A 72,089-nucleotide genomic window follows, 5' to 3' on the forward strand; every position below is an offset into this window, starting at 1 on the left:
AAATGGAGGCTAAGCTTTGCTGTCTGGAGAGTATGCCCCTTTAGATCTCAAGGACCATGATAAACTAAATCCAGTGCATGGTAAGTGCTTGCTAGGTTCTATTACAGTCCCCTGCAATATGTAATGGAACTGTATGCTGTGAATATAAAAGGGTCTAAAGGCACAAGGACTGGTTGTCTGATGGCAATGTGGAGAGAAGTTTTTTTTGGCAGGGGGAGGGGAGGTGAGGGAAGCTTTTGCCACATTTGCCCCTAGGGTCAGGGTTAGAACCATTCTTTTAACACAGTCAACAGTTGTAATGGTTTTCTCCAAATTTGCACCTTTTAAGACAAGTCAAGAGATATCTTTCTTTGCTCCTTCCCTCCCTTCTCTTCCTTCCTTTTCATGGCTTTGTGTTAGGCGTTGAGAAGTGTTGACCCTGAGAGAGGTGTTGACCAGGAGAAATAAAATCCCAAGAGCTCCTGTGGCAGACTGGGCTCAAATTAAAAGCAGAGCCTAGCTACTGTTTCTGAACAGGGACCTCTCATGCAAACAGAGAAAATCATGTACTGAATTGCCTGCCTACAGGCTGAACCAACCTTTATAAAGGAGCTCCTGAAATTATATTTCAATGAATAGGACTGGGAATTTTCCTGTCCCATCAGAGTTGTGCAGTTATATCTTCATTAGTGTCTTTGCCTGACAAACTGCGAGCAGCTCCTTTCTGACCAATCAGGATAGTGCTTTTTGGACCAATAAAACTGAAGATTTGGAGTCCTCATTTGCATGAGGATGAACCAGGGGCTACTCTTTATACAAGTTAGTACCCCTCTGACTTTGGGAGCCAATCCCTTTCCACCCAAGAGTGAACACTATGTTTCCCTCTGGACCAGAGCTGATCAGAGGTGTGTAGCCAGACAGGCGCCTTACAGCCCTGCTGTATCACAATTGAGCTGATTCCACTGAATAAAGTTTCTGTCTTTACTGAACTCCAAATTGGTGGTTCCTATTGGCATTGAATTGACACTAATGACCATTGGTTGACAGAAGAAAAAGGAGTAATTTTTAGTATCTTTTCTTTGAGAAGCTCACAGACAAGAGTAGATAGTAAAAATGACTACATCCTAGCTGGGAGCCAAATGTTCTGGGTTCTGGTGCTGTTTTTCCAGATGAGTTAGCTACACCTCAGCTATGGCCTTTGTAAAATGTCAGGTCTGGAGAGGATTTCAGAGATCCCTACCCTCTCTAAACTTCCTGGTCCAGTAGGTAATGTAATCAAAATCACAATGATGAAAAACAACAGCTAGTTAGAGCTCACAAGTTCTAGGCACTGTACTAAATGCCTCATACTTGTTATCTGACCTAAACCTTACTGCTGTTTTACAAATATTTATTTTCAGGTGGGGGGAAATTGCACCTCTGCTTCCTGAGATTTAGTTAAATTGGGCTTTAATTACAGCTGGTACAACCTGTAAGCTTTAACTTTGCCTTGTACATTGCTTCCATTCAGGGTGAGCCGGTACCAAAACGTTAGCTTCAGGCAAGAAGAGATTTTTGTTACGATTATTAATAATACTGAGTGTGTTTGTACTGCATACTCTGACCCTATGTACAACGCTCTCCTTTAATTCTCACAGTAGCTGTATAGGGTGGTAGATACTAGTGCCCTTATTGTGCATAAAGGAAAGTCAGGCTCAGTAAATTGATTCAAGTCACATGTAGTAAAAGGCCCGGACTGAAAACCAAGTGGTCTGCCTCCAAACCCCCGCCCCGACCATTCCACTTTCAGATTGCTCAGGCACAAAAGAGCTACCAGCTGCTGGCCACCGCCAGCCAGGGTTCCCAGACCGTCCCACTGGCACGCCTCAGTCCGCGCCGCCCCTTCCGGCTCCGGGTCAGAACGCTAGGCGGGCGCTAAGACGGCAGTGGGGAGCGTGCGCGTGGTGACGTGCCAGGCGCCATGTTGGAGGTCTGGTAGTAGCGGCTCGGGGAGGTGGTCATTCTCTTGGTCTCGCTCTCCTCGCCTCGCTTCCTCCCCCCGGCTCCCTTCGGTTCCCCCCTCCCCACGGTCGCTGGCTTGCCGGAGTGTGTGCGAGGGAGGGGGAGGGTGTCAGGGGGGTGAGAGAAGGCGTTCTGGTCCCGGAGACCCGAGGAGGGAGGCGAAGGCTGCGAGGGACTCCGGGAAGCCATGGACGTCGAGAGGCTGCAGGAGGCGCTGAAAGGTGGGGGTAGCTTCGCTCTCCCTTCCTCCTCACCCTCTGCCGCCCTCTTCTTTCGTGGGCGGGGTGGCTGCGAGGGCGGAGACTGGGCGCGGGGCAGGTGCGCTTCCTCGGCTCCCATCCCCCTCCCGCCTCCCTAGGCGTGGGAGCCCTTGGAGTAGCTCCCTCCTTCCTGCTCTGGGCTTTGTGTCCGCCTTTGGCGTCTAGGATGGGGGAGGGGAGCCAGAAAGCTCTCTCTGGGGCCCAAGCCCCCGTCCCTCCGCTTGGGGACTGGCCTACCTTGCGCCTGCAGCCCCCTCCCAGGCCTGCTGGTTTTCCGTCTGGCCCCTACACGCCAAACGTAGGGTTATAGAAAGAAGTGAAAGGTTTGGGGAGGGGAAGGGGCGGCAGAGCAACTTTAAATTTGTGTCTCTGGAATCCTTTTCCATAGCTTCTGGAGTCATCTTTCCACCCTAATCCTAAAAGTGGTCGCTTTCCAAGCAACAGGCTTGAGTGGTTTTCAAACAGAGTAGCGTGATTTCAGCCTTGTGAGAATTATGCTTTGACATCCATAATCGTTTGGGGATGGCTACACAAAACGGCTGGTGTTTCTTAAAACGCAGATTTATGAACTTAACTTAAATCTAGTGGGGCCTCGGACATTAATTTTAGTCGGATTTTAAGATGAGGGAGACGCTGGCATTGCCCAGACCACACTTTGAGTAATGTTGAATTAAGGATGGTTTGTGAAGTGAGTGCTCTCTTTAGGAGGATTCTTGTTAACTACTTACTATGAAGACAATAACACGTGGAAGTATAACTTGGAGAGTAGAGATTGAGAGGCTTTTTTTTTTTTCCTCTTCCTGTTCTTAATATAATGAAGAACTGGGAGGAATTTACTTTTAGAGAGCATTGGAAATGGTTGGTGGACTTATGAGAAACACTGCTAACTTTTGTTTCTTTCCTTATTTAGATTTTGAGAAGAGGGGGAAAAAGGAAGTTTGTCCTGTCCTGGATCAGTTTCTTTGTCATGTAGCCAAGACTGGAGAAACAATGTAAGTTGAAAACATGTATTTCTAGCTATAAACCCATATGACATTCAGAATTGCTTGGGAAGGGGAAAAAAGTGTATTTCAGAAGAACTGAATAATCTGTGTAAAGCGTCAGTCATTTAAAGGAGTTATTAAGTACATTTACTTTATGCATGGTCTGATTAAATGAATTTTTAAAATTTGTTAAGCTTTTTAAAAAATATTTTTAGCCCTGGCTGGTGTAGCTCAGTGGATTGAACGCAGGCTGCAAACCAAAGCATGGAAGGTTCGATTCCCAGTCAGGGTACATGCCTGGGTTGCAGGCCAGGTCCCCAGTGGGGGCCATGTGAGAGGCGACCACACATTGATTTTCTCTCTTTCTCCCCCCCTTCCCCTCTCTAAAAATAAATAAAATCTTTAAAACATATTTATATTTTTATAATATATAGTTTTTATATTATACGGTATTTTTAAATATGTATATTTTGGTGCATTTAGAACTTACCAGTGTGAGTCAGAGAAAGAAAGAATACCTATTCAGTTTATGTCCCTTTTTTGGCCGTAACGGGCTTATTTCCAGGATTTTGTGGTTTTCATTCTATTTCAGATTCTTTTGTTGGTAGTAGTTTCTCATAATATCCTATATCCAACCTTTTGTTGTGATACTTATATATGTGGGTGTTTAAGATGTCACATTTGTATGTTTTCTTGAGAACTCAGGGGTGATTTTCTGACCAATTTCAGATGCTACAGTTTTGACTGTCCTGTAAATTTTCTAAGATACTTAACTTGATACATCTGCTCGGCATTTTGTTAGGCTTGTTTCCAAATGTTTTAAATCTGAAACTTATGGTATGAATTTCGTTGCCATGTTATGTGAATAATTTGGGGAGCAGGAGTTCTTTTCACACTGTGGCAAAGCTAATTCCCTAGAGAGCAGTACAGTTTTGGTGACTTTCTTGTAGTCTTGTAAGCAATGGAATTCCTCTGGGCTCCCCTACTTTTTGCCTATTTTAAAATTTTTTCTTAGGTCTACTATAAAAATGTGAGCTTCAACAAGTGATGTATACTTTCTTTGGCCTTATTTGCAAATGCTTGTTTTCTCACAAGATGTGCTTATGGTCATAGTGTGGCCTAAACTAGCCTAATTTTAGAAAGAGGAAAAAAAAATGTCTTTGCTTTAGCAGTCAGATAGATAAGCTGAACCTCCTTAGTGCTTTATTAAAATTACCAATCAACTTAAGAATGTGACGGTGATGTGTCGTTCAATCTTAATTTCCATTCATTAAAAAAGTGGGACCATTTTGGAGGAAAAAAATCATTATAGTCTCTTAGAGCATTTGATTTTTAAAAAACTGATTCAAAATAAGTAACTGGTGTTCATACAGATCAGGTTAAAAATGACTATATCCAGCTTTCAAAAATAAATTAATCTCTAAATCATAAATGCTTAGATTGCCAGTATTTCTTTCACATTGTTGGTGGATCTAAACTTAATCCCTTTCTACAATAATTGGAGGAAAAGCATTTAGTTGCAGTCAACAGAAGATTATATCAAACTATTTGGAGATAAATATAAAAACCTCTTCCATTATTCCACTTATCAGGTCTGTACAAACTGCCTTCAGTTTTTGATAAAATACATTGGCTATAAATGTATAGTGGAAAATTTCCAAAAGAAAGCTTTTTAATATCCTGACTGAATCACCCAGTGGCTAGGGAGATTTAACCCGACATTACTGAACAATTATTTTGTCCTTCTAGAAGCCTTAAAGTGTCTCTGTCAGCCCTAATGTACATTTACATATTCTGTATTAAAATGATTGTTGGTGTTAGGTTGTCTTTTGAGATTGGAAAATATGTTAAAGTAGTTTATCATTCAAGCAGCTGATGTTTATACGTTTAGTTTTATTATACATCTGGCTTTTGTTGTAGGGTTTTTTGTTTTTGTTTTTTATAATCAAACATGGGCATCCCTTAACTTTGATACTGAAATTTTCAGTTTCTGGCTAAACTGAGCTTTGTTTAACTCTTGAGGTTATAATATGAGAGTGAAATCTAAAGAACAAGTCAGATCCCTGATGTTTTAGGATGGATGAGTTGCTTAAAGATAAGAATTCCATAGTTCTGTTTTTATTTTCATTGATAAGGTGAATCTTTAACAGCAGCAATATTAGAAGCTTCATTTGTGAGTGAAAATCAATGATAGCTAGGCTGTTTATTTTTCATTTAAAAAAAATGATTGACCTTTGTATTTTTAGCTTTAGAGAGATTTTAGAATTATAAGAATGAGTTCTCACTGAGGAGAAGGGTGGTGGAAAATTAAAAAGCTTTGGAACAGTTTTCCTTCCTGGTCTGTTATAAAGAACTACCTGTAAACATCTACTGTAGGAAGTTGGGAAAGATGCCAAAACATGGGATAACCAAAAGGAAGAGGGAGATTTTTTTAATCTGTCTGGAGCAACCCCCATATTGTTTTTGGCCACCTGTTGTTATTAATTGTTTTTGTTATTATGTTGAAAAGGTTACTTCTGCAAATGGGACACTTTCTTGAGCAGCACTTTTCCAAAGGTCACAGTTTCTAACTTAATGTTATGTGCTGAATAAACAGAAAGATGAGGTGGGTTTAAATCATGGATTTAAATAATTTGATGGGTTTTTAGTTGCAATTTTTCTTTTTGAGGGTCCAATTATGTCAGCTTTGGCCTGTGGCAGCCTCTTCCAATTGATTCTAGAGTCTTTTGACTTTAAGGCCTAGTAGTCTTTAATAGCATCCTTATCTCTGGTATGAGAATATTTTCCAAGTTCATTTCCTCCCTCAGACCTGGAACCAGCCATTTCTGAAGAAGCCCTGTCTTCTATTAGTGGGAAATGGAGTTTAAAGCCTATAATCTGGGTGCTAGAGATGTTTATTATTATTGAGTTGATCATTGTTTCTAGTCTCTTTAGTGGACTGAACTAGATAAAAATACTTCCTGATTTATGCTGATACTTAAAATTCAAAGTCATGACTACAGGTTTTTGTTTTTTTTTAACTTCATATCAAAATCCTGCTTCTCAAGGACATAGTAGAGTTAGGATATCCCATAATTACTGACTATATCTAACATTACACACCACCCATATAACTACTAAGATTGTTAAATGTCTCTTAACACGTGTTCTCCCAATTTCTAGCCGCCATTTAAAAAAATTAGTTGTATCTACATATCTGAGCATGTAGCTCACTCTCTCTCAATTATCATTTATTCTTAGTTTTACAGCAGTGCTCATGCAATGCTCACCACTAGTCCTTATGTCACTGTTTCTAGTCTGGTTGTCTGAAGCTCATTCTATACTAGATTCATTAGGTAGGGCTTGTGGGAGCAATATTTATGGAGTTCTTGTGTATTGTTAACATTTTGAGCCCTTTGTCCTTGAAAGTCAATTTGCAAATAAAATCGTTTCACTTTTTTTTTTTGCCATCGAGTAGCTTAAATATGTTAATCTCCATTGTTTTCCCCAACTTAAAAAGTTACTGTCAAAATCTGATTTTCCTTTCTTTATAAACTACCTACTCTTTTTGCCTAGATTCTCAAAGGATGTTTTCTTTTCTTTAAAAGTGCAGTAATTTTTCTAAACTGTGTCTTAGCAGTTGGGATTTTGAGTATATTCAGGATGTGGCATGCTTCTTCAATATGTATTTGTATTTACATTTGTGTATATTTTCTAGTTTTTCAGATTTTTTTTTAATTTCAGGAAAATGATTCTTTTACTCAACATAATTATCTTGAGTATTGATCCAATGTTACAGATATCAACAGTTCACTCCTTTTAAACTATTTTTATGAAAATACTACAGTTTTTTATACGTTTGCCTGTTGATGGATATTTGGGTTTCCCGTTTTTTTATATTATAAAAAATGCTGCTCCTGGCTGGCATAGCTCAGTGGATTGAGTGTGGGCTTCGAACCAAAGTATTGCAGGTTCAATTCCCAGCCAGGGCACATGCCTGGGTTGCAGGCCACGGGCTGCCAGCAACTGCACATTGATGTTTCTCTCTCTCTCTCTCTCTCCCTCCCTTCCCTCTCTAAAAATAAATAAATAAATCTTTTAAAAAATGCTGCTGTTAACACTTGTGTACATATCTGTGTATGGACACATGCATTCTTTACTTTTAGATAAAAACCCAGAAGTGGAATGGTTGAATTATATGGTATGTGTATGTTTATTTCTTTAAAAAACTGCCAAACTTTTCCAGAGTGATTGTACCAGTTTGCATTTCCACTGGCATTATGGGAGTCAAGTTCAGTTTTGCCACATCCTTTCCAACACTTAGTATAGCCAGTCTTATTCATTTTAGCCATTCTAGCAGGTGCATGTAGCATAGTGGTTTTATTTTGTAGTCCTCTAATGATTAATTGTGTTGAACATTTTTGTGTGTGTGTTTATTTGCTATTTGTATATCTTTGTTGGTAAATTGTTCTAAGTCTTTGCCCATTTTAAAACTGGGTTATTATCTGTGATTTGGTTTTAGAGTTCTTTGTTTATTATGAATACAAGTCTTTTATAATTCCATTTTCATTTTACTAACTCAACAGAGCCTTTTCACTGTTTTGTGAAGTGTTTAAGAACATGGCAGTTTGCTTTCTGAAATTTCCAGGTTTTCTCTCTATTTCTACTTTCATTTGCACCTTGTCTTTTCTTCATCTTTATTGTTTCCTTTCTCATTGTGGGGTCACCTCTGGATGGGAGTCCAGTGAGTCACTTTCAAGCTCGTGGGAGCAAGATGGCTTCTCCCTTTCACCTTTTCCTGCAGGTCCCTTCTATGTGGTCACTATTGGTGTAGGCAGAATGCATCTCTTTCAATTGCTGTTTTCAAATTGTCTTGCATGATATCTAGTGAATACCTGTTGGTTATTTTGTGGTCTTCCTAGTTATTCCTAGGCCCTTCAGGTGCACCATGACTTTCCTCTGCTTTCTCTTGCACAGGTCTTGATGATGTAAAGGTCATGTAACTGTCATTTGTTCCTTCCCGATTTATTTTTGGGGGTTTGTGAAACTACCTTGTCAGCTAGTTTTGTTGTAAATGTTTTCGGTTAATTGGGTTTTGGCTGCACTGTTTCTCTTTATGCCATCTTTTAAGAATTACACTATTTAGGAAAAGTTTTTAAGTTAGATGCATAATGTTAAGTTAGTTTTCTCATCTATAAAAGGTACCTTATAGTATGAATATGTAAATACATGGAAAGCTTAGCAAATTTTTGTTAAACAGTAATTACTGAATAAAAGTTGTTTTTGTGTTGATAATGCTTATATTGAGTCTGCTTTTATTCTCCCTGCACTTTAAAGTTTCTTGTTCACCAACTTTGACAAGAAAATAAAAGTTAGGTTTCTTAAAAGTAGTTATTAACAGCTAAGACCTCCATTATTATAGAGAAAATTTCCTTAAGCCCATGAAGCTGTTAGATAGTTCTTCTGTGGATTTCTTAAGGAAAGGAGTTGTGTTTTTGTATAGCATAATATTTATTGAACATTCGAACACCATTTAGTCTCACATAACACCTTCATGATTTTTGCCACATCTCGTAATATCTGTATAATTGTATAATTATTCACATAATAGTCTTCTTTAGGTTGGCTTACATTTTTTCAATTTTTTCAAATGGAAAAAGATTATGGATAGAAGTCAACCTATCATTTTACCCCCTCCACAGGTATAATCACTTACATTTTTCCCCTTAATCTTGTGAAAAATAAGATCTGAAATTATTGGTTTGTTGCACTAGTCATCTTTTTAATCACTTAAAAATTTTTAATACTAAAGTAATTAATATGAATTATCCCTGTGCCACCTAAAGTCCTCACATGTACCATCATCGAGATGGTACACAGAGGAAGCACAGATATTCAGTAAATATTAATGAAATGGATGCCCTTTGGGGCAAATATTTAGAATATTACTAAATATTCTAGTAACTGCAGTTATTAACACATGAACATGAAAAAAACTAGTTATTTTCCTTTCTGACATCACATCATGCTGCAGACCTGATGTGTATACTGCACAGAATCTACTGAATGATGCACTGGAAGCTAGAAAAAATGCCAATATTGTTTTCTGACTAGAGTTAACTTCAAAGTTGAATCTCTTTGGTGCCCAAGTGGGTTTATATTTTCTGTGTTCAGTCCAGATTTTTTATCTGGAGTGATAAAAAATCTTATTAAATTGCAGTAGTTCCGCAATTTAATAAGATTTCAATGTGGTATTGTAATTCTTGGAAGGAGCATGGCTTGAGTTGTGAATTTAGCTTGGCAACTTCTCTGTGTGAATTAGGCCGAATTATTAGTGAATTTGTTTCCTCACTTGAAAAATAGGGCTTATACCATATAAGTACTTCATAATAGCCTCAGCTATTGTGAAGACTTTAATAAATTAATGTATATAGCTATGGATATTTAAACTTGGAAGGGAATAAAAATTAGGACTGTCTATATATTGGGCATAAATAGAATGAATTTGACTCCAGAAACAAGTCTGAGGTACTTAATCTTGTAGAAAAAGTACTGATTTGAGAGTCATGATAGTGTAAGGTGGACCTGGGTTTGAATACCCAACTCTACAACTTAGTTACCTTGTGACTATAGTTGATTTTTCTGTGTCTTAATTTTCCTCATTTGTAAGAATATGGGTAATAAAGTAGATCTGTGTCAAGGGATGTTTGATTTGATGGGTTAATAGTACATGTAAAGTGTCTAACGCAATGACTGATATAATGAGTGGACCCCCCCCCCCATAGAAGCTACTATGTATATCTAATGATTTTAGTCTCCATTATTTAAATCACTTCAATTGCTATGGGCCACAGTTTCCTCAAATACTAAATGAGGCATTTGTAATAGGTGAATGCCAATGTTCTTTTCAGCTTGAAATGCTTATAGGAGTCTATATTGTAGCATTGTTAACTGGGGGGTGGTATTACAGCAATAGTGATTAAGGGTAGAGAATGGGGCATAGTAATAGTGACTGATGTGTTAACTTTTGGGAGTATGTCACCTGGTGAATGGTTCGGGAGGCAGTGAAGAAATAATCAGTTGTCTGTACTTGGATGAGAAAGACAGGTCAGTGTTATCACTGAACTCAATAGATATCACAAGAGGTTCCTAGACTGCCTGTCATCTCTATGTAGATGTGTAGCTGAAGGTTTTTTTTTAAATTTACATCTTTTTATTTTTTTAAAAGTATATGTTGTTGATTATGCTATTACAGCTGTCCCAGTCCCCCCCCATCCTGACCCACTTCCCTTCAGCGATTCCCCCCTTAGTTCATGTCCATTGGTTGTGCATATAAAATGCTTGGCTTCTCCATTTCCCATACTATTCTTAACCTCCCCCCTGTCTATTCTGTACCTACCCATTATGCTTCTAAATCCCTATACCTTTTCCCCTTCTCCCCCTTCTCCCTCCCAGCTGATAACCCTCCAAATGATCTCTGTATTTATGATTCTGTTCCTGTTCTAGTTTTTGCTTAGTTTTTGTTTTTTAGATTCAGTTGTTGATAGTTTTAAGTTTGTTGTCATTTTAATGTTCATTGTTTTGATCTTTTTCTTAAATAAGACCCTTCAACATTTCATGTGATAAAGGCTCCGTGATGATGAATTCCTTTAGTTTTAACTTGTCTGGCAAGCACTTTATCTGTCTTTCAATTCTAAATGATACCTTTGCTGGGTAGAGTAATCTTGGTTCTAGGTCCTTGCTTTTCATCACTGCTTATTCCTTGCGAGTCCCTTGCCTGCCAGGTTTCTTTTGACACATCAGCTGATAGTCTTATGGGCTTTGTAGGTAACTCTCTGCCTTTCTCTTGGTGCTTTTAAGATTCTCTATCTTTAACCTTTGGAATTTTAATTATGATGTCTTGGTGTGGTCCTCTTTGGGTCCAACATGTTTGGGATTCTGTGCTTTCTGGGCTTGTATGTCTACTTCCTTTGCCAAATTAGGGAAGTTTTCTTTCATTTTTTTCAAATAAGTTTTCAATTTCTTGCTCTACCTCTTCTGGCATACCTGGGATTCACATGGTGGCCCTTCTGGAGATGTCTCAGAGTTTTTGTAAACTCTCCTTTTTAAAAAAAAAAAAATCTTGTATGTTCGTTTTGTTCTGGTTGAATTTTATTTCTTCCTTATGTTCCAAATTGTTGGTTTGAATCCTGGCTTCCTTCCCTTCACTGTTGGTTTCCTGTGGATTTTTCTTTATTCCCCTTAGTATAGTTTTCATTTCTTCCCTTATGCTTTGCCATAGTCAGTGAGATCTTTGAGCATTCTGACCACCAGATTTGAACTGTGTGTCTGATAGGTTGGCTATTTTCTCATTGCTTAGTTCTTTTTCTGGGGTTTTGTTCTGTTCTCTTCCTTCATTTGGGCTGTATTTCTTTTCTTTGTCTTCTCATTTTGGCAGCCTCCTGGTGTCTGTGTACTAGGTAGAGCTGCTTTGATTTCCTGTCTTAGTGCACCTGTTAAGTTGTATGGGGCAGATCCTTGGATATTCACCATGGTGGGACAAACCCAATTGAGGGCTTTGTGGCTCAGTGTGTGGAAGAAGGGGTATTATGCTGCTGTTGGAGGACTTCTAGGGTATGCAACTGGCACCTCTCCAGCAGCTGTCCTGGTTGTGGTTCCCAGAGTGGATGGGTTCGCATATATTCCCAGCTGCCCTGTGAAACCGGCAGTTTCTTCCGCCATCCCAACCCCTAATGGGTTTACAACCAGAAGTTATGAGGCTTTATTTTCCCTTGAACTGGAATCCTGGGCTGGGACCTCGCAGGGGGGCTGGGATGGCTCACTTACAAGGTGCTCCTCTGATTTTATCCACCACAGGTGAATGTGGCACCACCTACTCCACCCACTGCCACCACCGCCTCACTGCTCCTGCCTTGCAACTGCCACACCGAGCCCTCTTAACCCGATTCACCTTCTCCTCCCTTGCTACCCATGTGGATGGATATAGCTTCTTTAAATTCTTGGTTGTCAGACTTCCATACAGTTGTGGGTGTTTTTCTGACAGTTGTGGGTGTTTTTCATTTTTAAGTTCCTTATGGTTATGCAATGAGGCGAAGTGTGTTTACCTATGTCCCCATGTTGACTGGAAGCTACATATGTGGTTTTTATCTTCATCCAGAGGTCCTCTTTGTGTCTGATGAATGTATGAGTTCATAATGCTCATAGGCTATTACTGGAAGATTGTCAAAATCTTCATGTTACATCAAAATATGTCAATAGTAAAAAAGTAAGGAATTTATGGTCCAGAATTTACTATAGTTTCCCTCTGTTGTAGAATGAAGATCATTTTCCTTTTTCATATGGGAGTTTACTATTGAGACAAGTAAGTGTGTATTCACCTAAATCAGGTTTCGGTATTAACAATAGCAAAAAAAACAACAACTAAAACATAGAGTATAGACAATTGAAGAGGAGAATGTGGGCTGTTACTGCACTTAATAATATGCCTGTGAAAGCATACTTTAAAAATATCTAGTGAATGTGAGAAATGTATTTTTATTTTAGATCTTCCTTTTTTCTAATAGGCCCTCAGATATGTTCAGTTGCTTGTCTTTGCTTACTCTGGTTTCACCCACAGCACTCTGCCTGGTTTGGCACTGCTTATATGGCATTTACCTTATAAAAAAGGTACTATCCACCTGCAAATGCTGTTGCTACCAAATATATTGAATATAATTGAGAACACCATTGAATGTAAATACTAGTTAATTTGTTTCAAATTTGTAGCCATATAAAATAATAGTAATAGTGCTCTCAGTGCTTTTTAAAAATGTGCCATTTATGTGGTTATGCTGCTGTAGTGCAAATTGGGCAGTTTATCAGCTTGACTTTGTGTGAGAGAAAAAAAGCTTTACTGAGAGGCTGGCTCTATGGTAGAGAGAAGACACACTTGGAGCTGTATATGTCAGAATATCTCTCTTGCCTCTTCTAATCTTGATAGTAGCTTAGAATACAGTCTTGGTTACAATTCCAGCTTTATTACAACCTATTTGAATGATGATGATGGAACTAGTTAGTTACTACCTAACCTCTCTTTTTCTCAGCTCTCCAGCTGATAATATGGATAACATTTATCATTTAATGTTAATATTTATTTCACAGCTTTTGTGAAATAGGTATTCCACAAATCTTAGATTCCTTTGTTTATACATTATGAAATGAAAAATGAAAATTACTATTAGTACAAATAGCAGCTAAAACTTTTGATACTTAAAAGTTTCATAGTTTAATTAAATGAAATTCTAATGATGAATATAGGTTGATTACTTACGGTGATCACTGTTTAACACTTTTTAAGTCTCATCAAGGTTTTTAATGTTTAGGAATGAGCTAGGCATTTATTTTGCTTGCCAAAACTTTGCTTTATCTATTTTATCTTTTTTTTCTTTGCCATAACCAGATCTAACTTAGACATTGTCAAACATGCAGTACCTTGTACTTTCTCTTTCCATCTCCCTAGGATTTGTCAAGGCGCCCTATAGGGGCTTGGGCCTCTTGAACATTTTTAATGCTTTTAAAATTTTCTAAATGTTATTTGTTACATGTACTTCTTCTGAAACTGTGATTTATTTTTAAGGGACTAAATTTTCCACAGGAACTTTTGTTTTGGATTATCATTCCTTTTTCTTCCTTAGTGCACTTTTACTTTGTGCCAGGTCAGATATTTCACAGCCTACCCTAATTTAATCTTTACAACTACTCTCTGAAGTAGGTGTATCTTCTTTTTAAAAGTGAGGATACTGAGGGTTATACAACTTAAAATAATTTGTCCAGACTTGACTGACAGCTAGTGAGTGACAGAATTGAGATTTAAACTCAGGTATTCTGACTTCAGATCCTTTCAAAACCATTATTAGAATTTGAGGCTATGTTTTTACTACTAATCTGTTATCACTGTTATGTCTGTAATTTCTGAGACTATCATATTGCTTAGACTGACCTCTTGTACCTGTTCAGCCCTCCTTGTGGCACACATAATATGACTTAAGCACTGATACCACAGAATTTTCTTGGGGCAAGGGATAAAGGCAAGTACGGATTGGTTGGGTATGATGGTTTATAATTTAAGAAAACTACATTAGGAGATATTTACTGGAAGAGTCAATAAGGTAGGTGAATCTTTAAAAATTATCGCTCAATTATAGTTGTCTGCACCGCCCCCCCCAGCCAAACCTCCCTCCCTCTGTTGCTTTCACCCTCCCCCTTGGTTTTGTCCATGAGTCCTTTATAGTAGTTCCTGAAAACCCTTCCCCCCACTATCCCTTCCCTCCTCCCCTCTGGCTATTGTTAGACTGTTCTTTGTTTTAAAATATATTTTATTGATTATGCTATTACAGTTGTCCCATTTTCCCCCTTCACTCCCCTCCACCCTATACACCCTCTCCCACCATATCCCCCACTTTAGTCATGTCCATGTGTCATACTTATAAGTTCTTTAGCTTCTACATTTCCCATACTATTCTTACCCTCCCTCTATCTATTTTCAACCTACAATCTATGCTACTTATTCTCTGTACCTTTTCCCCCTCTCCTCCCATTCCCTTGTTGCTAACCCTCCATGTGATCTCCATTTCTGTGATTCTGTTCCTGTTCTAGTTGTTTGCTTAGTTTCTTTTGGTTTTGCTTTAGGTGTGGTTGTTAATAATTGTGAGTTTGCTGTCCTTTTACTATACATGTTTTTTGTTTATCTTCTTTTCTTAGATAAGTCCCTTTAACATTTCATAAAATAAGGGCTTGGTGATGATGAACTCCTTTAACTTGACCTTATCTGAGAAGCACTTTATCTGCCCTTCCATTCTAAATGAAAGCTTTGCTGGATAGAGTAATCTGGGATACAGGTCCTTGTCTTTCATGACTTGGAATACTTCTTTCCAGCTCCTTCTTGCCTGTAAAGTCTCTTTTGAGAAATCAGCTGACAGTCTGATGGGAACTCCTTTGTAGGTTACTATCCCCTTATCTCTTGCTGCTTCTAGGATTCTCTCCTTCATTTTTACCTTGGCTAATGTAATTATGATGTACCTTGGTGTGTTTCTTCTTGGGTCCAACTTCTTTGGGACTCTCTGAGCTTTCTGGACTTCCTGGAAGTCTATATCCTTTGCCAGAATGGGGAAGTCCTCCTTTATTATTTGTTCAAATACGTGTTCAATCTGTTGCTTTTCCTCTTCCCCTTCTGGTACCCCTATAATTCAGATGTTGGAACATTTAAAGATGTCCTGGAGGTTCCTAAGCTTCTCCTCTTTTTTTTTTTTGAATTCTTATTTCTCCATTCTTTCCTGTTTGGTTGTTTTTTTCTTGCTTCTGGTCCACTCTATTGTTTTGAGTCCCAGTTTCCTTCCCCTCACTATTGGTTCTCTGTGCATCTTCCTTCATCTCTTTTATGGTACCTGCATTTTTTCATCTAATTTGCACCCAAAATCAACCAATTCTGTGAGCTTCCTGATCACCAGTGTTTTGAACTGTGCATCTGATAGATTGGCTATCTCTTGGTCACTCAAAAGGATGAGTCCTGGGGCATTGATCTGTTCTTCTGTTTGAGATATGTCTGTCTGTCTGTCTCTTTTTGGTCTGGTCGCTCCAGTTACGGTGAGGGGCGGAGCCTTAGGTGTTCACTAGGGCTGGGCACCCCAGTTGCTAGATTGTGATGTTGTATGTGGGGGCAGGGGTGGGAGGGAACAATGGCGGTAGCTCCGTTCTCCTAGGACCTCAGTCCCTTCTCTGGGATCCTGGGTTGCGCACTCTGGCCTGGTCCACAATCGAGGCCTCTCTGGGTCCGGCAGCTGCTGCTTGCATATTCAGGGTTCACCTGCTGCAATCTTGCGTGCCCCGCATGACTTACGAGCTCCCGGTTGCCTTATGCGCCCAGTTCTCCCTGTTCTCTGCACGCCTGGACCTACACCTGGATGCTCCTCTCCGCCCTTCCTACCGGTCTGGATGAATGGGTCTACTTCAACTTCTCGGCTGTTTGACTTCCATTCAGATAAATTCTCTGTCAGTTCTGGGTGTTATTCTGCCTCTAAATTATTGTTGTTCTAATTTTGGTTGTGCGTGGAGGTACAATGTGTCTACCTATGCCTCCATCTTGCCGGAAGTCCCGATTGTTCTTAATTTCAGTGTCTGCTTGCTTTTTTCTTTTGCTGGTTATGTTCCAGTTAAAGGTGAGATCCTGTGGTATTTGTCCCTCACCGCCTGTCTTATTTCACTTAGCATAATGCTCTCCAGTTTCATCCATCCTGTCAAAAATGGTAGGAGGTTTCTTTCTCTCTGCTGTGTAGTATTCCATTGTCTAAATGTACCACAGTTTTCTGATCCAGTCATTTACTGATGGGTACCTAGGCTATTTCCAGAACATGGCTGTTGTAAATAATACTACTATGAACATTAGGGTGCATAAGTTCTTTTGAATTTGGTGTTTTGGGGCTCTTAGGGTGTAATACCAGCAGTGGAATTGCTGGGTAAAAAGGCAGTTCCATTTTTAGTTTTTTGAGGAAATGCCATGCTGTTTTCCACAGTGGTTGAAACAGTCTGTATTCCCACCAACAGTTCACTAGGGTACCTTTTTCTCCACAACCTTGCCAGCAATTGCTGTTTGTTGATTTGTTTATGATGGCCACTCTGACCAGTATGAAAAGGTATCATGGTGGTTTTAATTTTATCTCTCTGGTGGCTAGTGATGCCGAGCATACTTTCTGGACCCTCATAATGTCTTCCTTGGAGAAGTGCCTGCTCAGGTTTTTTTCCCATTTTTTAATTGGACTTTTTTGTCTTCCTGGGGTGGAATTATATAAGTTTTTTATATATTTTGGAGAACAAACTGTTGTTGTAGGTATTGTTGGTAAATATGTTTTCCCATGTGATTTAGTTCACACTTCATTTAGCTGATGTTTTCTTTAGCTGTGCAGAAGCTTTTTATTTTGATGAAGTCCAATTTGTTTATTCTTTCCATTATACACCTTGCCTTAGGGGGATGTATCAGTGAAAATCCTGCTATGGTCTCTCCTCTGGGACTTTTATGGTGTCGTGACTACATGTAAGCCTTTTATCCATCTTGAGTTTAGTTTTGTGTATGGTGTAAGTTGGTGGTTGAATTTCATTTTTTTTTTTTGCATGTAGCTGCCTAGATCTCCCAACACCATTTTTGAAGAGGCTATTTTTATACCATTCTATGCTCCTGTTCCCTTTGTTGAGTATTAATTGACCACAGAGACATGGGTTTATTTCTGGGCTCTCTATTCTGTTCCAGTGATCTATGTGATTATTCTTATGCCAGTAGCAGATTGTTCTCATATTAGTGGCCTTGTATATAGCTTAATATAAGGTATTATGATCCCATCTACTTTGTTCTTCTTTCTCAAAATGCTGAGGCTATTTGGGGTCCCTTCATGTTTCCATATAAATTTTTGAAATGTTTGTTCTCTGTCTGTGAAATATGTCCTTGGTATTTTAATAGGGATTGCGTTGAATCTATACATTTTTTTAGTTAGTATGGACATTTAGATGATGTCAATTCTTCCAATCCATGAACATGTTATATATAAGCTTCCATTTGTTTGTGTCTTCCTTAATTCCTTCAGTGTTGTATAGTTTTCTGAGTTCAGGTCTTTAACCTCCTTGGTTAGGTTTATTCCTAGGTACTTTATTTTTCTTTCTGCTATAGCAAATGGGATTTTCTTCTTGATTGCCGTTTCTGATATTTTGTTGTTGGTATACAAAAATACCTTTGATTTCTGAATATTGACTTTTTATCCTGCTGTTTTGCCAAATTTACCTATTAGGTCGAGTTTTTTAGTGGAATCTGTAGGATTTTCCATGTGCACTATCATGTCATCTACAAAGAGTGACATTTTTGCTTTTTCCTTTCCAATTTGGATGCCTTTTATTTTTTTTTCTTGTCTGAGTGCTGTGGCTAGGACTTCCAGTATTGTGTTGAACAGGAGTGATGAAAGTGGACATCCTTGTCTTTTTTCTGATCTTAGTGGGGAAGTTTTTAGTTTTTGCCCATTGAATATAATGTTGGTTGTAGGTCTCTCATATATGGCCTTTATTATGTTGAGGGATGCTTCCTGTATTCCCACTTTGCTGAGTGTTTTTATCATAAATGGGGGCTGTACCTTATCAAATGCTTTTTCTGCATCTGTTAATATGGCCATGTGGTTTGTGTCCTTTTTTATGTGATATGTTACGTTTATTGATTTGCGAATTTTATACCTTTTTTGCATCTCTGGGATGAATCCCATTTGATCATGGTGTATTATCTTTTTGATACATTCCTGGATGCAGTTTGCCAATATTTTGTTGAGGATTTTAGCATCTGTGTTCATCAGCAGTAATGGCCTGTAGTTTTCTTTCTTTGTGTGTCTTTATTGGGTTTTGGGATTAGGATGATGTCGGCCTCCTAAAAAGATTTTGGCAGTCTTCTGTTTTCTTGGATTTTGGGGAATAGTCTGTGAAGAATAGAGATTAACTCTTCCTTAGATGTTTTGTAAAATTGTCCTGTGAAACGGTCTGGTCCAGGACTTTTGTGTGGTGGGAGTTTTTTTAAATTTTTTTTATTTTTGTATTTTTTTTATTTTTACTTTTTAAAATTTTAGTTGTCACAGTACAATTTTCTGTCTTTCATTCCCATTGGCTGGAGTTTTTGATTACTACTTCAATTTCGTCAGCTGTTATTGGTCTCTTCAGGCTTTCTGCCTCTTCTTCATTCAGTTTTGGAAGTTTATATTTTTCTAGAACTTTGACCATTTCACCTATAGGTTTTCAAATTTCTTGGCGTATACTTGTTCATAGTAATTTCTTATGATTCTTTGTATTTCTGTGGCATCAGTTGTAATCTCTCTTCTTTCATGTCTGATTGTGTTTATTTGGGCCTTTTCCCTTTTTTTCTTGGTGAGTCTACTTAAAGGCTTGTCAATTTTGTTTATCTATTCAAAGAACCAGTTCCTGGACTTACTGATCTTTAAAATTGTGCTTTTAGTCCCTATGTCATTTAATTCTGTTCTGCTCTTGGCTATTTCATTTCTTCTTCTTGCTTCGGCTGTGTTTGTTGTTGTTCCTGTAGTTCTTGTTGGTGTAGGGTTAGGTTGTTGATTTGAAATGTTTCTATCCTTTTTAGTAGGCCTGTATTGCTATGAACTTCCCTCTCAGGACTGCCTTTGCTGTGTCCCATAAGTTTTGGTTGTGAGTTTTCTCTTTTTTTCCAGAAACTTTTTGACTTTTTCCTTGATCTCATTCTTAACCCATTCATTGTTTAATAGCATGCCAGTCAATCTCCATGAGTTTTGAGTGTTGTTGAGTTTTTTTCTTGAGGATGGTTTCTAGTTTCTGTTCCTGGTGGTCAGAGAAAATGCTTGAAATGATTTCAGTTTTCTTGAATTTGATGAGGCTTGTTTTGTGTTGTATCATGTGGTCTATGTTTGAAAATATTCGATGTGCACTTGAGAAGAATGTGTATTTTGCTTCTTTGGGATGAATGTGTGTGTGTGTGTGTGTGTGGTGTGTGTGTGTGAGAAGTCCATTTGATCTGGGGCATTGTTCAGTGCTGCTATATCCTTGTCCATATTTTGTTTGGAAGATCTATCCATACAGTGGGGTGCTAAAATTTCCTAGTATAAGTGTGTTACTGTCTATATTTCTTAAAACCCTCCAAGATTTTTTTTATGTATTTGGATGCTCCTATGTTGGTATGTAATGTTTATAATATTTATGTGTTATTGATGGATTTTTCCCTTGAGTATTGTGAAGGGTACTTCTGTGTCTCTTTTTATGGTCTTTGTTTTGAAGTTTGTCAGATAAAAGTATTGCTTCACTTTCTTTTTGCATGGAATATTTTTTCCCAGCCTTCACTTTAGTCTGTGTAGGTCTTTCATTCTGAAGTAGGTCTCTTTTAGGCTGCATATGTGTGGGTCATGTTTTCTTATCCATTCATCTACCCTGTGGCTTTTGATTAGAGCATTTAAACCCTTTATATTTAAGGTTACTATTGATAGGTTATTATTGAATTACTTATTCATTGTCATTTTACTCCCTCCATACCTGTGTTCCTTTCTTTGTCACTGTTTTTCTTCCTCCTCTTAAAGCAGTTCCATTACCATATCTTTCAATGCTGGATTGGTGGAGATGTATTCTTTTAGCAGCCTTTTGTCTGGAAAGCTCCTTATTTGGCCTTCCATTTTAATTGAGAGCCTTGCTGGGTAGAATAGCTTTTGTTGCAGGCCTTTATTTTTCACTACTAGGAATATTTCTTGACATTCTTTTCTGGCTTGTAATGTTTCTGTTGAGAAGTGAGCTGCCAGCCTTATTGGGTGTCCCATGAATGTTACTTCCTGTTTCTCCCTTGCTGCCTTTAAGATTCTTTGTCTTTAAATTTTGCCATTTTAATTATCTCGTGCCTTGCACTGGGCCTCTTTGAGTTCCTCTTTTTGGTACCCGGTTTGCCTCCTGGACTTGTGTGGTTTCTTATCTCATCAAATTAGGGAAGCTTTCCGTAATTACTTTTTCAAACAGGTATTCTATCCCCTGCTCCTATTCTCCTTCTGGTATCGTTATCATACAGATATTATTCCATTTCATGTTGTCCAGCATTTCCCATAACACCTCTTTATTCTTTTTTCTTTTTCTTGCTTTTTTTGGGAGGCTTTTCTGCTTTGTCCTCCAGCTCACTGGTTGGGTCCTCTGCTTCATCAAACCGGCTTTTGATTCCTTCTGCTGTGTTCTTGAATTCAGCAATCGTGTTCTTCATTTCCTCTTGGCCCTTGTTGATGGTTTCTATGTTTTTTTTTTATGCTGATACAGTTTGCGGTAAGTTCCTCATAATTTCCCTATATTTTCTGGTAGTTCACACTGAGTTCATTGAGCTTCCTTATAACCATTGTTTTGAATTGAATATCTGATAGTTGAGTTGGATCAATTTCATTTAGCATTCTTTCTGAGGTTTCCTCCTTTCTTTTACATAGGATGTATTTTCTTTGTCTTCCCATTGTGTGTGGGACTCTTCTTGTTTGTTTCTGTTTCTCAAATTGATCTGTTTTGATTTTCTGACTATGTGGTGTGAAGTTTTATGGTCAGAGAACTGTGAGATGCAGTGGTGCAGTCTCCTTGATCACCTGAACTTGGTGTTCTTGATATATCCTTTATGCCTTTTATGCTGCTTTTCTGGGTGTAATTGGGGTTTGATTGTTATTGGGTCATTCTTTCGTGGGTCCTTTCCTGTCGCTGGTTGACTGAGGGTCACTTCACTCACCACATCTTATGTGCTGTTGTGCAGGTGCTGCCTGAACAAAGCCACAGAGCCCAAGAAACAAACTCACACCCACAATCCCACTATCAGTAGCAAATTAACCCATATTAGTAAGGGTGTAACCAGAATAAGACTATTATAAAAAAAGAGAGTGGGTGTGAGATGACCTACTGAAAGAATTGATTTTTAGAGGGAGAAGCAAGCACTAATAAGAGTTGGAGCAATGGAAGGAGAGAAGGTGAAGAATACCTCATGAATAAAGCAAGGGAATGAAGATTATGGAATGGAGTATGAGCAGGGAAGTGTATAATTTTAGGTTTAAAAAGTAGTGTGAAGGAAAATAAATTGAGAGAAAGAAAAAGGAAGGGAAAATTTTAAATAATAAAAATATAGGAGCCAAATTGGGGAGAAAGATTCACTGGAGTACTATCAACAACAAACAAGCTAAAATTAATGTAGGTGGTATTGGAATAAGAGGGAAGAAAGAAACAAAGAAAAGTCTAAGAGATGTTTAGAGAAATGGGAAGTGATCTTGTAATGATAGAGGAAGAGGGAATACTAAGAGTGAGGAACCAGAACCTAGACTGAGGGAAAAATTAAAAATTTGGGATGTAAAGAAAAAAAGAATAAAGAGAAATGAAAGGTAGGATGAAAGACAAACAGAAGAAAGAAAAAGGAAAAAACAGGGATGGCAAAATTAAAATTTGAGTAAAAAAAAAAAGAGTAAGAGAGGGGTCCAGTAAAATTTGTTATTTGAAATGCGGAATTAGTGAAGCTCTAGAGATAACCTGGAACAGTCAACAACAACTACCCTACCCAACTAGCAAAGATTCTTAAAAGTGTAGAGAGAATGCGGGTATTTTAAGAGCTGTGCAAAAGGATGTGAAATGACCCTTGAGAACAGAATTTGTTTTGAGTGTCTGGATGGGGGAGAAACAGTGAGAGTGTGGAATGGATACAAGTTGTAGGTAGACAGAAAACCAAGTTTGAAATGAGAATATTGCAAGCAAGGAGGAAGGTAAGTTGGACTAAGAGAAGGTAGGGCAAAATATGTGAATTGAAATACAGTACAGTATAAAATCTAGTGAGTTATTTATTATATACAAACTGGCTGGACCAGAAATGAATGTTATAAAGCTATGCAGGAAAGAAAATATTGCAAATCATGAAGAAGACCACAGTGGCTTTCATCTGGGTAGTGTCTTACATTTACCACTGTTGTGTTTTTTTTTTTGTTTTTTATCTTTCTGGATCTGCCTCTGGTGATGTCAGATGTGGACCCAGTCTGGCCTTAGGCAGCCTGTTCAATACATCCAGTGATCTGCTGTCACTGGCTGTCTCCTTCAGTTGTTAATCTGTTTCCTCTGCACTCAGCAGTCAGCTTTAAGCACTGGAAGGTGTGTCTGAATCCCTGTTGTGGTGGGGGCTATTGTTTTCCCTTAGGCTGTTCCTTCTCAGAGGGGAGTGGTCTGCTTGGGCAGGATGATGACTGTGCGTGGGGTTGGCTCAGCTCCGGATCCTGGTGGTTACTTGCTAAGTTGACTTCCCAAAGCCTCTGTCCCCAGTCTCTCTTCAAGTCTTTCTAGTCCACTCTACCCCCCTTTGCCAATGATCTACTGTCTCTGGCTATCTACCTCGGTTGTTTATCTGGTCACTGGGACTGGCAGTCAGGCTTAAGTACCAAAGGGCCAGGACAGAAACACTCCTGGGGTTGGGGCTGTTGTTTCCCCTCAGGCCACTGCCCCTCAGAGGGGAGTGGTCTGCCTGAGTACAAAGGCTGCTGTCGTCTAGGGGATGACTCAGCACCGGGATCCTGGTGGTTCCTCTTTGAGTTCTCTCCCTATAGCCTCTATACTCAGTGTCTTCTCAAGCATCTGTGGTCCACTCTGCCCCTGCCTTTGCCTGAGTCCCGGGCAAGTGGCTGCAAATGAAAATTTGTGTTGGCCCTTTAAAGGGCCCTTACATCTCCAACTGTCTGTCTCTGGCAGAGAGCAACCCTGCTGCTTTTTCCACTGGTTGTTACCTGTGTACTTTTTGGGCTCTGGTATTCTAGGCTGGGAATCCTAGCTTAGGGTTTAGACCGCATCTTCTTTGGGGGATCCAAAGAGCTGCTTAATTATCCCACCAGCACTTCCGCCCATGGGTGCCCAGCCAACCCTCTCAAGTCTCCACTGCATTCCTTACCAGACAGGTTGTGCTGAGCTGGTTCTGTATGTTTGTATTTATATGCTTCTCTCTGGCTAGTGTTCAGTTGTTTGTTCTGGGTGGTTTCTCCACAACTGAGTTGTAATGCCAGATTGGTCCTGGTAGGAGGTCAGTGTGACTTCCATTCACTCCTCCCGGGTCTTCTCTCTCCCAGAGATGAATCCAGTCCTTTTTCTTTTGAATGCATCTGGTGCCTATCCTCCTTTGCCAATTTGGAGTTCCCTCCATCCCCCACCCCCCTTATGTTTTTATTGTCACAAATTTCACTGTTTATGCTATGAGTTTGTTGGTGGTCTTGTAGATTTGTGATCCTTTGTTCTTTGTTTCAGGTAGAATAACCTGAGTATTTTCTGTAATACAGATCTTCTGGTGATGAATTCCTTCAGCTTATGTATGTCTGCAAAAATCTTTATTTTTCCTTAATGTTTCAAGGACAGCCTTGCTTGGTACATTATTCTTGACTGACGATTTCTCTCTTTCAATAGCTTGAATTTTAGTTCCATTCTCTTCTGTCTTTAATTTCTTCTGGGAAGTTGGATAATAACCTAATAGGCTTTCCTTTATAGGTTACTTCCCACCCCCCTGCGCCGCCCCCCCCCCCAGTTACTTGAGAAGCTATTCTTTGTCATTAATTTTGACAGTTGTAATATAGCATACCTTGGAGAAGGCCTCTTTAGATTGAGGTAACTTGAATTTCATTGTTTTTAATGGTCATGTCTCTCTTCCCTGTGAATCATTTCTAGATTTCTATCTTTAGTATCACTGATCCTTTCCTCTATTTGGTTTGCTTCCTATGCTTTCTAGTTTATTCTTCATCTCTTTTATTGACATCTTCATCTCAGGACTTCTATTTGTTTTGTTGTTGTTGTTTTAAGTTTCCATCTCTGTGGCAAAGTACTCATTTTGTTTGGTATTTCTGAGCTCAATTAATTTCCTGTCTGTATTTTCTCGCATCTTGTTGATAATTTTTATTCTGTAATCTTGAATTCTCTGTGGTTTATGTCACATGTTTTCATGTCTTTAAGTTTGTTTTTCGGAGATTTTTCATTTTTTTTACTGAGCTGCCTTATAACCTTGGTTATTCATGGTATTTGATGGATTCTGTCTGTCTAGGCATCTGTGTGTGTGTGGCACTTTTCAAGCAGATTAACATGAAGTCTTCCTATTCTTTTTCAGTAGGTGGCACTGAATCACAATTTGTTTTAAGATCTGTGAAATCCAGCTATCTCCCTGGAGCCTCTGTGGTCATTGTAGCCTGATTGCATCAGGTAGGGGTCGGCTAGAGGAACCTGCCAACTTTGTTGTTTGCTCTGCTGATAATGGCGACCTTGGTCCTCTGCTGGGGTCCCCCTGTGTCCTCAACCTGAGAAGGTCAGAGAATGTATCTGTTGGTCAGGGAGAAATTTGATTATGCCATACTATCTGTTGGGCTCACAGTTAACATGCTTTACAACCTGACACTGAGGGCAGAGGAAGGAAATCTTTGGGAGTTTAAGGAGAGGTGGCCAAGCTTTACGACTTTGTTTCTCTGTATAAATTGCTGACTGTTCCACAACTGTGGCCACTCTCCTGTGCTATGTTCTTGCCAATGTGATTTAAGTGACAGAGGAATGCCCACTGTCACGTAAATCATACTGAGCGTTTCTCAGGGCCCTTCCCTGTGTTCTTCAGGTCTCAGCTCATCTGCAGCTAGTATTGCCCTCTCCTGCAGGAGTGCCCACCAAGTCTTTCTGTTCCTTATGACTGAAAGGGCTGTCAACCATACCCAGATTTCTCCTCTTTCTGGCAGAGAGCCTGTCCATACATGACCTCTTGGTTGCTAGCCTGCATCCCTGGCTCCTATCAGCCCCACACCCTTTTTCCCTCCCTCTTTTGCTCCACTTGCCCATCTTTAGAATGGTCCATATGTGATTTCTTAGGAGCATTTGTGCTTTGAGCTGGGAATCCCTTTGTTGAGTTAACAGCTGTTCAAATTGTTAAAACTTCTAGTGGAGAGACCAAGGGGATCACTAACGCCACAATTCCTCTCACATCATTCCTGTCACTTAAATCACATCTTAATGTCTTTAAGTGTAATTTCTAGAGATTTTTTGTTTTCTTTCTGGTCTGGCTTTTCACCTTGGTTATTCATGGTATTTGATGGATTACTTCTCTGTCCATGCATCTATGGGAATGAGATATGCCTTTTTTTTTAAAGAATGGCACTTCCTTTTCCCTCATTCTCTCCATACCCCCACCCCACTGATAACCCTCCATGTGATCTCCATTTCTGTGATTCTGTTCCTGTTGTACTTGTTTGCTCAGTTTGTTCTTGTTTTTTTAGGTTCAGTTGTTGATAGTTGTGAGTTTGCTGTCATTTTACTGTTCATACTTTGGATCATCTTCTTTTTCTTAGATAAGTCCCTTTAGCATTTCATAGAATAAGGGCATGGTGATATTGAAGTCCTTTACCTTGACCTTATCTGGGAAGCACTTTATTTGCCTTTCCATTCTAAATGATAGTTTTGCTGGATAGAGTGATCTTGGATATAGGTCCTTGCCTTTAATGACTTTGAATACTTGTTTCCAGCCCCTTCCTGCCTGTAAGGTTTCTTTTGAGAAATTAGCTGCTAGTGTTATGGGAACTCCTTGGTAGGCAACTGTCTCCTTTTCTCTTGCTGCTTTTTTTTTTTTTTTAAGATTTTATTTGTTTATTTTTAGGGAGGGAAGGGAGGGGGAGAGAGAGAGAGAGGGAGAGAGGGAGAGAGAGAGAGAAACATCAATGCGCGGTTGCTGGGGGTTATGGCCTGCAACCCAGGAATGTACCCTGGCTGGGAATCGAACCTGGGACACTTTGGTTCCCAGCCCATGCACAATCCACTGAACTATGCCAGCCAGGGCTTCTCTTGCTGCTTTTAATATTTTCTCCTTATCTTTAATCTTGGGTAATGTAATTATGATGTGCCTTGGTGTGTGCTTCCTTGGGTCCAAGTTCTTTGGGACTCTCTTGAGCTTCCTGTACTTCTTGGAAGCCCGTTTCCTTTGCCAAACTGGGGAAGTTCTCCTTCATTATTTTTTCAAATAAGTTTTCGATTTCTTGCTCTTGCCCTTCTCCTTCTGATATCCCTATGATTCAGATTTTGGAGTGTTTAAAGTTGTCCTGGAGATTCCTAATCCTCTCCTTTTTTTTTTTTTTTTTTTTTTGAGTTCTTGTTTCTTTGTTCTGTTCTGGCTGAATGTTTATTTCTCCTTCTGCTCCAAATCATTGATTTGTGTCCCGGTTTCCCTCCCTTCACTGTTGGTTCCCTGAATATTTTGCTTTATTTCACTTTGCATAGCTTCCACTTTTTCCTGTAATTTGTGACCATACTCAACCATTTATGTGAGCATCCTGACTACCAGAGTTTTGAACTCTGCCTCTGATGGGTTGGCTATCCCTTCATCGCTTAGTTCTGTTTTTGAAGTTTTAATCTGTTCCTTCATTTGGGCCATATTTCTTTGTCTCGGCATGCCTGTCGTCTGTGGGGGGAGGGGTCAGAGAGGGAAGAATGCCTCTTGCTCAGCTCTCGCCCCACTTTCATTCACTTTCCCCACTACCCACAAGCAAATTGGGCGCTTTTGGTGCTGGTTTCTGGGTGTGAGGGCTTGTGTATGTTCTAAGAACCCATGGCCCTCTCCAGCCAATTCTCTTGTGAGTCTGGGAGTTTCTCTGGCTGCTGCAAACCCCCACACATTTTTACAGCCAGAGGTTTTGAGGATTTCCTTTCCTTTCCTGTGCTGGAACCCTGGGTTGCATGGTCTGTCTCTCTCCCCAGTTGTTCTTCGCGGTTTATCAGCACACAAATGTGGGACTGTTGGGCCTGCCTGGTCTGCCTGCACTGCCTTGCTGGATGTCCTCTCTGCTCCAGCTGCCTGTCGCTGCCCTCTGCCCCACCTTGCCCCCACAGCAGTCTAGATGAATGTTTCTTCTTTACCTCCTTGGTTGTTGGACTTCCATGCAGTTCAATTTCCTATCAGTTCTGGTGTTTTTTTTTTTTTCCATCTTTGGTTTTGCAAGAAGGCAAAGTGTATCTACCTACACCTCCATCTTGACTGGAAGTCCCGGCATCTCGAATTTTTGTGGGGAAGGATTAGGTAGGGTTAGAGTTGAGGAAAATGCCCTTATTCCAAGGGGAGGTTGGCATGTCCTCTGTGAGGTTACCTTAGTTTCAGGGCACCTCCCCTTTAGGCAATGAGGTGGAGAGTGGGTTTCCAAGTTTGTGACATCCAGTGCTGTCCTCTGCAAATAGAGGCTGCCACCAGTGCAGCTGCAGTGGGTGGAAGTGTGTTGGGACAGCTTGGCTGTTGCCTTTGTGGTTTTGTTCTTGCCGTAATGGTGATTTTTAGATCTCAGCAGCCTCACTTTTATATCTTCACCCTGAGATTATCTGTAGCATGCACCTGTGACTAAGGGGAAAGTATTTCTGTGGCTTAGTTCGTAGGTTTGCAGATACTGTGCTCTGCAATCCAACACTCAGTGCTACAGCTGCATCTGGGATGCTGCTAGATCCAGGATGGGTGAGGGGAGGTGGTCAGGCTCTGTGACTTTATTTTTCTGTCTGGAGATTGGTACTTGCCAGACAACTGCACCTTTGCACATATGTGCTCTGTCTTTGCCTGTGTCACTGGGTCAGGTGCATTGCCAACCCACCACTCCCACTGGAACACACTGTATCTCTCTGCTCGTCCCAGCTGAATGGAGTACCAGTGGCAACCTGATTATTCCCTCTCCCGAGACTTGCAGTGAGATTCGAGCTCCATGCTGCAGGCTGTTTCTGAGACCCCCAGCTAAACCTTTTCTCTCTTCTCTCTTCCCCTGAACACTACCACTGGCCCACATTCAGAGGTTTGAAGAAAGGTCTTTGTGGCATTCTGTAATAGAATATATACATTAGTGGTAGGAGTTCTTTTGCTTTCCTAGAGGAGAAACTACATAAAGCACAGGTGGCAAACACAAGGCCTGCAGGTGGAATCCAGCCCTTCACCTTGTTTCTACCTGTGGCAGCGCTGAGCTCTCACTTTATGTTGAGGAGTAGTTACACTTGTACAGTCCTAAAATTACATTCAGCCCTTTGAAGGCAAATGTGAGGCTCATGTGTCCCCCAGTGAAAATGAGTTTCATACCCCTGACATAAAGGAAAAAATGGATGAGAAATAGAAAATGGGGTGGTGAAGTTAAAAAAATGTAATGGGTAATGAATTTCAGTAAATTCTTGCATTAACTCCAGCAAAGTAGATTTAAATTCTGTGTATGTATTTTCAGTGGAATTTTTTATGTGGAGGAATTGATTCTAAAGTTAAAAATGTTTCATGAGAATCTACCTGTTTAGAATAATTTTATTTTCATGTTGCAAATAGGGATTCTTTTTATTCTATAGTAGTTCCTACTCATCCAGTAAGTGCATTCCTAAGAAAGTTATTTTTGTTGTCAAATTTTCAGCAAATTTGCTCATGACTTTTTGTGTTCAAATTGTATCACTTTCAGGGAAGCATTTTTTGTTTTTGTTATTATTAAATAGTAATGTTACCACAAAGAGCTGTATCTTTCACATTTTATAAAAGTGTTTTTCCATGTATACATGGTGTAGTAACTCTTGAATTGCATCTCTTAAATCTAATTTAGAATAATTATATTAGATATATTTAAGACTTAAAATACAGTGTGCTTATAATTCATTTCAGTTTATGCTACTTAATTCCTGCCTGATAATTTAATGTCATACAGTTTTTAAAAATATTTTTAAAAGGTTTTATTTATTTTTTAGAGAGAGGTGAAGGGAGGTAGAAAGAGAGGGAGAGGAACATGGAATGGTTGCCATTCACATGCCCCCAACCATACACCTGGCCTTCAACCCAGGCTTTTTGCCTGACCTGAAATTAAACTGGTGATCTTTCAGTTCACATACTGGCACTCAACCCACTAAGCCATACCAGCCAGGCCTAATGTCATAGTTTTTGAAGCTCCCCATAGTTTGCTTTACCTGCTCTCCATCATTTCTTGTCTGGCTATTTCCATTAATGTACATGCGTGAGTGTGTGTGAGCTGTCACATGGGTTTTTGGGGTGGGGAATGGAGTATCACAGATTGATTGGAAAGATGGGGTAACAAAGAACCCTATGTATGTGGAAATCTTAATTCATAAAAGAGACTGTGACTTAGTGATTTAAAACTAAAGAATTTTTAATTTGAGAAATGGAAAGTATAAAACTTTTATTTCAATGATAGCCTTCTGTGATGTTTTTAAGTATTAGTTAAATGCCTGTGGGGAGTCTAGTGAAATTTAAGCATAAATTTTAGGTTCCACTGGCAATTTTGTATAAATCAGAAGTTAACATTAGGCATCTTAAAAATCATGTGCTGCCTCTGCTTGTTAATCCTCAAATTCCCCTTTCTAGGGAAAGGAGGGAAAAAGTAAAATTGGAAATGACTTTTAATAGTAATCCTCACCCAGTTTTTTTGTAACATTAATAATATTACATGCTATATAATTCACTCATTAATGAATGAAATGGTTAGGTTTCATGTCGCCTTCATTTTTTATTTTTGATGAACTGCCAAACTGTTTTCCAAAATGGCCACATCATTTAATATTCCCCACAGTAATTTACCTACATCCTCCCCAACTCTAGTTACTATTCATGTTTTGTATTATAGTCCATCTTTTGTATTAATAGCCATGCTAGTGTGTGTGAAATGGTATCTCATTGTGGTTTTCATTTTCATTTTTTATTTGTTAAGCATCATCATTAGATAAATGCTTGCTTGAATCTTTTGCCTATATTTAATTGGGATAAAATAATACTTTATCATTGTAAGTGTGTGATTCAGTGGCATTAAGTACATTAACAATCTTGTGCCAAAGCAACCGCCACCACCATCCAACTCCAGACCTTTTTCCTCTTCCCAAATTGAAATTTGGTACCAATTAAACAGTAATACTTCACCCTTTCCTTCTTCCAGCCCCTGGCAATGCTTTTCTGCTGTCTCTTTGAACTTGATTCTTCTAGGTAACTCATAAAAATAAAATCCTTGTCTGTGTCTGGCTTATTTCACTTAGTGTATGTCTGTCTTCAAGGTTAACCCATGTTGCTTCATGTGTTAATATTTTTAAGGCTGAATAATATCCTTTTTTACACGTATATACTACATTTTGTTAACCATTTATCTGTTGGACATTTGGGTAGCTTACACCTTTTGGTGTTTGAATGATACTGCTGTGAACACTGATGTAGCATGTATGTGATTGAATACTTGCTTTCAGGTCTTTTGGGTATCTACATAGAAATAGAATTGCTGGATCATATAGTAATAAGTTTTTTTACGAACTACTATACTGTTTTCCACAGAGCCTGCACCATTTTACAGTACATCATTTTATAATCCTACCAGCAATACACAATATTCCAATTTCTTTACATCCTTGCCAGCTAGCTAGTACTGTTATTTTCTGTTGTTTGTTTTTGGATAACAGTCAACCTAGTGGATGTGGAATTCCATTTCATGGTTTTTTAAATTTCCGTAATGATTAGTGATGTTGAGTATCTTTTGTTGTGGTTCTTGAACATTAGTATATCTTCGAGGAGATGTTTATTCAGGTGCTTTGCACATTTTTTAATTGGGTTATTTGTTGTTGTTGAGTTGTACTTAATTGTATATCCTGGATATACAGGATATACAACCATATACAGGATATATCCTGTTAATATACAGGATATTAACACCATATTAATTATATGACTTGTGAATATTTCCTTTCATTCTCTGGGTTGCATTTTGCTCTTGGTGATTGTACCTCTTGACACATATAAATTTTTTATTTTGATGTAATTTATCTATATCTTTTGTTGCCTGTACTCTGTATGTGTGTGTGTGTGTGTGTGTGTGTGATAGTATCTTTTATAGCAACACTGATTGATGGCTTGGGAATGTCTCAGGAACCTTCTAAGCTCGAGTGATGAATAAAACTTTTTTAAACTTTTCTGCTTCAATTTTATAATTGGCCACAAATACTTGAATTGTTTTTCTTGAATTGATAGAGTCACTTAGTTTATTTTTAAGAAAGGGTGTACCAAATGTCTCCTGGTTTCAATAAGCGTTGACAGTCCTTTCAAGTAAAAATGGCTTGTTACGAAAAATAGCAGCTAGTTCAGTTGGCAACAGCAGTCAACTTTTTTTCTTGAGGTGTCCATAGTATCTTAACATGCAGTAGAAGTCCTTTGTGTGTACTTCTCATTTTGTTACATAAGGGTATTAAAAATATGTATATTCAAAAGTTGATATTTAATAAAAGTAAATTTTTTGTTTTAATAAACTTTTATTGAAACAGGTTTCTTTTTGTTTTACTGTGAGATTGTGGTAGAGAAAAAGATGATGACTACTAATAGTACTGTTTAGTACTGCTGCCTTGATTTGTGGTAAAGGGTCACCAACCAGTTTTACTCACCACTGCTTTTGCACCAACAGTGCAAATGTCAACACAATGAAAAATTTAACTATTGTTATGAAAATAGCTTTGACCTCTTGGACCATACTTTCAGATCTGCTACCCTAACTTACAGGGTTGCTGTATGGGATGGAAGCATCATTGCAGATTAGTACTCCCTTTATTTTATGGAAGCAGCCACCTGTGTAAGATAGCTATCTGCTGCCACTAATGAATGGATACACTGTTTGGGGAAATGGTTGGGATTCCTGATTCTTGCGTTTCTGTATTTAGGCTCTTTAGGCAGATGTCAAAACAAAATTTCCTCATATTAATGGTAAAATAGGCGGGGACAGGGATGAAAAGATGCTTATATTAATTTGAATAGATAGTGAAAAGTGCATAAAGAAATTATGTATTTCTGTTTTGCAGTACATATTGGATAAAACCTATGATACACCTTTCCAATGACAAAAGATAGTGAAAATAAAAGGAGAAATTGAAGTTTATTTACTATAAAACAAATACAAAAAAAATCAAAGGAGAAATTGAAGTTTATTTACTATAAAACAAATACAAAAAAAATCCTTTACTAGTCTATATAAACATTATAGCTTAGGGTATGGCATCATTCTGACTGATACACTTAAAATTATAAATGTGGGCTTGGGTCAATATCTAATAATCTATTTTAAATGGCAATAACACCTCCCTGGTTAAATTTGTTCTATGGCTTAGAATCAAAACAAAATGCTGTTTTTAAAATGCTAAGAATAGGGTGTAGCGCATTATAGACTCTCAGCCAGAGGTAGTTTATTTTTAAAGTTTTTTATTTCATTTGGGTCAGGAGTTGGGAGAAATGGATAGAACCAGGTTGGAATTTGTAATATCCGTCATGGTACATGCTGCTGAACAAAGACATTCTAACTACTACTACATACTTAGATCTTCATTTTGTTACCATTTGTGATGGTAAATTCTGTATTTTTCTTTGTGTTCAAGAATTGTAAAACAACATGGTATTATATTTTTTAATTTTTGCTTATAGGATTCAGTGGTCCCAATTTAAAGGCTATTTTACTTTCAAACTGGAGAAAGTGATGGATGATTTCAGAACTTCAGCTCCCGAACCAAGAGGTCCACCTAACCCTAATGTCGAATATATTCCCTTTGATGAAATGAAGGAAAGAATACTGAAAATTGTCACTGGATTTAATGGGTATGCACTTAATACTATTTTAAAGGTTTGCTGTTTTGATTTTTCTTTAAGTTTTCCTTTGTTTGGTTGTTTAATAACTGATTATCCCTTAGAATATTGTTCTTTTTCTCTAGTGGCATATAGTGGTTATTGATTTTCAGTGTTACAAATATTTAAAATGTTTACAACTTGAAATTTTTTGTAAGAGTTTATTTGAGCCAAACTGCCAAACTTGACTACATGCTGGAAAGCAAAGTCCCAAATGCTCTGCATTTGAGTGTCACACAGTTTCACGTTTTCTTTCATGCATTGAAGTTAAGGAGGAGAGTAAGGATAACAGAAAGTGGGATACAACAAGGTGAAATTTGGATTCCAGCATTGTTAAAGATTATTTGCTTTCTGGAAGGCAGATGCCTTTTAGAAAGAGGGGTCTGAAAAGTCATTTAAAAGGTATTACCCCACATGCAAAGAAACAATGGACAGGGCTTTTTTAAGGCAAAGTTATGCCTTTTAATAAAGAAGTTGTATGCCTGGGGCTTGACTACCCACCATGATTTGCCTACTTAGGAATTTATGATCAGATCACCCTGTGAGGTTTCTTCACATAGACTCCTTTTACATCTATAGTTCCTCTTTTTAAAAAGTCAAATCAATCTGAAGGATGCATTGATGACCAACCATTTTGTCTAATAGTGTGGTCTCACAGCTGTAGGAAGGCTTATTCTTAGGAAGTCGCAGTATGGATGTTGTTGCCCTGTTGACAGTTGGGATGGGGCTGTAACCATGGGATGTAATTTGAGGCTGAATTTTCCCCAGAAGGGAAGGGCAGGTACAGTGGAAGGCAGTTTTAAGGCTAACTTCATTGTGGGGGGAAAGCCACTCTGGATCATTTCTATAACTATCATGATTATTCTGTCTTATTTTTGTATATTTGACATCTAGTATAATATTTATATCAGCCACAAAAATATTAATAATTATTTTATACATGTTCAGTAATCATAAACAGGTGGGCTATTTGGGAAAACACAAATAACGAGTATAACTATTATTATGACTAATATCATTAGCAAACAGGTAAAGACAATCAAACAAAATGGATTCTGGGTTCAACATCAATCCATAGACATGCAGGCCTTGTCAATGTCAAGGGATAGCTGTCTACCTCTGATGTCAGCAGCTTCTCATCCTTGAGGAGACTTTGATGTCCATTCTGGGAGGAGGAGAGTGTCAGAGGCAGAGGTAAATGTCCATTCTTGGTTAGGTGCCTGATAAGTTCCCTTCTAACAAGTTGGAGAGTGTCTTTTATTTGGTGTTCTTTCCAAAACTAAAATCTAAGAAGGAGTGTCCAGCCTGTGGCCCAGGATGGCTTTAAATGCAGCCCAATACAAAATCATAAATTTACTTGAAACATGAGGTTTTTTTGTGATTACATGTTGCAGTGTATTTAATGTATGGCCCAGAGATGCCAAAAGGTTGAACATCCCTGAAGTCTGTGTCCTGTGTCACATCATGTGAATGGAAGCTACCAACATTGCATTTTCTTGAAGTAACTCTATCAAACCTTGGCAGTAGTGTAAGATACCTCCTTTCAATAATGTCAGCTCATAATTTCCTTCATGTAAGTTCAGCTTAAATGCATTGTGATGCAGGAAAATGTAAAAACTATAAAATGGGGAGCCAGGGAGGAGGGAAGGACCAAGTGGCTATCTTGGGTTCATGTCCATGGGTCATAACATAAGCTCTTTGGCTTCTCCATTTCCTATACTGTTCATAACCTCCCCCTGTCTATTTTGTACCTACCATTTATGCTTCATATTCCCTGTACCTTTTCCCCCTTTCTTCCCCCACTGCAAGCCCACCCATAACCCTCCATGTGATCTCCATTTCTGTGATTCTGTTCCTGTTGTACTTGTTTGCTCAGTTTGTTCTTGTTTTTTAGGTTCAGTTGTTGATAGTTGTGAGTTTGCTGTCATTTTACTGTTCATACTTTGGATCATCTTCTTTTTCTTAGATAAGTCCCTTTAGCATTTCATAGAATAAGGGCATGGTGATATTGAAGTCCTTTACCTTGACCTTATCTGGGAAGCACTTTATTTGCCTTTCCATTCTAAATGATAGTTTTGCTGGATAGAGTGATCTTGGATATAGGTCCTTGCCTTTAATGACTTTGAATACTTGTTTCCAGCCCCTTCCTGCCTGTAAGGTTTCTTTTGAGAAATTAGCTGCTAGTGTTATGGGAACTCCTTGGTAGGCAACTGTCTCCTTTTCTCTTGCTGCTTTTAATATTTTCTCCTTATCTTTAATCTTGGGTAATGTAATTGTGATGTGCCTTGGTGTGTGCTTCCTTGGGTCCAAGTTCTTTGGGACTCTCTTGAGCTTCCTGTACTTCTTGGAAGCCCGTTTCCTTTGCCAAACTGGGGGAGTTCTCCATTATTTTTTCAAATAAGTTTTCGATTTCTTGCTCTTGCCCTTCTCCTTCTGATATCCCTATGATTCAGATTTTGGAGTGTTTAAAGTTGTCCTGGAGATTCCTAATCCTCTCCTTTTTTTTTTTTTTTTTTTTTTGAGTTCTTGTTTCTTTGTTCTGTTCTGGCTGAATGTTTATTTCTCCTTCTGCTCCAAATCATTGATTTGTGTCCCGGTTTCCCTCCCTTCACTGTTGGTTCCCTGAATATTTTGCTTTATTTCACTTTGCATAGCTTCCACTTTTTCCTGTAATTTGTGACCATACTCAACCATTTATGTGAGCATCCTGACTACCAGAGTTTTGAACTCTGCCTCTGATGGGTTGGCTATCCCTTCATCGCTTAGTTCTGTTTTTGAAGTTTTAATCTGTTCCTTCATTTGGGCCATATTTCTTTGTCTCGGCATGCCTGTCGTCTGTGGGGGGAGGGGTCAGAGAGGGAAGAATGCCTCTTGCTCAGCTCTCGCCCCACTTTCATTCACTTTCCCCACTACCCACAAGCAAATTGGGCGCTTTTGGTGCTGGTTTCTGGGTGTGAGGGCTTGTGTATGTTCTAAGAACCCATGGCCCTCTCCAGCCAATTCTCTTGTGAGTCTGGGAGTTTCTCTGGCTGCTGCAAACCCCCACACATTTTTACAGCTAGAGGTTTTGAGGATTTCCTTTCCTTTCCTGTGCTGGAACCCTGGGTTGCATGGTCTGTCTCTCTCCCCAGTTGTTCCTCGCGGTTTATCAGCACACAAATGTGGGACTGTTGGGCCTGCCTGGTCTGCCTGCACTGCCTTGCTGGATGTCCTCTCTGCTCCAGCTGCCTGTCGCTGCCCTCTGCCCCACCTTGCCCCCACAGCAGTCTAGATGAATGTTTCTTCTTTACCTCCTTGGTTGTTGGACTTCCATGCAGTTCAATTTCCTATCAGTTCTGGTTGTTTTTTGTTTTTGTCCATCTTTGGTTTTGTGAGATCACAAAGTGTACACAAATGTGGGACAGCTGGGTCCACCAAATGCTGCCTCATTTTACCAGTCCTCCAGCTGCCTGCCACCTTGCCGGTGTCTTTTCTGTTCAGGCTGCCCATCTCTGCCCCTCCTGCTAGACTGGATGTATGTTTCATCTTTAACTCTTTGGTTTTAACTCTTTGGTGATTGGACTTCCATACAGAACAATTTCCTGGCAGTTCCGGTTATTTTGTGTTTTTAAAGTTGTCCTTATTTTTTGTTGTGCGAGGAGGCAAAATGTACCTACCCACACCACCATCTAGCCTGGAAGTTAATAATTTTTTTAATCATTTATTTTCCTCTGCAATTTTAACATAAAGGACAAATCCTTTGAGGTATTCCAGGTGTCCTTCTGGAACACTGCAAAGTTACTTCTACATATGTTGAGATTTTTACCCTTAAAACCTCAATTTGTAATGAAAACTAAGAAGCAGTTAACATTCTTTAGCTTGGCAGATAATCAGAATACATTTTATAACCTCTGGAAACGTAGACTCTTTTACGGCAGACATATTTAAGACATTGCATATCAAAGTCAGTTATTAAATATACACTATTTTTTTATATAAGCCTTGAGATTTTTTTTTATTTTATTTATTTTATTTATTTATCTTCAGAGAGGGAATGGAGGGGGGGAGAGAGAGAGACACACACACACACACACACACACACACACCAATGTGCGGTTGCTGGGGGTTCTGGCCTGCAACCCAGGAATGTACCCTGGTTGGGAATCGAACCTGGGACACTTTGGTTCCCAGCCCGCGCTCAATCCACTGAGAATATACACTATTTTTTGTAAAACCCAAATAAAATACATATCTGTTTTACTTAAACCTACAGATTTAAACTAGCTTTAATTTACTAAGATCAGTCTTTAGTCATGTTAACATGAGAATATTTGATTTAGTTTCTCTATTTCAAAAATTTTAGAATACCCAATCCTTATGAGCACTTGCCTTCCAACTAATATTGACAATACCATCCAGATGTAGAAATTTCACATTTTCAAACATACATATGTAGGCATACAAGGTAATCACAAACAGAAGACTGTTGGATTAAAATTTTGTTCTGGAGGCATTTGCAATTTATATCTATCCTTGACAAGTCAAGTTCCAAATGACCTGGATTTTTAATACCTCAAAGAATTGGATTTACACCTAAAATTTTTTTTTGAAGCTTCTAGAGATCAGTTAAATATGCTTTCCATCCTTTCTGCCTTGTTTTATAGCTGGCTTTTTTCTAATTGTGTGCACAAAAAAATTAGTAGTCTCAAAGGATCCATGTATTAATGAGAGGCTGACATGAGCCTTGTTGGCCTGGGAGGCATGATTGCCCATTAGTTTTGAGACCTGTAGAGTTTGAACAAACTACTAGGGAAAATCAGCCCTTTTGTGCACATCTCCAAAGTGTCAAATGCTGTGGATATCCCTGTGGGACTGCTCTGTAGTGTGTAGGAAATCATTCCTCTGGCAACCCCACAAAGACTCTTAGTCACTTTAGAGTATCCAAGCAAGGGCTATTAAGAGCTTAGCACACGCTGCTAGAACCAAGATGCTTTCCAAGGCACAGGCCCCTCTGTCAGGCCCCTTACTCAGGGTGAACCCTTTTGAGCACACCCTGCCTTTTTACCTGGGGCTCCCACTGGCTTCTCTGGGATTGGCTTCACTACCTCACTGGATGTCTCCTGGCACCTATCTCTGCTACTCTGGATTCGGGAATCTGAACAACTAGTATTACTCTGTTGGATATTCAGGTTGGAGAAGCAAGTGTCCTTTTCTCTTTAAGAGCTAAGGAGAGTTGTTTCTCATTTAACCAGCAAAGGTTTTTTTTTTATATATATTCTCAGTAAGCAATCCAATTAAAAGCAGCAACCCATTTTTTTTCCTTTCCCTCAGTTATCTCAACCATAATCCACTTCGAGGATTTTCTAAGAACAGCTCAAATTAAGTCGTGGCCTGCTCCTTAAAGCAAGGAGGCCCAGAATTCCAAGAGAAGACTCACCCAAGTTCACCCGATGTGAAGCAGGGAGCTGGTGTGGCACAGTGTGTCCTTGCTTGTACCCAGCACAGGGTCTGGGTATGCAGGGTGGCCCTTCTTCAGATCCTGCCAACTACGCCAAGTAAATGTTGACCTAAATATCCAAACCTGTAGAGAATTTTTATAAGAATTTATTTGGTCCAAACTAATGACCTATGCTCAGGACAAAGATCTAAAATGCTCCCACAGGTTTTTTTGTTGGTTTGTTTTTTTTGTTTTTTTTTTTTTAATTTGAACTGCCTTCAGTAACATTCAGACTTTAAATGGGTATGACAGCGGAAACATGCGTTTATCAGAAAATGTTTCAGTGTTTTTTCTTTGCATTTTATATTTGGTGTTACAAATCTTTATACTTTGTATAGAACCTGTATATCATTGAGATGTTACATTTCTTTTAAAATAGAAATTAACAATTTATGTAAGTATTCTGCTTAGTGACTTTTTATTTTAAAATTTTTGGAGTCCCCCTTTTCCTCCCCAACAAGTAACCATTTTTAGTCCTTTGTAAAACATTACACTTTAAAAGATATGCTGCAGTAAAATAAAACTGATTAAAAAAATGTTGCTGTGTCTGTCATTTAAAATACTTTCTTTTCAGGATTTTGTATTTTTAGAGTTTTTTTTGTTGAAGGAAAGAAGTATTTGTGAAGTTGAACTGTTCAGCATTCAGTTTGGCATTAACAATTTCGAGTGTGGGGTAGCCATACCAAATTGCATGAATTATGGATATTTTAACCATAAATTCATATTTAGGGACAGATTTTATTTGAAGGGGCTTCATGTATTTTTAGGTTACATAACAATCTCAACTATTTAATCACATGGGATTTCCAACAGATAGTATAATTCAGATAACTCTTTGTTATATTCTATGTTCCCTTGTTTTTAAGTTGAGGAGTTTTGCTTAAAATAGCAAATTCTTATGCTTTGATTTCAGTCTGTTAATGAAATATTTTAGTGGCAGAGGGAGAGGAATTACAGCTTTATCTCTGAGTTTCTCCAGGGATTTAGGATGGAAAGCAGACTTATTTTCACTGTGTACTCTATTGTACTTTTGAAAGTTATTTTAGTAATACCATTTTCAATTCTTTCAAATTAAGTTGGACTGGACACACATATATAGCCTAATGTAGGCTATTAAATAAATCTAAATGTAGTTTGTTAGTCTGTTTATCAGGTAGTTGACCTACTTCTAAAAATAACTTGAATAGTTATTAAATGCCTAACCATACTTAAGCATACCAAGTTGTTTTTAAAACATGTTTCTTCTTTGAACCATGAGTATTTTGAACTTGTGTTTTTTAATTTTAATTTTCTGAATGGCAGTTTATGAGTAATTTTTTCTAGTCAGGCATAATCCATCTTTATCAATGATATATTAATAGTTTTATTTTTAATTTATCCTTTTTTTCTGTATTATAACATATTGGTACATTGAAACCTGTCTATAAGCCTTTTCAATTTTATTTTCATGTTTTAAATATAAAATCAGCACTTTAAAATTTTTTGCTGAGAGTGGTCGGTAGAAGTAGCATTTTGTTCTTTTTCAGCCAGTTTGAGGGTTTGTCCTTTTTAGTGTACAACTCCTGCTATTTATAGTGGATTATATTTTAAATTACAAAGAGACATGCATTCACAGTTTTAAAAAGATCCTCAGATATCAAAGAAGTAAAAAATAAAAGGATCATTTTTATATGATACTTTTTTCTTTTTAGAAGAGCTTTGAAATCTCTGTATCAGTACATTTACAGCTGTGTCTTTTGTTTACCTATGTATTTCAAATGGTTACAATATTTTCTATTATATGAACAGGTTATAATTCATTTTCCCTGTCCCCGTTGGTGGTGGGTATTTATTTTTTGGCTGTTACAAGTAGTGTTTCTAGTGAGTTTGTACATACCTTCTTGTGTTGATGAACGTTATGTATTTATTATATGTATAGATTTATTGTTGCTTTTAATTTGTAGAAATGGAATTGCTAGGCCATTGATACTGCCAAATTGACATCATAAATATGTTCATACATGTAGATGTGTTCATGCATATGGTATGATTCTTTTTGCATGTGTGTGGGCTTGCAAGAGAAATTAAACATCTCTTTGTGTCCTTTTTGACTCATGAGCTGAAGTTTTAGATCCTTTTTTGTTGTTTTGCTTTTTTTAGGTACTTTATATTTTTTAACTTATTTTTGGCACTATTATAGATACCCTCATTTCCTCCCCTTTGCCTATATCTACCCATTCCCCACCCACCTTCCCTTTGGCCATCACCACACAGTTATCTGTGTCTGTGTGTCACACATACATGTTTTTTTAACTAATCCCTTCACCTTTTTTTTTGTTTGTTCCTAATTTTATCTGAGGTTCCACTTTAAGAAAAAAAAGCAAGCTGTGTTTGAAAAACTGAAATACATTTGGCGAGTTTCCATGCAATTTTGTTAGCATTTGACCGTGTTTTTTCCCCCCATAGTTTGTGTTTTTTTGTATTCTTTTCCGTTACCATTTATCCCCTATAACCTCTTCCACCTTCACCCCATTCCTTTCATTTCATCTAGTACATCCTCTCTCCCCTCCTCCCTGACAGCAGTCTGTTCCATGTATCCACACCTCTCTTTCTGTTTTGTCAGTTTATTTTGTTAATTAGATTCCACATATAAGTGAGATCATTTGGTATTTGTCTATCTGACTGGCTTATGGTGTTTAATTAGTAAAAACTGTATTAAGTGCTACGTAGTATTTGGACATGAAAAAGATCATCCATTTTCTAAAATGATTTCTGTATATTGTCATCATCTACATTTTTTCTCTTTGAAGTGGAAATTTCCTTCTACTTACACATTGGCTTGATTTCCTGAACCTGTAAGATTCTGGAAAGCAGGGCTAATGTCTTTTCCAAACAAGGCCTGAACAGTAAATGCCTAAGCATAGTAGGTTCTCAAACAAGTATTGAATGAAGGAACAGAAGGATTAAAAACACATTTCTTGCCCTGGCTGGTGTAGCTCAGTGATTGAGTGCAGGCTGCAAACTAAAGGGTTGCTGGTTTGCTTCTTACCCAGGGCACATGCCTGTGTTGTGGGCCAGGTCCACAGTGGGGGCCACATGAGAGGCAACCCCACAATGATGTTTCTGTCCCTGTTTTTCTCTCTTCCTTCTCCTCTCTCTAAAAATAAACAAACTTTTTTTAAAAAACACATTTCTGTATTTATATTTGGTTTAATTGTGCATGGTAGATAGAATTGCCTTGCTAAATGCTTAAGTCCTTTTTTTTTTTTAATTAGTTATATTTTCTTGTCCTTTTAAGATTACTTTTGAACTTTAAAATTTTATGGAAGATGGATTGTAGCAACTCTATAGAACTGAGGTTACATTTTTTTCCTAGGTGAGGAAACATCAAAAATTAAATTAACAAAATTAGAAACTTAATGGAGTGATCAGTTAAAATATATTTGTTGCCCTTTTATGCCCTCTGTTTGGGAGTATAATGAACAAGAAGAGTATATATACTTATTTAATCACACCAGGGCCCCTTTTTAAAATCTTTCTATTATGGGCACCAGTAATATAATAATTTAGAAACTGCCAGTTGCTTTTAGTTCATTCCTATAATGGTACACAAAGAGAGATTTTGAGGGGTAGAGAAAATGTGTTACATTCCTAGAAGTTTTTTTAAAGTTTAGGTCCTCTAAATTATTGAGACTAAAAGGATTAATGAATGTAAAAGGAAATTAACCACCTAAGTCTTGCACCTCTTTTGACAATGATGTTAGACCTCCCTGAAATAAACAGGAAGTTTTATTTTGGGTAATTGATTAACATATAATGTGGCTCTGCAAGAGAGGTCTGAAATAAGTGCTCAAGTACATGATACCCCAAAATCTTTAACGTCATCTCTAAGTAGGCAGAGTCACAACTGCTTATCATCTTTTGTCATAATAGTGTTTTCTTAGTGTTGAATTTTTTCTCTAAGGTTATTTTGATATACCCGATTAACCAGATTTTGCTTTGTCCTGAAATCTGAAACATGATTGTGTTATGTATGTGCCCAAACACAGACCTCTCTTGTAAGTTTTAGCACTTCAGAGTGTGTGCCTCTTCTTATTTTTTTAAAAGTCATGTGAGATTTTCATACTCTTAAATCTGGCCTGTAGATATAAAACATGTACTCCCATTTTTTATTTTGTGGTGTTTGCTTTACAGTGTAAGATTATTTAGGGATGAGAGAATGGGTTCTAGCCTTTTTTCATTGCCTTGTTCTCTTACTGCCCTGACCTATTTTAGTGCTTGCCGGCTTTTCTGCTGCTTGCTTTGTCTAGAAAGATAGAGAGGTTTTGCATTTTTAAAAATTATTTGTGTCATTGTTTGTTGAGCATTTATTTTATTAGTTAAAAATTTGTTCATTTACTTTCTCTTCACTCTATTAGCATAACTAGTTGAGAATCAGATAATGTAGTGGCCTTCCCTCTTTATTGAACTCCCCATCTTGTTTTATCTTGTGGCAATAATGGTTTGAGGTGATGTGCTCTCTAATAAACTTTTTAAATTGGAAGGTTGGAACTCTCAGAAATGTAAAGAATTTTTTTACATGCTTATTTTGATGAAAGTAAAATAACATTTCAGACTACCGTAGCCTCTAAAAAAGATGATAACGATTTAAAAGTATTGACAGTTGCTATAGATTTATTTTGGGATGGGGAATGATACAGGTAGTAATTTAGGGTTACTTACCATTATTTAAGATACTGATTCTTTATTTACTTAGTTTTTTATACTAGTCATTTCACATTGACATTATCAATAAATCACAAATTCTGATATTTGATTTGAGAGACAAAATATATGTTTATGAAGATTTATGTATGTGTATATTTATCCACATGTTAAATAAAGCCTGAGTATAGAATGGACATACTGCTTTAAATAAAGATAATATTATAGGGTTCCAGTGGTATTTCTGACTTTTGTAGAACTTAAGAGGAAACAAAACTGAATCCATTCAGCCTTTTCATAACTGTGAAATATTTAAGTTGGTTTCCACCTAAATGTTCAGGTCTGACTTAAGTAATTCTGTTAAGTAAAGCCCTGTATGAATGTGCCCATTAATAATAGAAAATAAAGACATGGTAAAATGTCTTTATGAATAAAACAAATGTTGGCTACTTTAGCTTTTTTCTTAAACAATATGTCTGATTTTACTATTATCTCTTTCGCTTTTTACTCCAATGGCCTCTTTGTTATATTTTACATTTATCTTTTTCATGAGGAAAATTGCTTGTATAACATAGAGGTAAGGTAGTCAGTAGTTATGCTTAACATGTTAGCATTTCTTGGTATTTGAATCCTCATAGCCTATAGGTATACAAAACTTAATTTTTTTAAGTCTACATAGGGACAGATTGCAGTCAAATTAAGATATATAACTAATGTGAAATGCATAATTCTATGGAATCGGAAGTGATTACTTGCCTTGGAATTAAAAGGAATATTTTTTAAAACAGATATGCTTTTGGTTCTTTGTATTTTGGAACATTTGTGCCTTCCTACAATCTCCATTAAATAGTAGATTAGATCAGGAGGATGACCAGATCTAAGCTTTATTGAACACAATAAAATATTTCAGGTGCTATTAAGTGATTTATGAATATTATGTCCTATTTAATTCTCACGATCATCATGTGAGAAGTGTGATTTCAGAATCCCTGTGTTCGTCATACAAGGACATGATGATTTAAGGTAGGTAAATTCATTTTAGGCAAGGTCTCCCAGTCAGCTAGCCAGTATATTTTTTTAATCTATGATACGTGAAATAATTTCCTTATAATTTGTAAATTAAAAGAGGACTGGTTGGCAGTTTTCTGTAGCATTTATAAGTAATGTCTTTCGAAAGGACCTGTTATTTTTTAGCCCTTTACTGTGTGTGTGTATTGGATTTTGTAGGCAATCTTTTTTTTTTTAATTTTAATTTTAAATTAAAAATGCTGGCTAGTCATATCCTTTAAAATTTTTTTTCCAGTTCCTTAAATACTCTTAGTTTTTCATCTTACAATGTAGGCAAAAAGGTTATATATTGCAGAGTAAATGGAATGCATTTTATTTAAACTAACCGAAAATATCTTTCTACTAAGTTATTTATTTTATAGTACACCTATTCCAGTAAACAGCCACCCCCCATTACCCGCCAAAATTTAGTAATTGTGGTTCATAGTTTTCACTGAGAATGAGTAGTGCCCATTTTTGCTCTTGTTTTCTTTTTAGGACATGTTTCTTAATTTAGCTAGTGAATTTTATTGGGAAAAGCCTTAGTATTTTCAGGAGATAGAATAAATTATTTTGTGTGCTATGTCTAATGGGAGAGTAACAGAAACCAAATTTTTCTGTCCTCTTAGCAGTTGGTACATACTATTACTGTCATTATTATAATTATATACATGTCTATCTGCTGAGATAATAGGTTCTTCTAGTTTATAGTAGATCCTTGTAGTTATCTGAAAGTAATAATCATGTAAAGAGACCTTTTAATGCCATTGTCGAAATTGTGTTGAAATTTCCAGTGGATACTGTTATTTACAAGTATTTTAGTCTGTTCAAGTGAGGAAGGGAAAGTGTTATAACATTTTAGTGCTATCTCTTGAGTACTTGTTAAATAGACTTTAAAACCTTTGAAAGCATCTAAGAATATAAACCTATTTTATCATAAGCTATAATTGTTGATACTGCTGTGTAAACATAGTATACATTTCCCCTAAAAGTAGTAATATTCACAAAAACATAATTGTTCATAATTGACTGCAATTTTACTTGCTTTCTTAAAGAAAATTAGCCATTTAGTATAAACATTGTTAAACAGGAAATTTTAGGATTTTCATTTTTTAAAAGCTAGTTTTAATTTAAGAGAAATTACTAGCTTTTGGTGGGTAAAAGATACTTAGTTGGTGGAAAAGACATAACTAGACATTGTCTAAGTATTAGTCAATTAATTATTTAAAAATTCTTAACACTGGGTGCTATTTTTACTTATTTTTGAATAATATAGAAGCTTGTGATTACAGTATCAGTATGAGATATTTAATGAGGCAATAACATAGGTGGCATGTGTATAAGATTTGGAGAGTAGTGATCTAGAAAAGGGGCTAAAGTTCAGGCATACTACTATACTCTGAGATCATGTGGTGCATTTAAGTTATATACGTACATAACAAATTACATATTGATCATAATATATCTGAAGAGATCCTACCCTATAGAAGCTTTCAATTATGAGATAAGACAGACAGTTTTGAAACTGATGTTTATTACAATACACATACACTACCTGTAGGTTGAGAAAATGCTTGATTTTAAAATGGATTTATAGTTTTGTGTATTAGCTGTACGTTTCCAATTATGTGGTGTTTTTATAAAAATGAACAAAACGTGTAAACTTACAGTTTTTATTAGTAATGATGTTGGTGTATTGCGCTTTTTTCCATTTTAAAGATTCTTAGTATGACTGTGTACTTCATGCTGAATAGATTTTCAAAATCAAGGAAAAGAATACTCTTTTTCAGAAACCCTAAGCCAACAGGGGTGTCCAACCCTTTGGTATCTCTGGGCTACACTGGAAGAGTTGTTTTGGGCCACACATATAAATGCATAAACACTAATGAAAACTGATGAGTAAAAAAAAAAGTTTTAAGTAAATGTATAGTTTTGTGTTGGGCTGCAGTTATAGTCATCCTGGGCCACAGGTTGGACACTCCTGCACCTAAGGAATTTCCTGTAGCAGTCATGATGACCATCAAGGAAGTTAATGTATTTCTGGCTGCTTCTGAATATTTATGATATCAGGAACATTTCATCATATAGTTAATGTCAGTCTTTTGGCAGAATGATAGTTTTCTGACCTTATGTTTGATGCTACTTCAGAAAAGATTGATTCTTTTAATTTTAAAAAATTTTATTTTCTTTTTATTGTTGACATTTATTACAGATGTCCCCATTCCTCCCCCAGCCACCCACCCAGCCCTTGCCCCCTTTCTGTCTGGCCATCACCATGTTGTTTGTCAGTTTATTTTGTTTATTAGATTGTTGTCTTCTAAAGTAACTAAAGTGTTTACATTTTCATAAGAACAACATTTACTTTGTACATTTTCAGAATTTGTTATAAATCTTATATCTTTATAAGATTATAAGATTGATACTAAGATATAAGATTGATACTAAGAAGATGAGAAATAAATTTAGTTTGTGCAATCAGAAAATAAACTTATGATTTTAAGTGCTGTATGTGTAGTATAGAGGAAAGTAGGAAGGACATGGGATTTGAAGTAGTAGAAAGTGGGTTTGAATCCTGGAAGAATTGTTCACTAGAACTGCTTTACCTTGGGGTGGAGGGAGAGTATTGTGTCAAATTACCTACAAACAGTAAACAGCTATTTTAATGTTAAGTATTAACATGAGGCTTTGTAATTTTCCTAATAAGAAGAATAAATAGATTTGATATTAAAGTCTGAAGTTTATTTTCTATTTCGTAGCTGCATTTATCTTATCTGATGCTTCTATTTGCTGTTCAGATTATAATCTTCAGAAACGCTAATAATATGTGAGATCGAACTTCTAAAAATGATTTTAGTTCCAACTTATGTCAGTTTTGCATTTGTTTTCAAGTGAAAATTCTATATGTCGAGGTTATTTAATGAAGTTAACAATAAGTCATTTATTAAAATATTGATTATTTTTGTATCTACTTTAAGTTTGATGAAATGTACACTATTATAACTATAAAGCAGAATTATATAGTACTTTTTCTTTGGAATTGTTTTTCTTACTGTCTTATAACAAAATATTTGTAGTTTTACTTGAACACTAAAGAAATTTTTGTGTGCAAAGAATGTTTGAGGAAAAGTTCCTGTATTAAAATAATCTGACTTGATTTTATTTGTATCTTCTTGTAAACTTAAAATTGTATTATCAGAATTCATAATGTTAAAATTTTTTAAAGTTAGTTTTTAAGCTTTTAGTTAATTTTGGATTTTCTTCATTGCTTTTTAAGGCAAAGAAGGGAAAATTGTTTTCTTTTTAAATAAAAAGACAGGTTTGCCTATTGTCTTGCTGATTTTTAAGTGATGCATTCTTTCATTTCCCTATTGTAGCATTTTCTTTTGTAGGTTAACATGCTTGACTAGATAAAACTTGACATAGTAAGAATAATAATGTTCCTAATAATTAATGACCTCACACTATAAAATTATATTTTTTGCAGTATCCCTTTTACTATTCAGCGACTATGTGAATTGCTAACAGATCCAAGGAGAAATTATACAGGAACAGACAAATTTCTCAGAGGAGTAGAGAAGGTATTTATTTTGTTACTGGAATTATATTAAACTGTTGCATGATATATTTCAGAAAAACATATTGAGTAAGAACTGTTACAGGTACTTTTTCTTGAAATAAGTTTCTCAGCCTACCTGAAGTTTTTTCCCAAACTGTTTTCTGTATTGTGGTCAAAGTTTCAGAGAGATTTAATAGAGGGGCAAAGGAGGGCTTGTGATCCATTAAATTTAGGGAAGCAGCTTAGTATTATCACTTGGATATTCATAGTATACCTCAACATACTAAATGTTCTGCAAAGTTCTATAATTGATATTTTTAACTTCAATAGAGTATTTTTGCAAACTTGTTATTCCATGGAATTTATTTACTTTAGTTCTAGAATTCAAAGTATACAACTCTGAAAATCACTGAAATAAAGTATTTAAATTAGATATTGAGAAAGATAAATGTCAAATTTAAGAATGAAGAACTAGTTTTTCTGTGAGTTGAGGGATGCTAAGAATAAGAGAAGGGCATTTTGGACAGACGAAACAGCATGATGAACAAAGACGTCATCAAGGTGTTTGAGGAAGTTGACTTGTGTAGAAGGAAGACAGTGAAGGAGCCTTGGGAACCGAAATTGGGCCAGTGGGTGGCTAATTCCCTCACTTTGGTGATTAATCCTAAAACATAGTCCAGTGTTGATTTTAAGATTATAATTCAAATTCAACTTACTTTATACCCTGGGAGCAAGAATCCAAAATCATTATTTAGTGATTTACAATAGATTGTAGGGCCTTACTGGGTTAATATTTTGAGTCTGTTTTCTTGTGGTATTCATGGTGGGACCCCAAAAAACCTGTAATTATCTTCTGAAAGGCAGGTCCTTTGAAGTATAGGCTTGCCTGCTAGATGAGTGTTCTACGAAGCCATCTGTATCAGTGTACCAGCTAGTGGTGGTGTGAGAGGCTGCACTGGGCTTAGGTGAACTTTCTTTGGGGGAGGCTCTTTCAGAGTGTTTGTCTATTTCACAAGGGGTGATTTATGAGTGTGCACCTGGCCACACCAGACTGAGTGTTTAGCAGTTTTTGACCAAAACCAGGACGGACCTCCCTCCCCTCTACCCCGGTGTCCCACCCTTCCTATTCATCCAGTCTCACCCCAAGTGACTTTTGTGTGTGTGTGTGTGTGTGTCCGTCCCTTTGGTGAAAAAAGTCCTCAGAGGGAACCATTTTGCCGATGTGGAAGAGGTAAAACAACAAAAAACAGTAGAAGCACTAAAAGGCATCAAATTGACAAGTTTAAAAACTGTTTTGAGCAGTGAAAAAAATGTCTACATAGGTGTATTGCATCAAGTGGAGAGTACTTTGAAGGTGACTGAAGTTTAAACATGTAACAATAAATATGCAATATTGTAAATAAATTCCAGGGGTTTTTTTTTTATCCCCCCTCCCCGCCCTTGTATGATACTGCACATCAGGCTTTGATTGGTACTGCTTTATAAGGAAATTGATTATACTTGGCCTAAAAGCTTTAATATCTAAGTATCCTGGGGTGCTTTTGACTGAAATAAATGGAACACGATTCCACTCTGTTGCATTCAATATGTAATGTTATGGCTCCAAAGTAACTAAAGTAGAGTAAAGAGAAATAAGACTGGCAAAAATATAAATGCATTAATAGGATATTAGATTTTGGTCTTTTACTGTTTTAATTTTTGTTTGATTATAAGTTTTTTAAATAATCTATTTTATTAGCAAAATTAGAATAAATGGAAACTTAATGTACCAGGATGAATTTGAGAAGTTAAAAACAAGTGATTAAACTTTGTTGTAGTACTTTTCCTTGTATTAAAATCATCAATTTTTGTTTGCAGAATGTGATGGTTGTTAGCTGTGTGTATCCTTCTTCAGAGTAAGTACAGAGATTTTTCTATTTTTAGTATATAACATTCTAATTATTATAGTATTTCTAATATATTTGTCTTAAAATAGGTTGCACTTATTTTATGTCTAATTAAACTTGATAATATTTATAAATACTTGTGAATTTACTACCCAGTTTCCATTCTACCCAGTTTCCAAAGTAGAATATTACCAATAACATTACCTGTATGTTTTTCCAATAAAGGCATTTGGATTAAAGAGATTTATGATTTACTGTAATCTTCACATCGTTGGATTTATGTTATTACTGTTGTCAGTGGCCCTGGGATCCTATTCTAGATACTCTTCCCTAGGGCATCTTTAGGAATAGCTGATAGCTGCTTGATGACATTCCTCCTCATGATGGAAAGCTATATATTTTCAGTTCTCAAGATTTATATGGCAAATTAAGATGTCAGTTAATATTTGCACAGTCTGTGGCAAAATTAACATTTTGTTAATGAGTGGCTATTCTGGAAATTATAAGTTGTTTAGCAGTGTCCTAAGCCTGTCAGTAATGTCCCCTTTCCTCCCTGCTCTCTCCCAAAATATTTTCAGACTTTTTCATGTGTCTCTTGGGATGCAGGGTGATGGTAGGGTTATTATGAGGAGGATGTTGCCTCCTGTTGAGAAACAGGACTAAATGAGTGAGAGGATCTAAACAATATTTCCATACAGAAGACTTGTAGACATTGAACTTACTGGAGAATTGAACCGAAAGGTTATATAATTTGTTGGCTAGTTCCTAGTGGGAAATACACATTAAACAGTTTAGGTTTAAGGTTAAAAATATCTCTTGATTTCATAGACAGAGACAGAATTTCTTTTTAGAATTTTTTAAAGGATATACCTATGCCATTAATTAAGAGAATCCCATGATATTTCTTGCAGAGGATTAATGTTTGGTTCTGTGATCTTACAAAATTTAGACTTTTGATTCTTGTCAAAACTAAGACACTAAACCATCCATAACAGTGTTTTTTGTTTTTTTTTTTCTCATAGAAAAAACAATTCCAATAGTTTAAATCGAATGAATGGTGTTATGTTTCCTGGAAATTCATCAAGTTATACTGAAAGGTAATACTCTTAATTTTTAATATTCAAAGAGTTTACATTTCCTTAATATTGAGTAGCAGGCTCAATATACTTTTTAAGAAATTGGGCGTTTTATGGAGGATATAGAATATACTGAACAGAATTAGTTAATTTGGTAACCTATGGATATGAAAGTCAGTTAACTTGAAAGGTGTGACTTTTAGCAAAACTGGAAAATGATCTTCATTTATCTTGCCACAGGTCTAATATAAATGGGCCAGGAACACCCAGGCCACTTAATCGACCAAAGGTTTCTTTGTCAGTTCCCATGACAGCAAATGGCTTGCCTGAGGGCACAGATGGCAGAGAGTCAAACTTACAGCAAAATGAAGACAAAAATCACAGGTTTGTTTGTGGTTAATAATTAAAAAATAATATAAAGTGTTAGCGTTTAGTGCTGATTTTGAGCACTCATAGTTTACAATTCACTCTTGTTTGTGGTATAATACAGGTTTTAATGTAGTTATAGGAGCTCTTAGCACATGCTGAAGATGGGCATAGAAAAGGAGTAAAACTGCTAATTTGGGGAGGTCCTCTTTCAAATACGGTCTTAAGAAAATAAAGTGGTTGTAATGCATTTTAAGTCTTGTTTTTGAAAGTAACTAGAAAAGATATTTGTAAATGAGTTGAAATTTTGTGAATAATTTCTTATTGTAGATCATGAAAGGCAACATTTATATCCCATCTCAAATACTCTGCATCATATTAAGGGAAAGAAGACTAAATAAGTGAGAGAACATAAGAGTATTTTATATGCAAGACTTGTAGTTTTGCTTTTTGTTTTAAAGATTTAATTTATTTACTTTTAAAGAGAGAAGAAGGGAGGGAGAGAGAGAGGGAGAGAAACATCAATGTGTGGGTGCCTCTTGCATGCCCCCTATGGCGGACCTGGCCCACAACCCAGGCATGTGCCATGACTGGGGATTGAACTGGCGACCCTTTCGTTCTCAGGCTGGCATTCAATCCTGAACCCCACCAGCCAGGGCAAGGCTTGTAGTTTTATTATAGGAGGACATTTAACTTACTGGCAAATTGAACAGAAAGGTCCTAATACCTTGTTAACTAGTTCCTAGTGGGAAACGCTCATTAAAGAGCTTAGGTTCCTTTGCAATTTTTCTCCTTATGTTTTTTTCGCCCAGATAATATAATTTAACTTTGATACTGAAGGACAATTAAAAATTATTAGACTTTAAAGTGAGAATGGAGAAGACAAAATAATCTTACTAATGACACTTTAAAAAAAAACTTTTACAGTGACTCTCTGACATCTGGATCAGAAGGTTCCTCAGCGAGCCCTATAAAAAACAAACATCCAGATGAATATGCTGTGGAAGCTGAAGGGCATGAGGTAAAAAGACTTCGATTTGACAAAGAAAGTGAAGTCAGAGAGACAGCCAGTCAGACATCTTCCAGTGAAATTTCTTCACTTACGGTAGAAGAAGCAGAAGCATCATCTTCATCTCAGGATAAAGACAAAGAAAGTTGTACCAGGCAACACTGTATAGAAGAGGATGAAGAAGAGGATGAAGAGGAAGAAGAAGGTATTTAGAGACCATCTGTAAAAGGGTGGAGTAAGGAGATCCTCAAATTCTTGTACTTCATTTTTGCGTGAAAGAATGTAACATAATGGAATTCCTTATAATGCTGATGTTTGGCTTTTTTTCCCACATTTATTTAGTTGCTGCTGAGTTTCAGGGGATATGATTTGAACTGTAGAATATCACAATTCGTGAAACTTAACTTTTGGAGGTATTTTGAAAATAAAATTTAACTACAACAACATTTGCTTATTTTTAGAGTCTTTTATGACATCAAGAGAAATGACCCCAGAAAGAAAAAACCAAGGAAAAGAATCTGATGATGCCTTAACTGTGAATGAAGAGACTTCTGAGGAAAATAATCAAATGGAGGAATCTTACCTGACTCAAGCTGAGAAAGATTTACATTCTGAAGATAGTGAAAATACAGGCCCTGAAAGTAGTGGTTCTGATTGCCATGAAACAGAAGAATTAGTAGGATCCAGTTCCAGTAAAACTGAAGAAATCCTCTCAGAATCATCCATGGAAAACGATGACAAAGCCACAGAAGTCATAGAAGAACCAATGGAACAAGACTAACTGTTTAGAAACATTTAGATACAGTATTTTACATACAGTTCTGGTTTTACACTGTATAGAACTTTTATGTAATAAAGTGGACCTTTAGTTTTACAAGAGAAGCAGGTTGTAAAATAAAGTATTTTGGGGAATAAATCCTGAAAGAGTTGTACATACAAGAATGTGACTATCAGCTCCTTGGGTCCTGCTTACCGCTGACTTTTTTTGGTTTGGTCAAATCAGTGGTTTGTGTATAGATTTTTTTTAAATTTAGAATTAAAGTTTTTAAACTGGAAAGTAATTATAATTTTGAAAACCTTTTGGAGATTATTTAGTTTATACGTACACAAGAAAGCTTTCTGTCTTGTCTCTTTCTGACAGCTCTAGCAGTTTTCATATTTTGGTCATAGTTGCAACATTTTAAGATGTGAATTGTAGGGTTTCATGCTTATTTCCAGATTTTATTGTTTGATTGTGTACAGTGGACTTTAAGTCATATATACATACATATATACACACACACACATATATTCTAAAGGGGGAAAATGTTATATTTTTGTTTCTATAAGAGATGAATAAATACAGTGGATACTTTTTCTATTGGTAATAATTGAATTCACTCTTTCAGAAGATAGTTTCTTTCTCTTCTGTGTAATTCAAATATAATCTGGCCCTTGAGAAACCCTGGAAATCTTAAGTCTGTTGAAATACCCAAGTAAACACATTCCAAGAGATCTGTTCAAACTAAAAATGTTTTGTACATTTCTGAGGTGCCTGAGAAAAAGACTTCATTATTTATGCGAAAATGTGCTTTATCTTGGAAATTTTGTTCAAACATTAGCATAATATTTTGTAGAATGAATACTTAAAAGCTGACAGAAAAACATCTCAGAAGAACCTGGCAGGTTCTTTAAACTTTGGCTTGTTTTTTTGAATATTGAATATTACACGTTCTTTTAAATTATTCTGGAGTATGCAAATGTTAGTGATAATGAAACACCACTGTACTGGAAGAACTAATATATTACTTTAGTAATGTACTGGAGCTAAATGATAAATGACTAAAGCTTTAGGGGTGCATAGAAACCACCATAATTTGTATGACATTTTGAAGTGAATTAAATATTTTTAAACGTGCTTCTTCAACAGCCAGTGTTATAGTTTTCAGACCAACACAAAGCACAATGATTACTTTAAACTCAATATTTTCAAATTCACATATATAGTGTCATGCAAGTTGCAATTTCTCTGGCACAATTACTAGCTGCCAAGTTTATACTTGTTTCTTCAGCTGTACCTTTTGATATTTAGAGTTTTTAAATTCTGTAAAGTAGATTTTGTAGAATGTAATGTGTTCACTGCCTTTGTGATGCGGTGTTTAACTGTATAATTTCTGTGTGTAAACTGAATGCTTGGGCTTTCAATACAGTATTCATATAAAGCAATAAATACTAATGCTATGAAATATTTGAGTACATTTTTATCAAAATATAAACAATCCCTTTCTTAGTTTCAGATACCTGAAGTACACAGATGAACTTATAAAACTGATACAAACGATTTCTAATACTGTACTATATGCTTTTGGGTGATTTGGGTGGCAACCACAATTTTGCATTTTGACTACTTAAATTGCTATGACTAAAAATACCAAAATGATTTGGCTCCATTTATGTTTATAGAGTAATATACTACTGACTGACTTGACTGTCATGTTCACAGCAGCTAGGTGATGTATTTATGAATATGTCTAATAGTTAAAATAAAAACTATTGATTTACTGTAATTGAAGGGAGAAGTAGCTCTCGCAAATTTTTTTTTAAAGTTTTTACAGAAATGTTAAAAATGAAGCAAATTTTAAATGTGACGTTCATTTTTAGTGACCTGTTAACCTTATTTGTTGAGGGATATTTTGCCAATGAGAACAGATTGTAAACATTTTAAGTTAAGAAATCTTGAAATTTTCTTTAGAATATTTATGAAATTAATGTCAATAAACATGTTCTTTAAGATTGTGTGATCTTTTGATATTTTTATTTTAATTGTGCCATGGACCATTTAAACAAATAGATTTACTCTTGTTTATAAATTGAAGTATCAGCATCATGACTTTGAGGTCTGTGGTTTTATTTATAAACTTGCAGTTGTTATTTTTGCAAGGGCAAATGTATATCTTTATTAAATAAAGTACAGTAATGATGAATGTACCAAAATGCTGTCACTTAACTCTATGAGAGAGCTGCATTTTGACTTGTAGTTTAATAATTTTAATATTTATTAGATATTTATATGTTGATCATAGATGAAACTTGTTGCTTTTTATATAGATAATTGTAGGATGCTCACAGAATATCTTTAGGATAGATGGAATACTTCTATGCTTAATTGGGAAACATTGTTCAGCTAATTTAAGATACTGATGCCCATTTGAAAGTAAATTTCCACAAGTATGTATAGGTGGACTTACACAGACTTCATTTCATGAAAATGTTCTAATAGTAACTGATTCACATGTGAATTTTTAAAAGACTAATTTTAGGCACATTTTCTTAACACCACAAGCAAAATTCTATTAAAAGATCTAAAGAATCTTAATGATTAATTTTAATCTCGGTGATTAAAATTTTCTTTTTTGTCCTGGAGCAGATTGTTTATCTGTAAGACTCTAGACTCTGAACCCAACATGTAAAAAGAATTTGAAATTCTTGCTGGTTGAAAAAGTGAGAATATATGCATAATACATCTTTAGTACTTTTCCCATTTAAAAAGTAAAAATATTGAATTACATTTTTGAAAATGTGGCTTCTCAGTTTTGAAAATGTAGCAGAACAGAAATTAGTGGAAAATATCATTTTAAAAGTTAATTATTAGATTAACTTTAGGTTGGGATTGATTGTAACTACACCTATCAAAGGTGTGGACTGAGTAGTGGAATTACCTGTGAGGGAGCTATGACCCTTTGGTTTGGAAAGGCATCCATGCAATCCTGATTAGGTCAGTGTGGCTCTTAAAACATTGAGGCTTAGAATACTTGGCTGGTGTAGATAGGCATGTATTTATGCATTTTTAGATCTATAAAGTCATAAATTTTTTAAATAATATACTGGTTTATTTGTAAAGGTACTTGGGCAGAGTCTAAAGCTGCCACACTTGTTTGATTATGGGAAATGTAACTTGTGGTAAGGATGAAAATGCAACTTGTAGAAGCAAAGGAAATAAAAATTGGTGTAGTGTTTCAAATTGTCTTCTGAACAAAACTTTCTTAAATACATGGATTTTGATCAAATGACACCCACTTATCTCTTGAGAGTTGTGCTAATCATAAAATGGATAAGTACAAAAATACCTTGTACTTTCATATGTGATTATAATTAGGTTTATTGGATTATTGGTCTAATAGGAATGCTAGGATGTATTGTTCCAAATACATATAATATTTCACATTAAAAAGGCAGTACACTTTCATAGTTTTATTTCAAGTTGGAGTCTAGACTACTTTGCCAAATATATTATTTTCATAATGCAATAAAATATAATTAGAAGATTATGTGTGGAATTATTTCCTGTAGTAGTTTACAAGCCCCTCCCTGCTTCCATCCCACTCACCTCATAGTTCAGGATCCACAGGCATTTCCTGATCTATAGGGAGGAAAAATTAATGCATTCATTACTTGCTTATAGCTCTTGTTTCTTAAGTGGTGACTATTTTGCAAAGAGGGTGCTTCTGAGTTGAATGGACTAATATCCAACAAAATTTATATATACCATATCAAAATTTCTCAGCATGATTTGGCTCTAGTATGTATGCATAGATCTACAATATTTGTTTAGAATCATTTTAGAAATCTCAGACAACCAGAAGGTGTAAGAAGTGTAGAGTCGCCCTAGGTGGAGAGGATAGGTTTTGTTTTCAATTCTGGATTCTCATTTCTTGATACATATTGCACAGTAGGTGATAGAATATAGTGTAACATCTGTAGCTCTGAATTCAAGAAAGATTGGGGTACTACTTAGCATGTTTCTGAATTGTTATGAAATAGTTTTGAGTTTCAACTTATATTTAATCTCAGTGGTAGAGCTAATAAAGAATTTTGAGTTAATGACAGGAAGATTGATTCTTCCACTGACTTAGGAGTAAGATGTGCAATGTGGCTACTTGACTGTCTAGAATGTTTCCTTGTGTTCTGTGTGTGAAAAGTATAGAAAGACAGCATTAGAATAAGTATCATTAGATATAGGCTACCACAGGTTACCCCATATTAACTACATACTCAAAATTATGGTCTTTGAATTTATTTGTTAACGGCATAAAAATAAGTTAGTTGGAATTCTGAATGTACTTTCTTATGAGTTGTTAGAAGTATAGCTTTCAGGCTATTACATATAATGCTATTTAGTCCTTAATGTGAGTGATTGATTTAGTAGTTAGACATTAGTACTTAAGCATTTATAATGTTTCTGTTAGAAAATGTGGTCCATTTCCTAATGTGGGTTTGTCAAAATGCCTTTCCCATTTTTGGCAATGTAAGGGAGAACTCCACAAATTGAGGTGTGGCAGGGAGAATCCATCATAGCCAAATGTCAGTTATTTTCATGTTGGGTTATGGATATGAGTAACAAACTACTAAATATGTCTTACTATATGAAGATTCAGAATGCAGCAGAATTTACAGTGCCTTGCAGTCATGATGTTTTTGTATTGAATATTAGAAGTATATTGTAGATACAGGAGGTTGGAGATAAAATTTCAATATATATAACTTCCTTTAAAAATTAACAGCACAAGCCCTGGCTGGCATAGCTCAGTGGATTGAGCGCGGGCTGGGAACCAAAGTGTCAGAGGTTCGATTCCCAGTCAGGGTACAAGCCTGGATTGCAGGCCGTGACCCCCAGCAACCGCACACTGATGTTTCTCTCTCTCTCTCTATCTCCCTCCCTTCCCTCTCTAAAAATAAATAAATAAAATCTTTAAAAAAAAAACAGCACAAAAGAATTCCAGGTGTTTGTTCACTTTGGATTCTATGTAATGCATTTATGGTTTTCAAATTTCACTTATTCCAACAAATGAAAAAAGTACACATACAGATGTAAAAAACGTATTTGTCTTGTTAGGTGGTAACTTCTGTGAACCGTTATGTATTTGGGGGACTAAAGGAATGGATGGAACTGGGGAGCATTACAGTAAGTGGAATAAGCCAGGTGGTGAAAAATAAATACCATACGATCTCACCTATAAGTGGAACCTAATCAACAAAACAGCTAGCAAAATATAACCAGAGACATGGAAATAAAGAAGAAACACAGTAACTAGAAGGGAGGGGGAGAGATGGGGAAGGGTTGTCAAGAAACTTATAAAGGACCCATGGACAAAGACTGGGGGGGGCAGGATTGAATGGGGGAGAGTAATGAGCAAATGGGGACAACTGTAATTGAACAACAATGAAAAATAGATTTCTGGTCTTTGAAGAATTCAGTCACCTTTGGGGAGCAATAGACAATGCAAATTTTTAACTAGCAATAGCCTGGGACTTGAGGAGATTCATAAGACAGGCACATTAGTGCAGTTGTGACAGTCTGGGAAGGCTTCTCAGATGTGGGGTTCAACTTGACCTTGAGAAATGAGCAAGACTGGGAGGTAGCCTGATGGAATGGGCAGAGTGGAGAGACATGGGAGTTGCAATGATAATAGATTAAGTCGTCGTTTCACTATCCTCAGCTGAGGGTCTCTTTGAGCCTTAATTTCCTCATTTATAAAGTGGGGAAAATAGTATCTACCTGGTAGGATTATTGGGAGCATTCAAAGTAGTTAACGGGTATGAAGCTAGATCTAGTCCAGGACCTGAACATGCAGGGGGAAATGTGTATTGTCCCTGGGGAAGCCAGTTTTACTGGAATCAGTCAAGCTTTCAATGTTTAATACCAAGACTACCAAACACTAATTGAATACCTACTTTATACTCCCCATTTTCTTGGCATATGTCACACATTACTGCATTTAACCTTCCCATCAACCCTATGAGATTAATGTCTGTGTTTTACAGATACTTGAGATAAAAACAACTTGCCTTGGGACTTTTCAGAAGTGGAAGGTCAGTGGTTGTTTTGCAGAAGGAATAAATGGCTTTAAAAAAAAAGATTTTGTTTTTAGAGGGAGAAAGGTAGGGGAACTGACTGGTTACATCTTGCACATTCTCTGGCCAAGGACCAAACCTGCGACTGAGGCGTGTGCCCTGACCAGATGGAACAACAACCTTTCCTTTTTTGAGGGAGGATACCCAACAAACAGACACAATGGTCAGGGCTCAGGAGGAATAAACACCTTGAAGTCAAAAGCTAGCTGCTGCCATTCAGAAGTCTGGCTGCACAAAATGTTATCTTTGACTAAAGAAACAGGCCTGCCCTTGATTCCTTGAAACTCCCCCTCCACTACTTCTCACTGTGTAAAAACTCCATCTTTTGTTTTTTGGGGTAAGACATTTCAGAGATCCTGCTCTCCTTTATTTTGGCCAAATCTAATAAAACTTTCTCTCCAAACACTAGTGTCATCAGGTTTCTGCTAACTAGCACATCAGGCACATGAACCTGAGTTTTGGGAAGTGGTTCTGTAACAGGACTTGAGCATCTGTGGATTCTGGTACCTGCAGGAATCCTGGAACCAATTCCCTTAAGATACTGAGGGAAGACTGTCTTTATTAGACTCTGCAAAACTCTTGGTCGTTGCATGGCAGGAAATAGAACTTAAGTCATTCCCACGGTGCCGAACACTTGCTTCATTAATGTCAGTAAACACAGATTAACTTCTGTGTTTCGATGACTTCCAGGACATGACTTTTTGGAAGGGATATGATAACTATTTTTTTTAGTTCAGAATCATAGTGTAAGCAAACCTTTTGAAGACATTTTCAGTGGTGATTAATTTCAACATGTATCTTGTACCAGCATTGTAGATAAACCAGTTGGAGTGACCACAGTGTGAGCAGCAGTGACAACTTTGCACAATCTGTCCCAGTGGATGCTACTACCACCACCACTGTCTGATGGTGACTGAGAGATGCATTCTGATTTTTGAGATGATACAGTGAGCATGCTGTTATCAAACATTTTGGAAAGAGGCATCAATCCAGGCAGTAATCTGCTCATTTGTTCATCCACATGTATTTATTCAGAGAGTACTTATTAGTCTGGTCCTGGGGATACAGCAATTAAGATAAGTAGATATACCTTTGTATATATGGTGGTGGCAAGTGCTATGGACCTAAGTCAAGGAGGGGAGGGAGTTGGGTATTGGGGGAGGTTAGTTCCATTTTAAATAGCATATCTCTGAAATGATGTTTTGTGTTGAGTGTTGCAGTTGTGCCCCACAGAGAGATCCTGCTCCATTGAAACAACTGTCAGTCTCAGAGAATGCACTTGCAGAATGAATGGGGTCCCTCTAAAACTTTGAGCTTTCTTTCTCATACTCATGTTCTTCCAGTAAATCATGAAATTTGGCTTTTTAATAAATATAACTTATTTTCCACTTGCACCAAAGCAGATATTCAGATTCGTTTTTCTTTTTTCTTTTTAAGGTGAATCACCATTTCCTTTTAATATTTCTTTTTTAAGTATATTTTATTGATTACACTATTTCAGTTTTCCCATTTTTTCCCTTTATCTCTCCCCTTAATTCATTTCCATGGGTTATACATGTAAGTTCTTTGACTTCTCTGTTTCCTATAACATTCTTAACCTCTCCCCGTCTATTTTATATCTACCAATTATGCTTCTTATTCCCTGTACCTCCCCCACAATTCTTCCCCTCCCCATCTCCACCGAAAACCCTCCATGTGATCTCCATTTCTCTGATTTCTGTTCCTGTTGTAGTTTGCTTAGTTTTTTGTTTTTGTTTTTAGGTTCAGTTGTTGATAGTTGTAAGTTTGTTGTCATTTTACTTTTCATAGTTTTTGATCTTCTATTTCTTAGATAAGTCCCTTTAATATTTCATATAATAAGGGCTTGGTAATGATGAGCTCCTTTAACTTGACCTTATCTGGGAAGCCCACTATATGCCCTTCCATTCTAAATGATAGCTTTTCTGGATAGAGTAATCTTGGATGTAGCCTTTCATGACTTTGAATACTTCTTTCCAGACCCTTCTTACCTGAAAGGTTTCTTTTAAGAAATCAGTTGACAGTCTTACAATCACTCCTTTGTAGGTAACTCTCTCATTCTTTTTGCTGCTTTTAAGATTCTCTTTGTCTTTAATCTTGGATAACTTGATGATGTGCCTTGATGTGTTCCTCTTTGGGTCCAATTTCTTTCAGACTCTCTGGGCTTCCTGGACTTCTATTTCCTTTGCCAGATTGGGGAAGTTTTCCTTCATTACTTGTTCAAATAAGTTTTCAACTTCTTTTTCTTGTTCTTCTCCTTCTCACACCCCTGTTTCTGATGTTAGAGAATTTAGAGTTGTCCCAGACTTCCTAAGCCTCTTCTCATGTTTTTGAATTCTTGTTTCTTTATTCTGTTTCAGTTGGATGTTTATATTTTCCTTTTGTTCCTAATCATTGATTGAAGGGAAGGGAACAAATCTTTCCCTTCACTGTTGGTTTCCTGTATATTTTGCTTTATTTCACTTTGGGTAGCCTTCATTTGTTTCTTCATTTTGTGACTGAGCTCAATCAGTTTGGTGAGCATCCTGATTACCAGTATTTTGAACTCTGCATGAGATGGGTTGGCTATCTCCTTGTCCCTTAGCTCTTTTTCTGGAGTTTTGATCTGTTCTTTCATTTGGGCCTTATTTCTTTGTCTCTGCACCTGTTATGTTGTGAGGGGGCAGGGCCCTAGGTATTCCCCCAGGCGAGGCACCCTCTGTGCTGTGTTGTGGCACTGTCTGTGAGGGAGGGGTCAGAGAGGGAACAATGTTGCTTATTTTCTCGGCTCTAGCCCCACTTTCTAATGAACTCTCTTGTGTGAGACTGGGAGTTTGTCCCACTATGGCAACCTCCGCAGTACTTTACCGCTAGCTTTGAATCTTAAGTTTCCTATTCATCCAGCCCTGCCTTACCTGTACAGTCCATCACCTTGCTGTGGGCCCTTCAGCCAGCCCTGCCTCACCCGTGTGGTCTGCCACTGTGCAGTGAGTCCTCTCAACCAGCCTGCTCATTTTTCAATATGCAAAAATATACCTATTTATGACCATGCCATCATATTCTCCACCTATCCCTCAACCCTCATCCCCACTTAGGTATTCATAGGAGTCTGAGGCATTGCACAATGAAAGTCTTTTTTATTCATGAATAAGTGAAAAGGTCTTTTTGAATAGCTAAAATATCAAGATGACATAAAACTCTCACTCCCACCTTTGTTCTTACCTTTCTCTCCAATTCTCTATAAGTAAACATTTTTATTAGTTTTGTGCTTTTTTTCCTAGTGTTTCCTGATGCAAATATAAGCAATTTAAAATGTATAGTCTTATCTCCCTGTTCCACCCAAAGGTAACACACCAAATATACTGTTGTGCACCTTGCTTTTTTCACTTAATACATCCTGGTGCTCACTCCACACCCAGCATAGAAATTACCTTCCTTTTTTTTTCTTCCTTAATTTCTTATTTATTTACTGTAGCATTTTAAATTTTTTGTATTTTCCATTATTATTTAGTCCCATTAACTCCCCTCTCCCCAGTAATCACCACACTGTTGTCCATGTCCATGAGTCCTTTTTCCTTTTTGCACAATCCCTCCACTCCCTAACTTTCCCCCAAAAGTCATATTTACTGTATTTTTTCAATTACCCCTTATGCCCTCTCCCATCTCCACCCACCTCTCCCTCTTGAAATCACATTATTATCCCTTTTCATGAATTATTTCTCTTTTTTGCTCAATCCCTCCATATTCTCAACACCCTCCCCCACAGAGTTGTCAACCTAGTCTCTATCTACAAGTCTGTCTCTATTTTGCTTGCTAGTTCCGTTTTTTCATTGTATTCTACATATGAGTAGAATCATAGGATACTTGTCTTTCTCTGACTGGCTTATTTCACTTCATGTAATGTTCTCTGGGTCCATCTGTGCTGTGGCAAAGGGTAAAATTTTTCTTTTTCATGGCTAAGTAGTATTCCATTTTGTAAATATAGCATATATGTTTTATCTACTCATCTACTGATGGACACTTGAGTTGCTTCCAAATCTTGGCTATTGTAAATAATGCAATGAACATAGAGGTGCATATATTCTTTTAAATTAATGTTTTAGGTTTCTTCAAATGAATACCCAGAAGTAGAATTGCTGGGTCATAAGGCAGTTTTATTTTTAGTTTTTTGAGGTATCTCCATACTGCTTTCCACAGCAGCTGCAACAATCTGCATTCCCACCAACAGTGCACAGGGATTCCCCTTTCTCCACATCCTTGCCAGCATTTGTTTGTTGATTTATTAATGATAACCATTTTGACAGGTGTGAGATGATATTGCATGGTGGTTTTAATTTGTATTTCTTTGATGATTAGTGATGTTGAATATCTTCTCATATGTCTTCCCTCCTCTTGAAGTTACTGGAATACTTTGAGAAGGAGAAGTGTTAGTGTTTCATCTGAATTTTTGGTAAAATTCACCTGCGAAGACTTCTGGTCAAGGGCTTTTTTTTTTGTTTTTGGGAGTTTTTTTAAATTACTGCTTCAGTTTCACTTATAATCTATCTATGCAGATTCTCTCATTCTTCCTGATTTAGTTTTGGAAGATTGTATATTTCAAAGAATTTAGGCATTTCATGCAGATTGTCCAATTTGTTGGCATGTAGTTCGTAATATTTTTTACAGCGTTTTGTATTTCTTTGATGTCAGTTGTTATTTCTCTTTCATTTCTGATTTATTTGAATCCTCTCTCCTTTTTTATGAATCTGTTTAAAGGTTTGTCAATCTTGTTTATTTTTTCAAGGAACCAGCTGTTGGATTCATTGACTTTTTGTATTGTTCTTTTAGACATGTTGTTTATTTCTACTCTTATAGTTATTATTTCCTTCCTTCTACTCACTTTGGACTTTGTAGTTCTTTTTCATGTTCATTTAACTGTGAAGTTAAATTGTTTATCTGAGCTTTTTCTTGTTTCTTGAAATAGGCTTATAATGCTATTTCTCCCTTAGGACTGCTTTCCCTGTGTTCATCAGGTTTTGGATTGTTGTGTTCTCATGCATCTTCTGATTGGTACCTTGATCTTACCATTAACTTATTCATTGTTTAGTAACATTAGCTTCTATATCTTCATGTGCTTTTCAGTTTTCTTGTGATTGATTTCTAGTTTCATAGCATTATGGTCAGAGAAGATGCTTGATATGATTTCAGTCTTAAATTTATTGGGACTTGGGTTGTGACCTACATGTGATCTACCCTAGAAAATGTTCCATGTGCACTTGAAAAGTATGTGTATGCTCTTTTGGGGCAAAATGCTCTGAAGATATCAATTAAATCCATTTAATTTAGTGTGCCATTTAAGGCCAGAATTTTTTGTCTGGAAAATCTATCCATTGTTGTCAATGGGGTGCTAAAATCCTCTGCTATGGCTGTATTTTTTGTCTCTTTCATTATGTCCATCAAGATTTGCTTTACATATTTAGGTGTTGCTATGTTGGGTGCATAAATTATTACTAGTTATATCATCTTGGTGGATTTTTTTTACCCTCATGTAGTGTTCTTCATCTCTTAATATAGGCTTGGTTTTAAAGTGTATTTGTCAGTTATAAGTGTTTTTATCCTGGCATTTTCCCCCTTTTCATTTATGTGAAATATCTTTTTTCATGCCTTTGCTCTTAGTCTGTGTCTTTCATCCTGAGGTGAGTCTCTTGAAGACATATGGGTATATATATGGGTCTCTTTTTCTTATTCATTCAACTACCTTATGTCTTTCTTTATTTTGTAAAAATATTTTATTTATTTAATTTTAGAAGGAAAGGAAAGGAGAAAGAGAAGGAGAAAAACACCAATGTATGAAAGATACATCATTCTGTTGCCTCTCGCATGCCCCCTCCAGGGACATGGTCTATAACACAGGCATGTGCCCTGACTGGTAGTCTAACCACATTTTGGTTCACAGGCCAGCACTCAATCCCCTGAGCCACACCAGCCACAGCATCCACTGATTGGAGAATTTAAGCCATTAACATTTAAAGTAATTATTGACAGATAGGTATTTATTGCCGTTTTATTTTTTTAACTGTGCTCCTCTGTTCATCCTCCTTTTTTTACTTCCTTCCCCCTTCCCCCACTCCTCCTTCTCTTCTGCCTTCTTTTTCTTCCTCTTAAAGCAAAGCCTTAACATTTGTTGTAATACTGGTTTGGTAGTAAAAAATTCGTTTACCTTTTTCTTGTCTGGGAAGCTCTTTATTTCTCTTTCAGTTTTAAATCACAGCCTTGTGAGGAGAGACGATAATGGAGAAGTAGGTGGGAGCTGAGCCCACTTGCTTGTGAACCCAGCTGAGACACTTAGCTGATCTTCTAAAGGACAAAGTCTACAGATCTTAGCTGATGTGAAGTGTGGAAGCCAAAATGTGCAGAGGGTGCTTCAAAACAGGCGGTAAGGAGGTTTTATCGGCAAATGGCAAAAATCCATGGGTGTGGCTCCAGAAACCATGGCTGCCACAGGGAGAACATCAGAGGAAAACAGGGTCAGTGATAGCAGCCTAGTGGCTCTGTGCCCTCCCAGGGAAGGCAAATATCAGGCCCATGCCAGGAGAGACTTGAACACAAAAAGTTGCCTTGGTGGGGGAGGAGAAGACACACAGGCACACACATAGCTGGTGGTGCACTGAAGTCAGGGTGGCAGTCACTGGCAGGAACACTGCCAGAGAGTGGGGTGGACCTTGGCTCACCTGGATTTGGGAGAAGATGTGGGCAGCAACACAGATACACTCTGGACTTAATAGAGAGTTGGACTGTGTGGAAAGTTGGGCAGTGGCTCAGAGCAGTAGTGGTGCCCAAAGAGACATGTTTCAAAAGGGGAACTGAGGCACATTGTGCAGGAACCTCATGTGCAGCTGCCGGACCAAAGAGGCAGGAGTGTGGACGTGATTTGCTCCAACTCAGTGCACCTCACAGACTATCAAAGGGGCGCAAAGCAAGTAGCTTGTCAGCACCAGCCTGACACAACAGTGCAGAGTGGAGAGAGTGAGCTACCCAGAGTGGAGGTCATGAGTTGGAAACTGGACAACTGTGATTATTATAGCCCAGACTGAGCCTACATCCTTGATGAATCACAGGAAAGGAAAAATGGAGCCCAGCCTCCCACTGCCTACAGGAATGGGGAAGATCTGCAAAACTAGCTGAGCAGGATTAACAATCAGCAGGTAGTTTTTATTTTTTCAAGAGTAAGGCAGTAAGACCTGGAGCTGAAAAAACTCAGAAGGTGAACACCAGCAGGTGAGACAAATATCACATTGTTCTTCATCAGAATGTGCATGTGTTTTTAAATTTCCCTAGTTGTTTAGTTTTTTTGTTTCTTTGTTTTGTTTTTCCATCTTCCTTTCATGCTGCATTTTATTTAAGTTTTCTTTATTCTTGTTTAAATACATTTGTCTTCATTTGCCCTCATCCCACCCAACAGTGTACTAGGGTTCCCTTTTCTCCACGGCCTCGTCAGCACTTGTTGATTTATTTATTTTTTAAAATTATTTTCACTTTTTAAAAAGATTTTATTTATTTATTTTAGAGAAGGAAGGGAGGGGGAAAGAGAGAGAGAAAGAGAAACATCAATGTGTGGTTGCTGGGGGCTGTGGCCTGCAACCCAGGCATGTGCCCTGACTGGGAATTGAACCTGCGATGCTTTGGCTCGCAGCCCGCGCTCAATCCACTGAGCTACACCAGCCAGGGTGATTTATTAATGATGGCCATTGTGACAGGTGTGAAGTGGTATCTCATTGTGGTTTTGATTTGCATCTTTCTGATGGCTAGTGATACTGAGCACCCTTTCATATGTCTCTAGACCCTTTGTATGTCCTCCTTGGAGAAGTGTCTGTTCAGGTCCTTTGGCCATTTTTTAACTGGGTTCTTTGTCTTACTAGTGTGGAGTCATGTGAGTTCTCTATGTCTTTTGGAGATCAAATCCTTGTCCAAGGTATCACTGGCAAATATATTTTCCCATATGTTTGATTCTCTTTTCATTTTGCTGATGTTTTCTTTAGCCGTGCAGAAGCTTTTTAGTTAGATGAAGTCCCCTTTGTTGATGCTTTCCTTTATGTCCCTTGCTCTAGAGGACATATTGGTGAAAATGTTGCTGTGCAGAATATCTGAGATTTTCCTGCAAATGTTCTCCTTTAGGACTTTTATGGTGTTGTGACTTATATTTAAGTCTTCTATCCATCCTGAGTTTATTTTTATGTATAGTGTAAATTGGTGGTGGAGTTTCAATTTTTTGCATGTCCAGATCAAAACTATTTGTTTAAGAGGCTATTTTTACTTCATTTTGTGCTTCTACCCTCTTTGTGAAATGTTTTCTTGTAGATTTTATTTATTTATTTCATAGAGGGAGGGGAAGGGAAGGAGTAACAGGGAAAGAAACATCAATGCTATTCATTGCCTCTTGTGCACCACTGCTGGGGACCTGGCCTGCAACCCAGGTATGTGCACTGAATGGGAATCAAACCAGCAGTTTTTTGATTCACAGACTGGCACAATCCACTGAGGTATACCAGCCAAGGCCAAATATTAATTGACCATAGAGACCTGAACTGATTTCTGGGCTTTCTATTCTGTTTCATTGATTTATATGCCTGTTCTTATGTCAGTACCAGCTGCTTTGATTACCCTGGCCTTGTATTATACTTTGATATCAGGTATTGTGATACCTCCTACTTACTTGTCCTTTCTCAAAATTGCTGTGGCTATACAGGGTTATTTATGGTTCCAAATAAATATTTGAAATGTTTGTTTTATATCTGTGAAATATATCATGGGCATTTTAATAGGGATTGAGTTGAATCTATAAATTGCTTTAAGTACTATGGACATTTTGATGATGTTAATTCTTCAAATCCATGAACATGATGTATGCTTACATTTGTTGTGTTTCCTTAATTTCCTTCTTCAGTGTTGTATATAGTTTTCTAAGTACAGGTCTTTTACCTCCTTGGTTACAGTTATTCCTAGGTACTTTATTTTTCTTGTTGCTATAGCAAATGGGATATTATTCCAGATTTCTGTTTCTGACATTTCATTGTTAGTGTACAAAAATGCCTTGTTTCTGAATATTGAATTTGTATCCTGCTATATCACCAAATTCACTTATTGGGTCAACTAATTTTTTGGTTGAGTTCATAGAGCTTTCTATGTATACTATTACGTCATCTCCAAACAATGACAGTTTTACTTCCTCCTTTCCAATTTGCATGCCTTTTATTTCTCTTTCTTGTCTGATCACTGTGGCTAGGACTTCCAATACTATATTGAATAGAAGTGGTAAAAGCAGACATCCTTATCTTTTTCCTGATCTTAATGGGAAAGCTTTTAGCTTTTGCCCATTGAGTATAATGATGGCTTTAGGTTTCATATATAGCGTTTATTATGTTGAGTTATGCTCCCTGTATTCCCACTTTGCTGAGTATTTTTATCATAAATGGATGCTGTACCTTATCAAATGCTTTTCCCACATCTATTGATATCATCATGTGATTTTTGTCTTTCCTTTTGTTTATGTGATGTTTTACATTTATTGATTTGTGAATATTGTATTGTTCTTGATCCCCGGGATGAATCCTACTTGACGATTGTGTATGATCTTTTTAATATAGTGCTCAATGCAGTTTGCCAATATTGTGTTGAGGATTTCATCATCTATGTTCATCAGTGATACTGGCCTGAAGTTTTCTTTCTTTATTGTGTCTTTATGTGGTTTTGGGATTAGGATGATGCTGGCCTCATAACAAGACTTTGGGACTCTTCCTTCTCCTTGGATTTTTTTGCAGTAGTTTGAGAGAGATAGGTCTTAGCTCTTCCTGAAAATTTTTGGTAAAATTTTTGTGTGAAGCTATCTGGTCCAGGGCTCTTGTGCACTGGGAGTTTTTGATTACTGCTTTGATTTCACCAGATGTTATTGGTCTGTTCAGGCTTTCTGCTTCTAATTCATTCAGTATTGGAATATTATGTTTTTCTAGAAATTTGTCAATTTCACCCAGGTTTTCAAATTTCTTGGCATATATTTGTTCATATAATTTCTTCCAATCATTAATATTTTTGTGGTATCAGATGTTATCTCTCCCCTTTCATTTCTGATTGTGTTTATTTGGGTTCTCTCTCTTTTTTTCTTGATGAGTCTGGTTAAAAGCTCGTCCATTTTATTTATTTTTTTCAAAGAAAGAGCTCCTGGATTTTTTGACTCTTTAAATTATTCTTTTAGTTTCTATATGCCATTTAATTGTGCTCTGATCTTGGTTATTTCCTTCCTTCTACTTGCTCTGGGCTCTTCATTGTTGTTCCTCCAGTTCTTGCAGATGTACAGTTAGGTTGTTTATTTGAAATGTTTCTGTCTATTTTAGGTAGGCCTGTATCACTATGAACTTTCCTCTCATGACTGCCTTAGCTGTGTCCCATAAGTTTTGGATTGTTGTGAGTTCACTTTCATTTTTTTCCAGAAACTTTTTGATTTCTTCCCTAATTTCATTCTTGACCCATTCATTGTTTAATTGAGTTTGACTGTTTTTGAGTTTTTCCTTGAGGTTGGTTTCTAGTTTCAGTCCTATGTGCTTGGAGAAAATGCTTCTCTGATTTCAGTTTTCTTGAATTTGTCGAGGCTTGTTTTTTTTTGGCCTATCATATGGTCTGTTTTTGAAGATGTTCCATGTGAATTTGAAAAGAATATGTATTTTGGTTCTTTGGGGAGAGACGCTCTCTCTCTATATATATATATCAGTTAAGTTCATTTGACGTAGGACATGTTCATTGCTGCAATATCCTTGTTGATATTTTGTTTGGAAGATGTGTCCATTTTTGACAGTGGCATGTTGAAATCCCCCACTATAATTGTATTGCTGTCAATATCTTTCTTGAAGTCCTCCAAGAGTTTCTTTATGTATGTGGGTGCTCCTATGCTGTGTGCATATACATTTGCAATGTTTATGTCTGCTTGATGGATTCTTCCCTTGATTATTATGAAGTGACCTTCTGGGTGTCTTTTTATGGCTTTTTTTTGAAGTCTATTTTATCTGATATGAGTATTGCTACCCCAGCTTTTTTTTTCTGTCCATTTTTTTTTGAAAATTTGTTTCCAGCCCTTCACTTTCAGTCTGTATAGGTCTTTTGTTCTGAGGTGGGTCTCTTGTAGGCAGCATATGTGTGAGTCTTGCTTTCTTATCCATTCTGTTATTCTGTCTTTTGATCGGAACATTTAATCCATTTACATTTAAGGTTATTATTGATAGGTACTTCTTCATTGCCGTTTTTTTTTGTACGTGTGTTCCTCTCTCTCTCACTCTTTTTCTTCACTTTCTTAAAGCAAACCCTTTCTTGCAGAGCTAGTTTGGTGGAGGTGTGTTCTTTTAGACTTCTTTTGTCTGGGAAGCTCCTTATGCGGCCTTCAATCTTAATTGAGAGCCTTGCTGTGTAAAGTAACCTTTGTTGCAGGCCTCAGGTTTTCATTACTTGGAATATTTCTTGCTATTTTCTTCTGACTTGGAGTGCTTCCATTGAGAAGTCAGCTGCTAGCCTTATCAGGGCTCCCTTGTATATTACTTCCTGTTTTCTCTTGCTACCTTCAAGATTTTCTCTTTGTCTTGGAATTTTGCCATTTTAATTATGATGTGTCTTGAAGTGGGCCTCTTTGGGTTCCTCTTGATTGGGACTGGCTTTGTTTCTTGGATTTTGTGACTTTTTCTCTCATCAAGTTAGGGAAGTTTTCCATCATCACTTTTACAAACAGTTTTTCTATCCCTTACTCTTCTTCTCCTTCTGGTATCCTATTACACAGATATTATTACATTTCATTTTGTCTTGCAGCTCCCTTTCCACCCGTTCATTGTTTCTGAGCCTCTTTTCTTTTTTTCTTGCTCTATCTGGGTGTTTTTTTTTTATTACCTTGTCCCCCAGCTCGCTGATTGGATACCTTGCTTAATCCAGCCTGCTTGTAATTCCTTCTAATGTGTTTTTTATTTCTGAGATTTTATTGTTCATTTCTTCCTGGTTTTTGTTTGTTGCTTCTATTTCCTTTTTCATGCTGATGTAGTTCTCACTCAGTTCCTTGTAGTTGTCTGTGGGTTCCTTGAAGATCTTGATAACCATTATTTTTGGTTACCTCCACTTCATTTAGCTCTTATGCTGGGGTGTCTTCCATTCCTTTTCATGTTCTTTTTGTCTCCTCATTGTTAAGTGACTTTTGTTTGTTTCTGTGCTTCTTGATGTTTCTCTTTGCTAACTGTCCGTGTAGGGTGAAGTTCTATGGTAGGAATTCTATGGGATTCAGTGGTGTGGTCTTTTTGATTTTGTCTGGATGTTCTAGGTTTGTTCTTTCTTCTGTTTGTGTGGACTGTCTTATTGTACTTGGGTTTTTACCTCTTGGTGCTTTCTTTGTTGATGGTTTCTCTCCTCCAGAAGGTATACTGATGTTCACAGCTCCCACCTATTCTTGTATGTGATCAGTGGCAGGGGGTAGGCAAAATGGATTAAGACATGGGGAGAGTATTTTATGGGATTTTAAGTACCATCAAGCAGAGAAGAAATAGGAGATGATAGGAAATGCCTTGGATAAATATACTGTTAAGTGTGATATTTTACCCATCTAGCCACTTTTTATAAAATGTGAGATGAGACTCTTATTAGAGGGGGGGAGGATTGTGAGCTGCATCCCCAAAACAGAGCACTTCTACAAGGTTAGATGAAGAGATAAAGTGAGAATAAAGGATAGAAAGTAGGCA

General features: G+C 37.0%; 1 protein-coding gene across 6 annotated transcripts; it reads left to right on the top strand.

The window, feature by feature from the left end:
• The first annotated feature begins 1,917 nt into the window (after window positions 1–1,917).
• On the top strand, window positions 1,918–55,307 carry PPP4R2 (protein phosphatase 4 regulatory subunit 2). Of its 6 annotated transcripts, none has more exons than XM_028517953.2 (9): window positions 1,918–2,201; window positions 3,151–3,232; window positions 33,168–33,338; window positions 48,056–48,149; window positions 49,985–50,022; window positions 51,036–51,110; window positions 51,330–51,473; window positions 52,383–52,669; window positions 52,926–55,307. In XM_028517953.2, exons 1-9 carry the CDS (start codon window positions 2,168–2,170, stop codon window positions 53,243–53,245), a joined length of 1,245 nt encoding a protein of 414 aa, XP_028373754.1. In that variant the 5' UTR covers window positions 1,918–2,167; the 3' UTR covers window positions 53,246–55,307. The 6 variants fall into 6 exon arrangements, with proteins under 6 accessions (XP_028373754.1, XP_035886903.1, XP_035886902.1 ...); XM_036031009.1 differs by lacking the exon at window positions 1,918–2,201 and adding an exon at window positions 2,905–2,928; XM_036031010.1 differs by lacking the exon at window positions 51,330–51,473.
• The last annotated feature ends 16,782 nt before the right edge of the window (window positions 55,308–72,089 follow it).

The sequence above is a fragment of the Phyllostomus discolor genome, chromosome 7 (assembly GCF_004126475.2).
Source record: "Phyllostomus discolor isolate MPI-MPIP mPhyDis1 chromosome 7, mPhyDis1.pri.v3, whole genome shotgun sequence".
Taxonomy (NCBI): Eukaryota; Metazoa; Chordata; class Mammalia; order Chiroptera; family Phyllostomidae; genus Phyllostomus; species Phyllostomus discolor.

What these genes read in the sequence shown, in the direction of transcription:
- PPP4R2 (XM_028517952.2), top strand. Translation starts at nt 3,096, where the DNA reads ATGGTTGGTGGACTTATGAGAAACACTGCTAACTTTTGTTTCTTTCCT. An exon ending in TCATCAAGTTATACTGAAAG is followed by an intron (nt 51,111 to 51,329) that starts GTAATACTCTTA and finishes ATCTTGCCACAG; the next exon opens with GTCTAATATAAATGGGCCAG. An exon ending in AATGAAGACAAAAATCACAG is followed by an intron (nt 51,474 to 52,382) that starts GTTTGTTTGTGG and finishes AAACTTTTACAG; the next exon opens with TGACTCTCTGACATCTGGAT.